The sequence below is a fragment of the Crinia signifera genome, chromosome 1 (genome assembly GCF_055691185.1).
Source record: "Crinia signifera chromosome 1, ASM5569118v1, whole genome shotgun sequence".
Classification (NCBI taxonomy): Eukaryota; Metazoa; Chordata; class Amphibia; order Anura; family Myobatrachidae; genus Crinia; species Crinia signifera.
The window spans coordinates 324,366,160-324,420,646 of NC_139217.1; the positions used below are offsets into that span (position 1 = coordinate 324,366,160).

Consider the following 54,487-nt stretch of genomic DNA (forward strand, 5'->3'; position numbering starts at 1 on the left):
GGTCTATAATATGTTTCACATATTCGCTTACATCTGGAGTAAACCATACACCCAAATATTTAAAGTGCAGGGTCCACTGCAGTGGGCATGAGCTAGGGAGGTCCCCAGGGACCACACCTGTGAGTTGATATACATTTGATATACCCCAGTTAATGAATAGACCTGAGATAGTGCAGAATAAGTCATGTCAAGAGATGTCAAGGAGGGGCCCGCATCTTTTAAGAAGAGGAGCATGTTAAACCTAATGTTTATGCTCACTTCTTGCCCGTCTGTGTCACCCCTGTCTGTCTAACCCTCCCTTTAGAATGTAAGCTCTCATGAGCAGGGCCCTCTCTCCTCATCTGCCTTTCTTAGAATATATAAACCACTGCCACCCTGATGATTGCTTCAGTGTCCTGTCCCCTTATGCAACTATCCGTATTAACCATGTACTTGTCCTAAACTGTCTTGTACTGTAATTTGTTATGTGTTTTTGCTCATAACTATGCTCTGTAATGCGCTGCTTAATATGTATGCGCTATATAAGAAACTGTTAAAATAAAAATAAATAAGAAAATAAATAAATGTCATCTGCGTATAGAGCAATTACATCAGTGGGAATCCTTCTGATGTCTGGGTTATCACGGATCATACAGGCCAGAGGTTCAATGGCTATAGCAAAGAGGGCCAGAGAGAGCGGGCAACCCTGACTGGTCCCACGCCCCAGGGGAAAGTTTAGAGTGATATATCCATTAATGGATAACCTAGCCTTGGGGTCAGAATAAAGCAGCTGGATCCATTTTATAAAGGTTGGGCTAAATTGAAACTTATGCATGACTTCCCATAGATACCCCCACTCAACAGAGTCGAACACCTTAGCGGCGTCCAAAGACACCACCATAGCACCCGATGCATCAAAGTCCCCCTGTTGTATGTGACAGAACAATCTCCTTAAGTTCTGAACCGTAGACTTGCCAGGGATAAAGCCCGTCTGATCCCTGTGTATTATATTATGTACACGTAGTGCAATAATTTTTGACAATATTTTTATGTCTGTCATATAATAATAATAAGATCGGTTGGTAGGAATCAGGGGTGGTGGGGTCTTTTCCTGGTTTGGGAAGAACAACTATTATAGCCTTCATCATGGAAGAGGGTAGGCTACTGGTTTCAAACAGGGAGTTAAATATATTTAGTAAATAAGGGGTAAAGTAGTCACGGTATTTCTTGTATACCTCGATGGGAATACCATCACTTCCCGGGGCCTTACCATTAGGGAAGGAGGCTATGGCCGCCTCCACCTCAGTAGCCATAATGCTCGACTCAAGGTACGTCACTGCAGTGGGAGGCAGGGCAGGAAGCCGGATATTGGTCAAATATTCTTGCAATTGGTCCTGGGTGTAAGAGAACCTAGCGGTGTACAAGGAGGTATAAAACGTGTGGAACACCCGTGCAATGTCAGGTGTAGAATACTGCATTGTGCCATCAGTGTCCTTAATTTGATGAATGGTATTGCTACCACTATCACCTTTAGCTAGATAGGCTAAATAACTTCCCCCCAACATCCGCCTGAGAATATAACAAATGATGAGAGAACAGTAATTTACGCTTTGTTTTGTCCAAGAGGTAATCCGACCACTCCTTTCTAGCCCTATCCCAGTTCATACGGTCTGACAGGGACCCGAAGAGTAAGTACATAGCTTTGTGTCTGGAGGACTTAGGGGGATATTCAATCCCCGGCGAGCATCTCCCCTCGGGGAGATGCTCGCCGGGCCCTATTCAATGCTGTCTTCCCCAACAGCATTGAGCAGGGTTTCTCGCTGTTGGGCTCGTTCTGCCGAGAACGGCAGAGAAGTGACGAGCTGCCGGCTGCAGCTTGCCTCTTCCTGGCCGCAACTTGCGGCCACACCCCCTTTTCACTCCCCAGCAGGCGGGACATCCCGCCTGCATGTTCTCGTTGGAGCTGACCGGGAACGGACTGGGTCACAGCGGTCGAGCAACTGCCGTGACCCTCAGATTGAATACCCCCATAGTCACCTCCTCCTCCCTGCCAGTCCTCTTAATACGGGCTACCTGCTTTAGGAATGATCCCCGCATTGAAGCTTTAAAGGCGTCATGCTTAAGGCCAGAGTTGACACAAGAGGCATTGCAAATATTAAAGGTTTCCCATTCAGCTACAGTTGCCCGGTCATCAGCATATAAGGTAAGCCAGAATGGATTGTTTCTATAATTGACTATTACGGGACATTTGAGTGTCTATTGTGAGCTGTAAGGGGGAGTGGTCAGATATACCCCACGCTAGATATTCAATATCATTAATCTTGGGTACTAGATCTGAGGACAGCAGCAGTAGGTCAATCCTTGAGAGGGTATGAAAACTAGCAGAGTGACAAGACAACCTACGCTCCAATGGATGACGGAGCCTCCACGAATCCACCAATCCCAGCCCCTCCACAGGAGCAGCAAAAGGAGTGGAGGATTGGCACACGGGGAGGACAAAGCAATGTTCTCTTTCCATGTATCCATACATCCATGAAGTTATTAAAATCCCCTATACATATGACAGGCACATCAGTAAACATAGACATAAAAGCAGATGCGTGTTTTAGTACCTCAGTGCTGTAAGGGGGTGGTATATTTACAGCAAGGACATGTATAAGAATACGATTGAAATGAGCCCTTATAAAAACATAACGCCCATATGCGTCGATTTGGGTGTGTACCAAGTGAAAGTTCACACTCTTTTTAACCAGGATAGATACCGCTCTAGCATTATTGGAGAAAGTGGAGTGATACATGTGTCCCACCCAGGGTTTTTTAAGGGCCAGGGCTTTACTGCCTGTTAGGTGCATCTCAGAAAGACAGAAAACATCTGCTCCATATTTCTTCACCTGGTTGAGTACTAGCACCCTCTTAATACGATCATTCAGCCCTCTTACTTTCCATCCCAGTACCTTAAGCCCTATAGTATTTGATGTCAGAACTGAGTAAATAAACATGATGACCAGGACTTAAATAGCAGGCAAGCTGCGATAAAGGTGATCGGCCCAATATGGGAAGTCACATAGAGGACTGTACAGATTGTCAAAGTTATATTGAGATAATAGACTGCATGCATGCCATTCGCAAAAAACATAGATGTAAATAGTAAACATTACGAACAAGTTAACTAGAGCCTCTTCTATTTAATATATTTATTACGATATAGAAGATGGAATAGTAAACAAAGTGTCCATCTTTGCAGAGAATACTAAACTGTGTAGGGTGATTAAATCATTCTCCATCCTACAGAGGAACTTAAATAAACTATATGAGTGGGAAGATAAATGGAGAATGGAGTGCTACGTACAATCTAAACAGGGTAAAATTAGGAGAATCACAACTGGAATAGGACCTAGGGGTACAAATAGATGGGGTACAGTGCGCAGGGGTCAAGGAGCAGCAACTAAGGCCAAAAGCATGTATAAAAAGGGGCATTGAAACTAGGAAAAAAATATGCTTCATCTGGAACTCGGGTTGCAATTCTAAGCCCCCCACTTCAAAAAAACATTGCAGAACTAGAAAAAGTTCAGCAAACAAGCTTATAATAGAATTGGAATCCTTGAGCTACAAGACAGATTAGCCAAAGTGGGAATGCTTACACTTGAGAAAAGACATTTAAGAGAATACATACTTACCCCCAATTACTCCTAACCAGTCTGCAGTGCACCTCCAGGGGTACAGGTATCCCACATTGAGAACCACCGTTCTAGGGTCAGGGTTGTGATGTTTCAACGATTTTCAAGGAATTTAGGAAGTAGATTAGGTTGTTGTGTGACCATTGCCATATTCATAACAAGAGCCACCCTTCAAAACTCTATTAGGGGTGGTATTCATTTTACACAAACATGTAGGATTTGCTGATACCCAGAGTAGAGGCATGGAATCAGTGGTTTTCCCCAGGGACCCCTCAAAGGGTTTGCACTTTGCTGCAAGAGTTACAGAGGCTGCAGCTCTCTGCTTATGTTCCTATGTCTCGGGCTGGTGAACACCGAAGGCATGTATTGAGACTGGTCTTTATGAGAAGTACTGGAGCATAGTTATCAGAAATGTGTAAGAACCAGGTGGGAAATGCTGTATCAGGAAGCAACCAGAATTAGGTCAGTGGAATAGCCAAAATCAATACCAGGAGATCACTAGGATCAGTACTAGGGGAGTAAGCAAGAAGAATCATCAGATGTATTGGGTTAGAAAACAGCTAATTACACTAGAAGTTATAGATAACAGATGCTGGAGTTAGGGGTATTGAGCCCAATACTGTGGCCTCAACAGTGCTTATAAGTTTAATTATATTAAGTACCAATGTAATATCTCGGTTTCGGCACACCTGTCCCTTTTAACCCAACAGTGCATAATGGAAGGAGCCAGATCCACCTGCCCAGTGGCAGAGAAGAGCCCTAAATATCAGCATGTCTGCACCCTCTCTGTCTACTACGTTTTTGTGCTGCATTTTTTATATTTCCATGTTGACTATCTGGTGTTAAATAATTTGTGGCTCCATACAAGTAAACAACAGTAATTATGGGTTTTCACCCTATTGGTGTGGGATTCCTACAGGTGCTCAGGTTTCCTACCACAGTTCAAACATTTTATTTTGAAAAAAATCTATTGAAGAGAGAACCAAAGAAATCACATAGGACAATTAAGGGTAATTACACAGAAAATAAACTGAACTATAAAAGATACATATATACATGGTGGCTTTGGGAGAGATTTATCAAACCTTGATAAAGTTGTCTATGTACTAAACCTTTGAGAGAGATGAGGTCACACAGGTAAAGTACCAGCCAATCAGCTCCTAATTGTCTTTAATCAAACACAGCCTGTAACATGGCAGTCAGGAGCTGATTGGCTGGTACTTTATCACTTCACCAGGCTTAATAAATCTGCCCCTCTCTCCAAGCTTTGATAAATCTTCACCAACATCACATAAGGATCCACTTGTCCCTGTATAGCAAGGAAAGGTCTTCAACACATTTTTAGATTAACTGATTTCTGCTAAATACAGTATTCCCTGGTGTGTTTATGTATGAAAGAATTTGCATTGGGGCAGGGTCTTTAAATAATGGTGTCATACTGTATGTTGTTGCCATACAATAGAGGTTAAAATATTAAAAATAACAAATGATAATGATAGAAACATGCCTGCACACTGCCTTGGATTGATTTAGGAGGTGTGTTGAGAGGTTTGAAACAAATTAAATAAAAAAGGTATCACAACACAAGGCTGAGGAATGTATGACACGTCACAATACCCACAGAGCAGAATCACTATCCACACCCAAATAATAAACAGAAGGCTAACATCGGAAGGTTACGGTGTGGTAGCAGCAAAGAGAAACTTGCAGTAATGAGATCAGCAGACAAAAGGGGCCAGTCTTTACATTTGATCCTGTTTATGGCCGAAACTCAAATCAGCAATGATAAGAAAAGCAAATCACGGCATGCTTAGTAAATTTACTTTAAGGATAGAGTGTAATGGAATGCAAACATGAAGTTATTTGTAAGATTGTCTGATGATTTTGGCCTCTGAATGTCTATCACAAACCAGACACCTTATTATGAAAACTAATGTACAGGACACCAGTCACAGATAATTTTTGTCCTCCGTCTACCCATTTCTGTGTTCTCCACATTTGTCTCTCCACTCCCCTTCTTCATCTCTCTGGGCTTGATTCATAGATGTACGTTAACGCACATCTCCGATTGTTTCAATATGTACAGATGCCACAATACTCATGTGCAGATCTCATTATGCCTTGGACGCCACAGTGCCATTTCGGGGTAAGGGCAAAGACAGGGAGCGTTTTACAAAAGGAGGGGGGCAAATCAGCTGGACAACCTGATAACCTGAGGGTTACTCAGATGTGAGATCCAATGCCGCATTACAGAACCCAACAGTGGGGGTCTTAACTCAAGACCCCTTCAACCACTTCTGCATATTTTAAAACAGCTGCTGCGTCCATTGCTCGAAGATCTGCACATGCCTAGAAGCCGCACTGTGCATGGGCACATTTGGGGGCTGCAATGATGTCACATGAAATGCTGCTGAAATTTGGACACGGCAACAGACTGCCTTCCACAAAACAGAGGTGTTCCACAAAACATTGTTTGGACATGCCAAACAAGTGCATCCTTGGATACAGCTTCATTGGCTCAGGCTGTGGATGCAGTTGTCCAATCAGAGAAGCCTGCAGTGGATGTCTTTCTTAAGACACCTCACCTCTGTGCTAGCTATGCCCATCTCTAAATTAGGGCCTCTGTCTCTACAGTCCCCCCATTTCCTGATCTCGCTTACTCATCTGTCTCCGTGGGGTGCAGGTGGGGTGCAATGGTGTTGAAGGTCTGGGTCACCAAAAGAGTGGGCAGAGCCAGCTCTAGATATTAATAGGAAAAAAAAAAAGGGAATACAAAAAGGAAAGACTGTAAAGGGGAGATGAGAGAGTAAAGGGTAGAAGACAGGGGAAAGAGTAAAGGGCAGATGACGGGGGAGAGAGTAAAGCTGGCCATACAGACAGATTTATCTGTCCAATCTATCTGGTGGGAACAAAGACCTGGAAATATATGGGAGAAATGACAATCAAAAATTTGACCCAAACACTGTAAAATAAACAAAAACTATTAGGGCCAGATTCTCTAAGCTTCAAAAGTGATAAAATGGAGAGTGATAACCAGCCAGCCAATCAGCTCCTACCTGCCATGTCACAGACTGTGTTTGAAAAATGTTAGGTAGGAGCTGATTGGTTGGTTGGTTATCACTCTCCATTTTATCACTTTAGAGCAGTGGTCGCCAACCCGTCGCTTGCGAGCTACCGGTAGCTCGCGGCAGCGAATCGGGTGGCTCGACCACTCTGCTGCCCGCCCGCCTGTCTCTCCCTGCCGCGGCCGCCTGCTTTCTTCCTACGAGCCGGAGGGGAGGGGAGGAGAGCGCATTGCGCATCTCTCCTACCCCTCACTGTGCATCCCTGTCACTTGGCCGCCTATCCGCCAATCAGAGCTCGCAGGCTGGCAGCCAATCAGGAGCCGGCCCGCGAGCTTCGGCGGACGGCCCAGTCACAAGGAAGTGAAGGGAAGGAGAGACGCACATTGTGCTGTGCTCTCCTTCCCCAAAAAGAGGAGAAGCTGCGGCAGCGGAGACACTGACACTGCAGGAGGACACCGGACACAATGGGTGTGCATATCACTTGCTGCAACTGTGGGGGCATACTACTTGTTGGCACTGGGGGCATACTACTTGTTGGCACTGGGGGCATACTACTTGTTGGCACTGGGGGCATACTGTACTACTTGTTGGCACTGGGGGCATACTGTACTACTTGTTGGCACTGGGGGCATACTGTACTACTTGTTGGCACTGGGGGCATACTGTACTACTTGCTGGCACTGGGGGCATACTGTACTACTTGCTGGCACTGTGGGGGCATACTAGTTGGCACTGTGCGGGCATACTACTTGTTGGCACTGTGGGGGCATACTACTTGTTGGCACTGTGGGGGCATACTACTTGTTGGCACTGTGGGGGCATACTACTTGTTGGCACTGTGGGGGCATACTACTTGTTGGCACTGTGGGGGCATACTACTTGTTGGCACTGTGGGGGCATACTACTTGTTGGCACTGTGGGGGCATACTACTTGTTGGCACTGTGGGGGCATACTACTTGTTGGCACTGTGGGGGCATACTACTTGTTGGCACTGTGGGGGCATACTGTACTACTTGCTGGCACTGGGGGCATACTACTTGTTGGCACTGTGGGGGCATTACTTGTTGGCACTGTGGGGGCATTACTTGTTGGCACTGTGGGGGCATTACTTGTTGGCACTGTGGGGGCATACTGTACTACTTGCTGGCAATGTGGGGGCATATTACTTTCTGGCACTGTGGGGGCATACTACTTTCTGGCACTGTGGGGGCATACTACTTGTTGGCACTGTGGGGGCATACTACTTGTTGGCACTGTGGGGGCATACTACTTGTTGGCACTGTGGGGGCATACTACTTGTTGGCACTGTGGGGGCATACTACTTGTTGGCACTGTGGGGGCATACTACTTGTTGGCACTGTGGGGGCATACTGTACTACTTGCTGGCACTGGGGGCATACTACTTGTTGGCACTGTGGGGGCATATTACTTGTTGGCACTGTGGGGGCATACTAGTTGTTGGCATTGTGGGGGCATAATAGTTGGCACTGTGGGGGCATACTGCTTGCTGCCACTGAGTTTGGGCATACTGTACTAGTTGTTGGCACTGTGGGGGCATACTAGTTGGCACTGTGGGGGCATACTTGTTGTTGGCACTGTGGGGGCATACTAGTTGATGGCACTGTGGGGGCATACTGCTTGCTGGCACTGCGTTCAGGCATACTGTACTACTTGTTGGCACTGTGGGGGCATACCTGGCACCATAGGGGCACAGATGGCACCGTGGGGGTATTCCTTTTTCTGGCACTGTGGGGGCATACCTGGCACCATGGGAGCATAAGTGTATCTGGCACTATTGGGGGCAAATGTGTATCTGGCACTATTTGGGCATATGTGTATATGGCATTGCACTATTGGGGGCATATGTGTATCACAACCCCATTTTCATTGGATGCACCCTATGTGGCTACACCCAATTTTTGGCGCGCGCAGTTATGTATGCGGCATAGTGTGTCAGGGCCATTACAGTGTGTTGCATAATGTGTAAAGGGCATTATTTGGTTATTAGGCAGATTTTTTAATTTTTTTATTTTAGTAGCTCTTCGGGTGGTTCAGTTTACCGCGAGTAGCTCGCACCCCGAAAAAGGTTGGAGACCACTGCTTTGAATCTGGCACTTAGTTGGATAAAGTTGTTGTATGAAATTGATTTAACCAATTTGTCTGAATGAGCATTGTCTGTTTTCCAGCATTTGGGAGCAAATTTTTTATTGTAATTTTCTCCCAGATATTTCCAGGTATGTAGTCCGACCAGACAGATTGGGCAGATAAATCTGTGTGTGTATGGCCGAAAGGGTAGATGACGGGGTGAGAGAGAAAGACTAAGAGAAAAAAAGGGAAGGGGTGTGCTGAGGAAAAAGAGGAGTAAAAAGAAAAGCACGAGGAAAGAGGGAGTACAATAATAACCCAAGCAGCACCGGGTACATGCACTATATTAAAAATAATAGATCCTTTAGCAAAATAAACATTACTGATTAACAAACCCATTGTGAGAGGTAGAGTTATACATGGATTTTATTCTTTGGGTATAGGTGTACAAGCTTTGAAGATATATGATAATATATGACAATTATACTCCATAATATATATATATATATATATATATATATATATTTTTTTTTTATTCAGTGACTAAATAATCAAAAGATCCTCCACTGCTTTTAAAGGAGAGTGGGAATGGAGAAAGATATTATGAATGCTGGTTTCTTTGGACATTCAAGCTCAGTGGGATGTCCGACATCAACACCTAAGTGGAGTACCAGAGAGGAGAAAAAACAATTAAACAGGAGCACATATAATACAAAAAGAGAATACAAAACTAGACAGAAAATAAATCTCAAACCATAAACATTCCATCATATACACATATATGTATTTTTTAGCAAGGTAAATGAAAGACACTTACTGTCAGAAGGCGCTCTCTGTAATTGACATCATCCTCATTGGCCTCCCGGGGGGGACATGCCAGGAGGTAGCGTCTACATACAGTCATAGTCTCTTCCAAGTCATAAAGCATACAAGGGTCCAGAGACAGTGCATTAATTCGGGTTACCAAGTACTCCTTATAGTGAGATCTGGGAGAGACAATATATGTACGCTATATTTTCTAATTGGTAATATATTTTTTTAATGGGACATTTTAATACATGTGTACCAGTATGCAATGATGAATTTACCGTCCCACCTCAGTCACCTCCTTGCCAGCCAGATGTACAAATCAAACATTTAATAGAGACATACAGGGTTATAAGTTAGAATAGATATCTTTGCAGGAAAAGAAAAGCAGATAAGAAGAAGTTGTCAATGGAAGAAAAGAGGGTAGACTGTGCTGCAGGAAATAAACAAAAATCCAAAACATACTAAAGAAAATTTTGGGCTTGAGTCATGCTCAGGTATGAATGCAGCTGTAACTCGGACTGCAGATGAATTGAAAACGTAATTCTTATGCCAAGTCAGTCACAGACCCACTACAGACCAATCTAACTCTCTCTGCACATGTTACATCAGCCCCACCTGCAGTGCATATGGTTTTGTCCATTAGATAGTGATTGTACCTTTCCGAGTGATCAGAATAACCCCCAGAGTCTCTAGTACACTTTTTCGCTGCACGGATGCCCAAACCGGTTCTCGAGATCTTCCAATAGTCCACGTTTTCCAAATCACCTAGCTGCTGCACAGCTGTAGTCATTACTTACTGTTACATTTTCAAACCTGCTGTACTATAATCTACAGGTTGCCTGAAAAACATGAACTGTTGGTAGATCTTGAGGATAGGTTTGGCCAACCTTGGTGTAGAGCACTCTGTGCATGAGGACAAATTTCTACACCTACTCCTTACTAGGTAGAAACTGAAATCTAAATTGAAGTGTAAAAATAAAGCCGCCAGTATTTACCATGCACAGAAAGGAAATGACTCCTCCAAATGTAACTCTCTCTGCACGTTACATTTGGCCTACCTGCAGTGCACATGGTTTTGACCATTTGCAAACAAAATATGCCCTGAGATCAGGTCTGAATTAGACCCCTGTTGCAATTCTAACTACATTCACTACCTCCCATGACATGTTTTTTTTCTGTGTATGCACCAAGTTGACTCCCATAAATGGGAAGATCCAACAGAAAATAGGTCATGGTTATGTGTGCCACGGCACATGCGCAGTGTGCAGAAATGCGTCCACATTAAAATGAAAAGAAGTGTAGTGCGACACTCACTCACACAACCCAGCATATCCAAGGGCTGTCTGTTTTCCACAGGCCTCATCTCTCATTCCATCAATACTTTCTTTTTGCTCCATCACACGACATCCACCTAGAAAAGAGAAAACGCTTCTTATGGTGGAGTATTTAATAATTTGATGTGTTAAACCTTTGAGTGCCAATGTTGCTGTGAGAGATCCTCAAAATATCCGCGAAAAATGCCAGCGTCGCTCACAGCAACTGTTCTTTTAGTATAAATAAATACAAATGCAGCCAAGTCAGTTAATTGAAGACTAGTTAAATATTGCATCCAAAAATAGAACAGGCGCTGTGAGCGGCGCTGGCATTTTTAGCAGATAGTTTGAGGATCTCACAGCAATATTGGCACTCAAGGGGTTTACAGCAGCAAGCGCCGAGATGCGGTAAAATCAGCAGGCTCAGTGAAATAAACTGTCGCTGTGAAAATTCTCTTGATGTGATTGGCTATAAACCTGAGGAACGCATGGGCAAACAAGCGATGAAGACTGTATACCATTAGGGGTTAATGCAACAGTAAAATGCACACATGTTCCCATTTAAAAAGAAATGAAAAACCATTTGCACAGTATAATTAGATCATTAATTACGAAACAAGGAAGAAGAATACTTCCTTGATATTACCAAACAATGCCTTTAAAAATAGAATAAAGATTTCCAATAAACGGGAGTCATTTTGGGAGCCGCTCTTTTTTTGGCCCTTCCCAGTTACCACAAATGTAGTCAGACAACCTGTGAGGCTTTGGCTCTAAGCCAAAAACAAGCTTACAGGCCAGAAAAACAATACATAGTGTCCAAATCCGGCACACACTGAGCAATATGCCTTATTAGTCATTCCAATTGGGCAGGAAACAACAGTTATTGTGTACCTAGCTAGTCCATGCCAGCTTACCTCCAGGACCAGCTTGCGTGCCAGCAGGGGGATCTGTGTTAAACTTCACATTAGACATCTGACAGAAACACAAAACAAATGTCACTTCCACCAGTGGAATCTCAAAGAGTAATACTGAGAATATAGATAAAGGGGATCAAAACATTTAGTATTTATTTATTAACAGTTTCTTATATAGTGCTTACATATTCTGCAGCGCTTTACTGAGTATAGTTGAACATTCACATGAGTCTTTCCCCAGTGGAGCTTACAATCTATGGCCCTTATTCTGGTTGGTGCGGTAATATCCGCGTGCGTTCGGTCCGCCGATGTTTTGTGTCTGCGCATGTGCAGAGGCGTCTCTGCGCATGTGCGAGCGGGGCGTACGGCCAAATCCCGCATGAAATGTGAACACTCCGAACAGGGGGTGGAGAGGTGCGTGAAAGGCTATTTGGGCTCATTACCATATGCATACGCCCCGCGTTTCATGGGCGTTCCCATGCAAACGCTGGGCGTACGCATGGTAATGCGGCCGTGACGCACGTGTAAGGGGCGGACATATGACATCGCCGGATGTCAGCTGCCCGCCCAGATCCCTGCTTTTGCACGGAAAAATGTCCGTGTGGTCTGAGGTTGCGGGAGCTGGTGGACCATTCGGTCCTGCATTCGATGTTCTGCGACCATCGAATGATGGGGGAGGTTCCCTGAGATGGAGGAGGCGTAATCCATGAAAAATACACGTGCGGTCCGTACGGCCAGCTTCTTACCGCGTACGGACGGAGTTGGCGATCCGTATGGAAGACGGGGTTTCGCACGCACGGTCCTGGCCGCATATTCGGATCCGGCCGCACCGATCAGAATAAGGGCCTATATTCCCTATCACATGTAATGAGCCAATTGACCTACCAGTATATTTTTGGATTGTGGGAGGAAACCGGAGTAAACCCACGCAAACACGGGGAGTTTACAAACTCTGCACAGTTAGGGCCATGGTGGGTATCGATTCCATGACCTCCGTGCTGTGAGGCAGTAATGCTTACCATTACACCGTCCGTGATGGCCAAATATTTGTGTTAGTATTCGTTGTGTAGTATTTCTGGTAAAACAGGTATTTTGTTGCTGTAATTAAATAGTTTTTGTTTTCCAAACATTCCTATGGAAAAGTATCAGTAACAAAAATAAAGGAAGGATGAATTCCCGGGGACAGATAACCCAGTATAGAACAATAGAAGAAAAAGAAATGGAGAGAAATGGAAGAAATGAAAAGAAGAAAGCATGGGGCACCACAGCCTGTGCTGTGTATTAGTGATTCCTTATGACATTCAATGTGACATCAATGATGTTCAAGCCAAGTTACATCGCATAGACCAAGATGTATTTTCAAACACTTGCATTATGAGGGTAGATTGAGACTTTGACATATAATCTAGATAAGAATGGCATAGCTAAATTCTTAACCCTTAGATTGGCAACATCTGAGAGAGAAATGTAAAAGGAATGTGCCCATCAATTGTCTAATGAAAGAGTCAATTATGCAACAGAAACACTTCATTTTAGTATAGTACCAAACATTATGTGCAAAAGTGGGCGGTACTGCTTTGCAATTTGGGCATGAGCTGGATTCCTCCGCCACTCCGTGCTTTCTCTGGGCTTGTGAAAACGAACGTGAATAAGGAGTGAAGGAGAAGTTAGGAATTGCTAGAGATATACAAATATTTGCTCACCTTGAGAAGTTTTTTCAGACGAGGCACCTCCCAATCTCGTAGGTAGAACAAACAATCTCTAGGATGATGAGCATGGAGAGACATCCTCACTGTACAGGTAGGGACTGTGCACTTCTGAGAGAAAAACAATATACACTGGAAAGTGACTTCAGAGTGTTGGCGTTCTTTGATTTGATGACAATTTGACTTACTTAAATATACAGCAAAACCCCTGTGATGTTAATCACTTACTACGACAATCTTTTCTCACCGATTTTTTTTTTTGGTACTTGTTTCCTAGCACGGCCACAATCTTATGGATCGTGTACCTTTAAGTTAAGGTACACGATCCATACGATGGACCCGATTTCCTTTGAAATCAGGTCCATTTTGCCGGCTAGGACACAATATCGGGGGCATCGCGTCGGTCGGGACCATTAACATTGGTCCCGACGCGACCGACGCGATGCCCCCGATATTTCCATAGGCTTCAATGTTAAAAAATATTTTAACATTGAAATCGTGTCGGGAAAGGTAAAATATCGGGGGCATCGCGTCGGTCGGGACCATTAACATTGGTCCCGACGCGATGCCCCCGATTTTTCCATAGGCTTCAATGTTAAAATATTTTTTAACATTGAAATCGTGAGAAAATGTGAAAAATGTGAAATGGGCCAATATGACCCATTTCACATTATAGATGTCCCCGTCGTCACCCCACGATAGACGCCAACCCGAAGCGTGGCGAGCGCAGCGAGCCCGCGAGGGGCGGCGGTGCGCGTCCTCCGACCTTTTCATTCCCCTACTATCCACGTCGGCGTGGAGTTGAGAATAGAATAGTGTGGCGAGCGCAGCGAGCCACCGAGCCCAAAGCGTGGCGAGCGCAGTGAGCCCCGCGAGGGGCCGCGTATAACTTCACAGGTATACGCGTCCGCTCGCCACACTATTCTATTCTCAACTCCACGCCGACGTGGATAGTAGGGGAATGAAAAGGTCGGAGGACGCGCACCACCGCCCCTCGCGGGCTCGCTACGCTCGCCACGCTTCGGGTTGGCGTCTATCGTGGGGTGGGGTGTACGCCGTTAAATTTGGGGGGGTTGGGAATATTTTACATTGAATCCAATGTAAAATCGGGTCCCAGGGACCCGATTTACATTTCATTCAATAAAAAAATCGGGTCGAAAATCGGTCGGTCGCGTCGCATGCGACCAAATCGCATGCGATGCGATCGACCCGATTTTTCCGACACGACCACCCCGATGTAAATCGGTGTGGCCGTGCTAGGAAACAAGTACTTTTTTTTTTGCCATAAAGGCATAAACTACTCACATTTTTGGGGTGGAAGGTGTTGTAGCATCCGCTGCAGAACTGGTGCCGGCACTGAGAGCAAATAAAGTGCATACAACCCCCTCTTGCCAGGGCGTAAGAGAACTTGCAGTGCGGACAGGCTGAGGAGATATATACACATTCATATATAAATTGCAGCATTTATAAAGTAAAACTAGCGATTATGTAGAATACGCACTTATCCCGTTTTCCTGCAGGTATACAGCCAGTCCCTGTGCCTGGTACTCCGCATCATTTTCTCTCTTCCAATTCTGGAAATCTTCACAACTTAGTGTGCGGTGCTGCTCCTCCCACTGCGTGAATGAAGACGAAGAGAAAAGAGCCAACAAACAGCAGGGCATTTAGTCATGGCAGTGAGTTGGACAGGAAGACAAATTTAATTTATCCCTCAAAGAAAAGAGGGGCCTGATTCTGGTTGACTCGGTAAACTGCAAAGATCGCAACTTACAGAGTCTCAGAGGGCCCACCCTGCTGAAAAAACGCCCCCTTCCCGCCGCCGTATCCACTCGCAACCATGCAAGGAGATGTGTTATGAAACACATCCCCTCGTATGTGCCCACAGCAGAAGAAATCATTTGATGGTTGACAACCATCAAATGATTTCTCCTTGGCTCGCAAATATAAGTCAGTGGAGACTAACCTATATTTGTGAGCACCAGGACGAAGACAGGGCGGGTGGCTCATGTGGCGCCCGCCTCACCACACGGCGTCCTGTCCACATTCCCATGAGAGCTCCCAGCGTTTTCATTTGGACGTCCATGAAATGCTGTGCCTAGATATGGAGCCACAGAATAAATGAAAGAAACTGAAATAAGACTAAATTAAGAGAGTTTTATTACAATGACAACACTCTTTGGGGGCTATTTAATTTTATTTTAGGTTGCCCAAAGTAATGGGTGCCCATTAGAGAAATTAAGTAATTTCCCTGATTGGGCCCCCATTACTTTTTATCACCCATATAGACTAGGTTTAGCCACAAAAGTAGCTAATCCCATCAATGCCATTGGAGGCAGCAAGAAGAAATCTCTCTCCAGCGGCTAATTGACACCCGAACAGAGCAACAAGTGAATTGTCCCTATAAATTGTAAGCTTACAGCAGGGCTCTCTTACCTCCAAGTCTGTCTGTTGTTGCCCAGTTTGTTTTATCACTGTCTACAATTGTAAAGCGCAACGGAATCTGCTACACTATATCAGAAACTGTAAATAAAATAATTGTTCCATTTTGTGCTCCCTTGTGGTAGTGCGGGGAGAAAAATGAAAAAATGTAACCCTTCCTTTCACCCATATCCAGGAACTCCACATCACATTCCACAGATTCCTCAGGGCCTGGACAAGGATCCACCAGAACACGGAGCTCTGGCATTGCTCAAACCATCTACAGCAGTCTTGTCCCACTGCTGATAGCAGTTTGCCTTTTTTAATAACATAGAAGAACTGTTTGTAATCCTAGCATTCTGATAGTGAATGGTGGTAGGAGTTTTTTTTATGCAGAGAATAGAAATTTGAAATGAAAAATGCACTTAGTATATATTGCTGCTGTAAGTTATTTTTAGACAATAAAATATGGCAGTAAGAAATTATTTTGTAAGACGACAAAGGTTTATGAATAGATATCTTTGTTTAACAACACTTTATGGTGGGATGCAGCGTATTAGAGAAATGCAAAAGACCTAAAAGGTTTATTTATGAAGATGGGAGTTCTATTGAAGATGGGATGTTGCCCATAGCAACCAATCAGAATCTACTTCGTTATTTAGCACCTTCTAGAAGATAATAGATAGAATCTGATTGGTTGCCCATAGCAACATCAGCAATATGGGTCGACCCTATTTAGGTTGACATGCATTGGGTCGACCACTGAAGATCAACAGGGCTTAGATAGACACCTGAATAGGTCAACATGGCTAAGTTTGACAGGGTCTGAAGGTTGACACAAGCATTAGGTCGACAATAGGAAGGTCGACAGTAAAAACCATTCGTTTTTCAAGTTTTTTTGTCCCAAATGTCAACATAGTATGGATACTGTGTAAGTGTACTGCGTTCCTTAGCATGGCTCATTATGTTGTGCTCGGCGCGCTATTTTATTCCCCCACCACGCCATAGTGGTTGATATGCTATTAAAAACACCTCCGGTCAGCACATGTCGGCTAAAAAAAATGTGACAAAAATTCATGTCAACAATCCCATTGTCGACCTAACGCTGGTGTTAACTTTGACCCGGTCCATCTTAACCATGTTGAACTATTTTAGCCCTGCAGCCTTCAGCGGTCCACCCAATGCATGTCGGCCTGTTGCCCATATCCCAGAAACAGAAAGAGGCTGGAGTTGGAAGAATTGTACCTTTCCTGTGATGCGCCCGCCCTATATGTGTAACATGTGTAAGTTTAGTCAGCTTCAGAGCACAATGCAGCTGCACCTAAAGCAAGTGCAAATGATACACCTTCAAGCAGCTGCATTTTAGGTTACAGACAGCTCTTTATCGCCCAAATTTGTGTGATCATGCCCTCACTGAACTTCATCTACATGTGAGCTGCATGTTACCAACTAGTTATGTCTCTTAGGTCATAGGTGTGGTATATGATCCCGACTGATCGGGGCGAGCGCAACAAAGTACCTTGCGGGCACGGTGGCGAGCGTAGCGAGGACCCCCACAAGGGAGAATAGCTGATGGCCATAGGGACCCCGGGGTAATGACTGTCGGGATCCCGACGTCGGGGTAATGACTGTCGGGAAACTGTCCGGCACCCTCTTAGGTCATAGGTGTAGATTCAATCCCAATGCATATTATTCCGTATTGCCAGTACTTCTCAGTGCAGCTTTGTTATGGCTAATTGTCAAGCGTGCTCCGGCTGTGTGTGTGTGTGTGTGTGTGTGCGTGCGTGTGTGTGTAGGCGTTACTAGTGCACGCTGCATACCTTACTTACTATTACAATTATATGATCTGTTATTTTCACTTGTCACAGTGCCTCTCACCCCACCCTTCTAAGGGCAGAGGGACAGAGGCTTTCCCCCCTGATTGTAACTTACTGTAGCTGATCTAGCTTACTGGATCCGATCAGTCTTGTCAGCAGCATAGGGCAGCTATATCATATCAATTAGGTGGATACCTCCCACATAGGGTTAAATTAAGATCTCTCACATGTGTTACTGGATCCTATCAATTAGACCGTTATTCCATTTGCAGCCGCCGTATACCACCATTACATGATCTGATCTATTATGGGGTTACCAAAATGACTCACAGTTCCCATAAAGCTGTTTAGTTCATGCTAATATACAGTGCGACATCTTTCTATCAATTTATTTTTCAAATGTCCATTGATCACTTTACATTCTTTCAAACAGGATTGCCCGTTACTATTATACATTATAGATACTGTCGGCTGAATAGTGCCTGGTGTGAACACTATTTACGAATGTTTTATGAGGAACTTTATTGTACAGTATATAGTGTTACCCAGAGTATAGGACGCTCAGTGAATTATAACCTTTACTGTTTATTGTGCAGCAAATTGGTGCACTGGTATCCTGCCCTTAGCATTTTTAGCACTTCTACATTTTTTTCCTCACATACTTGTTTGTCTTTTATACTTCGCAGCTTTTATATACTATACTAATAAAATGTATTTATATTTTTCCTTTGGTGTACCACATTTTTCTTCTCTATGTACATATTGACTTATCTGTACAGTGGTAGAAAACCCAGTTGTATATTGCTAATTAACCCTATAGAGATCAACTGGAAAAAAAAAAAAAGGAGCTCCTCTCTATAGGATACCGATGTGATGATTTAAACCACCTTTGTTTTGTAGACCTCAAACAATAATTGTAAAGTTACCAGGCACAAACAGCTTTCTTTCCTGTTGAAGCTTTTTGCCCAGACACCTCTGCAGATTAGTTGGCATTACATAGTTCTGGCTAGTTAGTGTCCATCACTTTTTTTATACATGGTGACCCAAACAAATGATGTACAATGCTAGGTGTCAGATTCATTCTAATGATCATACCCTCTGCTCTTTGCTTGATCCCATGAACCCATAGTATTGTATATTTAAGCGTGATGATGGGACCAAACCACTAAAGATAACCTTGTGCGTGTAAATCCAATGTTTGTGTGCTTTATCCTAAAGCTTTACTCCATAATCTCAAAGTTAAAGTGGATCCAAGCAAATAAAATCAGCAGCACAATCTCTAAATCACTCAATTTGACTTCAACTTCCAATGTCAGACCGATGCGATCATTTATCTTATTTCCACATTACATAGAACGCCATTGACCTATACCTCACTGATTGTGCCCAGAGATCAGTAAACTGATAAATAGATTAATGTGGCAAATATACAACATGTAATAAATGTAAAGGCCCATACACATGATTTTCAGCTGAAAATCGTTCATTTTGGCCGTTCTGAGCGATTTTCAGCTGAAAATCGCCCAGTGTGTATAAGCCAGCGATGGCAGATTAGTGATAATGTGTGTGTTCCGGCATCATCACTAGCAAAGTCTCCCGTCTGCTGTTTTTTCCAGCATGCCAGCAATGATGGCTGGTTTATCGGCCATCATCGTTGTGTGTACGCCCGCTGCCGGGCTGAAAGACTAGCCACTTTCAGCCCGACTCCCTGCTGCCTACCCTTCTCCCTCCCCCTGCACTGCTGCTACCTCCCCCTGCTCCGCATACTCACACCGCACGGAGCAGGGAGGAAAAGTCGCTGCCCCTCTGTCTGTCCGCAGCACCTCCTCTCCCTCTCCCTGCTCCGTACATGTCACATGCCACACGGAGCAGGGAGAAGCCGCAGCAGCCCCATCTCCCCTGTCTGTGGTGGCTCCAGCTCCCCTGCCGCCGCAGCAGCAGTACACAAACTGGCCACCAATGTATATTCACATTAATATTAGCCAGTAATATATATATATTACTGGTCCCCCCTGCCCACCAATGTATATTGATTAACTGACAATATATACATTGCTGGCACATACTGGCAATATATATATATATATATATACATTGCTGGCATGGTATTTTGCCATTTTTTTTTACCGTTTCAAAGCGGTAATATGTGCTATCTGAAAGGTCCAGAGTGATTTACCCTTTTGGAATTACCGGTATTTTAAACCGGTAAAAAAGCAGGGTCCTACCCGTTTCAGACACTGTTTTTTTTTTCAGTCTGAACAGGTCAGAAACGGTACCCAGGCAGCAGTGAGCACTATTGGTCCCGCTCCGTGCATATTTAATGAGTGGGGACCCAGCGCAGTGCATATTTAATGAGCGGGACCCGCTCATTACATACACGCCTATGTAATGAGCTGGACCCACTTATTACATATGCACGGTGCGGGATAAGTGCATCGGGAATCTGTAGTGAGCGGGTATTGCCACCTGCCTGTAGCCATGCCATTGATGCTGCCTGCTGTATTATCGCACTCCTCTCAGCTTGACCGTGGTGACACCAGCAGCCTGTCTCATAGCTACTGTGTCCCCTGTTCTCCAGCTGCTTTCACACCACAAACCTGCTTGAGACCCGGGGTGACATTCTATGGGATGCGCTAAATGCGCATGTTTTATTCGCGCACCACATCGCCGCAAATCCTGGGCTGCAGAATCCGGGGTCCGGGATCCAAGGTAGTCCCCAGGGGTACCTAAGGAAGCAAATCCAACTCACCTGGTCCCCGGCGACGACCTCGGAATCCTCTCCGGTGACAGCGCTGCTCCAATCTGGTATCCGGCTCGCAGGACTTTGACAGGCGCTGAGATGTTTCCTCCTCGGCGTCTCTGCACAGAATGATTTCTTGGCCAATCAGGAGCCGAGAAAGTCGGCTCCTGATTGGCCAAAAATCATTCTAACTAGAGACGCCGAGGAGGAAACATCTCTGCTCTAGATGCGCTGAGATGTTACTTCCTCGGCGTCTGTATTCAGAATGATTTCTGGCCAATCAGGAGCCGACTTTCTCGGCTCCTGATTTGCCAGGAAATCATTCTGTGCAGAGACACCGAGGAGGAAACATCTCAGCGCCTGTCAAAGTCCTGCGAGCCGGATACCAGATTGGAGCAGCGCTGTCACCGGAGAGGATTCCGAGGTCGTCGCCGGGGACCAGGTGAGTTGGATTTGCTTCCTTAGGTACCCCTGGGGACTACCTCGGATTCCGGACCCCGGATTCTGCAGCCCAGGAGCCCCAGAACCCCAGGACCAGCCCCGGAACCAGGACCAAGGCCCCGGAACCGAACTCTTCTGCCCTGGAGCCCCGGAGCCCGGACCCAGGGACCGACCTACGGGCTCAAGGTAGGTAAGTATCAGTGTGTGTGTGTTTTGTATGTATTAAACTTTTATTTTACAGTGTGTCAGTGTGATTTTGTTAACTATTTTTTGTACTGCTGAACTACAAGTGCCAGCGGGCCCTTTAATGCCCCGCATGCTGGGACTTGTGGTTCTCCAAGTCCCAGCATGCGGGGTAGGCTTGCTGGGACTCATAGTTCGCCAGTATAAAACAATAGTTTTACTTCTTTTTTTACACAAGCCATCAGCCCGATGCCCACCGCCCAGGGGCATCGGGGACAGCTCCGGACTATCAGCATGGGCTGGTAAGTCCTGGAGGGGGGGGGGGACCCCTTCATTGGGGGGGTCCCCACTTCCCCAGGACCCCTGCCCATGCTGACCAGCCAGGGGGTTAATGCTTTGGCCGCGGGAGCTTATATAATAAGTTTCCCCCGGCTGTGGCATTACCATGCTGGCTGGTTGTGTCCGGTGCTGGTTCTTAAAATACGGGGGGACCCCTAGTCACTTTGTCCCCCGTATTTTGGGAACCAGCGCCGGACCTTGAGCCTGGTGCTGGTTTCATGAAATCAAGGGGACCCCTATTTGTCGGGGACCCTGATTTTATGTCACCAGCACCGGCTCAGTGAGCCCGGGGCTGGTTATACTCGGGCGGGGGACCCCACGCTCGTTTTTTTTTTTTATTTTAACCCTTTATTTTATTTTTTACAGCAGAACCCTGCACAGAACATTGCGATCTGTGCAGGGTTCTGGCTAATTCGCCAAACAGACCCTGGTCTGAAATAAGTGCGATAATTAGGCACCTAAAAAATGCGATGTGCAAATGCGCATTGCATTAAATAAGCGACTTGTATACTTTTCTATACGAAAACATCTGGATGCAATAAAAATGTGAATTAATCTCGCAATTTTTATCAGCATACCTTAACGCACATAACATGCGATTTCAGTCCCTTAGCGCATCCCATTAAATTAACGATTTAATGGGAAAATGCGATATCGCCATTTTGTGGTCTAATTACCGCAAAAAAACGGAAATCGCATCCCATAGAATGTCACCCCCGGTATTTACATGCGGTGTGAAAGGGGTTTTAACTTGCTCTGACCCGTTTTAAGACATTTTAAATACCGGGTCTAAGCAGGTTTTGCGATGTGAAAGCAGCATTAGTGTGTATGGGCCTTAAGGCTTGCTGCAACCAAGCTGATATTGTGGACAACATTCGCAAACAGTTTGATTTCCTGGAGAACTGTGAAGGACTAACAAGCAACATCAAATTTGCCTGGTGGGGGCTTCAAGCTTCTGAAAATGGGTCTGTCAAACCATCCTTCCCAGCAGGTCTGTAAGGTCCTATGGTTCAGCCTAAGAGTAATCTCCCCATATGAACCGCTTTCCTTTTGTTTATTACATCCCTTAGGCTTTGTCATATCATCATGTTTTCTATGTTCTGTTTGGATGATGAATGATTTATTGAAGCCAAGCTTGGTTTTTTATGTTTTTCTGATATGTTTAGCCATCACAATAAGGTCAAAGGTTAGCATAAAATACTTGAAATAAATTAATTGAATTAAATTCATGCAATACCATTTCAAAGTGACATACCGGACGCTTGCAATTCCTGCAGAAGCTGCAGGAACACTGAGGACACTTCACATCTAGCTGATCTCGCTCATAAATAAATCCAAATGAGCACTAAAAATGTAAAAAAAAAAATAGAAAAAATCATATAATAAAGAGTAGATATTTAAATTAAGATTTTTAAGTGATAATTTTATACTCACATGAGTGCACCAAAGAAACTTTGGATCTTTCATGAGCGTTCTCTCCGTCAACTTTTTATGGAACAAATCATATGCGTCCACCTCCAGAGTGTCCCGCAACTAGAGAACAAAATAAAAAGAGAATTTTATGACTCTCCACACACACAAAAAAAAATTGCTCCGGATACTATGTGAACCAACATCCCACATTGATAAGCATACTTATAAAATGTATCATGCATATTGTGCAATAAAACTTCAATTTGTGGGTAACTGGAATCAGGACTATCTTAACATATAGGCACAATGGGCGACATGCTAGAGCCCCTGGATTATAGTGGCCTCAAGCAGGGGTGTGGTAGGACCATGGGCATCTACTTCCCAGGCTGTTGCCTCTGGAGCTTCTTGTACCCCTTTTACACCAAAACTGCTGGGTTGCACCTGGGGTTTTGGACCCGGATGCGACCCAGCAGTTGTTCCCTTTTACACCAGTGTCCCCCAGCATTATGCTGGGTGGGCGACGCCCAGCACCCAGGTAAGCCCAGCACCCAAGGCGACGCCCAGCACCCAGGTAAGCCCAGCGTGTCGGCCGTCGACCGACACGCTGGGGGCAAGCCCAGCACCCAGGTAAGCTGCTGGGCTGCCCCCAGCCTCCGAGCGCCCCCAGCCTCCGTCCATGAGGTGAATGGATGCCGCACACACCTCTGCCCAGCCTTCGCTGCTGTCTGCATAGTACCGCAGGCAGCAGCGGAGGCTGTACACAGCCCCTGCCCAACCTCCGGACTGACCTCAGAGCTCTGCGGCCCGGAGGTTGAAAGCCCCATGTCCGACCCTGAACATTTGCTGGGTTGGACACTGGGTAATAGGACCCGGGTTATTTTTTTTAACCCCTTTTACATCAAGCCCCGGCCTGGACTGGAGCGACAATAACACGGGTCGCTGCTCTGATTTAAAAGCGGTATAGGGAGATTCCTGCCTAGCTACTCTAATGGGGCATACAGACACTTCGATCCGGCGGCCATACCATGCTTTGAGCAGCATGGGACTGCATTCGGTCTGGAGAGTGAACCAGGAATAGAATTGCCTGCCAAGTCTTTCTGCTTTCAATCCAGTTGCCGCTGAAGCAAGCATTGGGATCAAATCTCCATCAAATGCAGCTGGCTGATTGGTGGATGGATGGCGATATTTATACCTGCCTCCAGCCGGACAGCAATTGACTGTTAGCTTGCTGACTGATGGATGGATGGTTGGAGTTATCCAACAATCAGAGTGCTGACAGCCATTCCCTGTATGGTAGCATGTGGACAGACGATGCAGAACCGCAGGAGGGGTGGGTTAAGATTTTTATTTTATTTAGTCCCATGAATGGGTAGGTAAGGGCCCCAATATATTGTTTTGCCCAGGGCTTTCATTGCTGTTAAGAGGACCCTGATGGAAACATACTAAGACACCCTTAAACCCAAAGGTAAAATGTTATCTTTCAATCTGGTGATATATTCAATATTCAGGATAAGCCAAATATGGAATTTGGCTTATCATGAATATTGAAATACTGAATATATCTGGTGATAGAGTCAGTATTTGGTGTATCCTATATATTGAATATATCACCAGATTGCAAATAGCATGTACAGTCTAATAAGTCCATATCTGCTAAATATTTAAAATCAGTAATGTTTTTGCCTTTAAAATAACTGCGGCTTTACATCTAGCAGGTCTAACAAGGTCAAGGAGAGAAACATTCTTCAAAGGAAAAGAAGTATTAGAACAGGAGCACATGTGCTGAAACTAGAAGGACACAACTGGAAGGAAAAACTAGGTCACACAAAGGGTACTGGGTGAGTGGAATAGCTACAGATGGATATACACCTAAATATTTATCTGAGCAATCTGTCTGCATAGGACATTCAACCATTTGCTCCCAAACAATGAAAATCAGACAAAAAACGATTGTTGTTATAAATATGTAAAAGCAATCGGAGTTAACAAGAACTGAATGGTTCTTGTGTTTTGGAACAGATGGTTTATTGTCATTTGCTCCCATACATTAGCAGAACTTTGTTCCCACCAGACAGATAGGACAGATAACTCTTTAGATGTGTACCCAGCTTAAGTCAGTAGGCAAATTAAATAATGCTTGGGATAGGCATCTGAATAGCCTTACAAAGAACTAAAGATCAAATACGGTTGAAGTTACCCAAAGGTTAAAAAAAAAAGAAAGAGAGACTAATGGGCTGAGTGGCTCTTATCTGCCATCAAATTGCATTATGTGATCATACATGGAACAACATACCAGAGTGTTATATGCATTTTATCTAAATATTGTAATACTATGCGCCATACATAACCCCCTCGCCCTATTCAATGTTCCGGGGGAATCCTCGCTGTCACATGACGGCGAGGATTCCCCAAAAAGCGAGACCCATGGGTAATCCAGCGAACCCGCTGCATTTAGCCACATTGGTGTGTGTGTGTGGGGGGGGGGGGGGGGGGGGAGCGGTGACAGTGAGCAGGAAGCCCTATTATGTAAATCGGAGAAGTGAAACTCTTGACAAAAAATTATAAATGCTACATAGAGTTTTTTAGGTACTTATGCATTATCTGGGCTGCCGATTTTTTTGATTGTATGCCTTAACTTAAGGCATACAATCAGATGCGATGCGATATCGCATCGCATCAGACCATATCGCATGCGATGCGATGCGATGACCCGATTTTTCCATAGGATTCAATGTTAAAATGGACTGAGTCCATTTTAACATGGAATTCAATGGGAAAAAGGGGTCCTTTTCATACCCCTACTATCCAAGTGGGCATGGAGTTGGATATAAACCTGTGGCGAGCGTAGCGAGCCACCGAGCACGAAGCGTGGCGAGCAGACGGTATTCTGTGTCCGCTCGCCACTCTTCGTGCTCGGTGGCTCGCTACGCTTGCCACAGGTTTATATCCAACTCCATGCCCACTTGGATAGTAGGGGTATGAAAAGGACCCCTTTTCCCATTGAATTCCATGTTAAAATGGACTCAGTCCATTTTAACATTGAATCCTATGGAAAAATCGGGTCCATCGCATCGAATCGCATCGCATGCGATATGGTCGGATGCGATGCGATGCGATGGACCCGATTTCAAAATCGGCAGCCCAGTTAGTACATAAGTACCGTTTTTTTATACATTAATAATGTGCTATTTATAATGAATAAACATTTAAAAATGTTTCTTTAGTATTTATTTAAATTTACATGTTTTAACAAGGTTGGTTTAGCTTGAAGGTAAATTGCATAATGGCTCATCCCAAAAAAGGAACTTATATGGAGGATAAAACGTATAAATCTGGGCCTGACCAAGAGCACATGACTAATGGATTCAATTTAAGTAGACTCACCAAAATGTCCAGTGTAGAAAAATAATGCAAGAGTTCACCCTCATCACTAATCTCTGGCTCCTCGCATGCTGGACACACCATGTCTCTGATGTGCTTCTCTTTCACAGCCACTGTAAAGTGCGTCCGGAAGCAGTCTGGGCAGATACAGCACTCACATGAGGTGAGAGAACGCATCTAAAAAAGAAACAAAAAAACACCATATGTGACAGGAGTGTCAAAGGACAGTACAGTAGCGTGACTGCAACTATGCCGTAAGGAAAAAGGAGTGCATAACAGAAATGGCTACACTGTATGTTCTATTTGTACAATAGTTACTTGCTCAACTACAATTGCACCAGAGGTATGTGGAATCAAGTTTGATCATCTCTCTATGTAAAATACCTGCAAGCTACAAAGGAATCCCACCTAGAAGCTAACTAGTAAATATATAGCATTGCCAGAAAAGTGTGGAAGACCATGTGAAGGTTTATAAAAAAAAGGACAAGAGTTCAAATTTAGATTTAGCATTTTATAAATATTTATACTTAAAAAACCATAGTATCATTCTGTTTAAAAACCTAAAATATCAGGCATTAAAACAGAAGCCAATGGAGTTACTTGACCCTGAACAAATATTAGTTTCTTGCTCTTCCATAGAATGGAACACAAATACTAAACCACTAATACAAAATAACTTAAGGTGTGCATGCGCCAGAAGGGTGCCGGAAGACTGCCCGACAGTCTGGATTCCGATGGTCAGTACTCCGACGGGAATCCCAACTGTTCAAATGCCCAACAGTTGGGATCCTGACAGACAGGGGCTATTATCCTTTGTGGGGGCCCATGACCCCCATAGAGGGAGAAAAGAACCTGTTGGAGCACTGGCAGTCGGGATACTGACCTTCAGGATCCCGATTTCCGGACCGCCATACCACACCCACTCCAGAAAGTCATGTTAGACGTCTCTTGTGGAAATAGTTATAGTACATATAGTTATATAATGAAGCTAGATGACCAAGCATGTGTAGCTGATCGATTATAAATATATATTTTTTTAGTGTGAACATTTGAATCTTACATTTTGTTCCAGTTTTAGATTTTTGGTTGAATACAGGTGTAAATGGAAAAGCGTTGCTACTGTAAGGCATTATTATGAGTGTATTGGGGTGATATAGAATGGCTGTATGTCAAGTGAAGAAGGAACCACCTTGTTTCGGGGAAGCTCCCAGCCACAGACTGCACATTCCTGGGTTAGCATCCTTTTGATAAAATCACGGTCCTGTGACTCTTTCACTGCTTCCACAACATCCTGTAGGTCATAACGCCCTTCACCTTCCTGAAGGAGAGAGAGTGCAAGCTCGGCACGACCCCAACTATGTAGCGCATACTCTGCAAGTAATCTCCTTAGAAGTGCCTGTGGAGACACAAACGGTTGAAATACAGAGACTGGCAAACTTTCACCTATCGTACACACTCAACTCCGCTACTGCTGCACTCACTTGTCTATCTCTGGAATCCAGCTGCAAGCTTGCTTGCTCATCTTCCCATACACGACTTTGAAAGGGATCCAAAAGGGGTGCCTGTAATATACAGAGTGCTTTTCCTACATCCCCAGCACTCTCAAAAAGGGCAGCAACCACATTATCCTGATCAAGAAAACCTAGGGCACATAGTTCTTCCACCTGTAAGTCAGAGCCAAAGTGAAGACTTTACTGGTTTATAAAGAATGAGGTTTTTGGCTAAATGTAATGCCACACACATACATACGCATATGTCCAGATAAGTTATCAATATATATAAAAAAAAAAAAAAAAAAAAAAGACAAAATGAATGTCAACTTACAAGAAAGTGTTTACTTAACTCAATCATTGTTAGTACAAATATAATACAACTAGTTAAAAGCCTGTCAAAATAACAGCTGAGTCTACTCCTATCTCCACGGCTCCCTCTCTCCATATCCATCAAGTATGAAATGCATAATTTTGCTTTCACTTTCTATTAAGGAGTAATTTGGTCCATCGTGTGTCCTCTAGTTGTCACTGGCGGTACGTCACCTCAGAGGTGATGACTATATCTTACCGTAGTCAATATAAAATACTTCTACTCGCATATAAAGCTATTAACCATACTGCACCAGCATATATCGCTTTACTTATCACAAAATATCTCCCATCTCGACCACTCTGCTCTGCACAAGATCTGCGTCTCTTCTGCACGGATCACTAGCTCCCATTCACTATTACAGGACTTTCATTGGGCTGCTCCCATCCTATGGAATTCCCTTCCACACACAATAAGACTCTCTGCTAGCCTCCAAACTTTCAAGCGTTCCCTGAAAACTCACCTCTTCAGGCAAGCCTATCATATTTAAGTTCTACATGCATAACCCTCCGAGGCACTTATGTATTATATAGCTTCCCTTCTGGACTTGTAACTTGGTGGGACTGCTATGCTATTACTGGTGCCTGTCCTTGTGTTTCCCTCCTATATCCCTATAGATTGTAAGCTTGCAGCAGGGCCCTCCTACCTCCAAGTCTGTCTGTTGTTACCCAGTTTGTTTTATCACTGTCTACTATTGTAAAGCGCAACGGAATCTGCTGCGCTACATAAGACACTGTAATTAATATTTATTATATTTATATATACTGAGTGCAAGATAAGGTTATGAGGTATCACTCAATGTTCCGATGAATTTCCAACCTTTTATTAGTAATCATTTTAGCAATATATTTCTCTTTTATACCTTGTGTCTTCGTTGTATAATACACAAATTCACTGCATCCTCAATATCGCCACCACCAGAAACCCATGCACTATGAGCTTCCTCTGCTGTGAATGCACCCAGTTCATGTCCTGCTTTCTTTGATGCTGCGTCAATCACTCGTTCCAACACATAAGGGAGTTCAGACTGCAGCCACGATAGAGGCACTTCTGTACCAGAGTACTGTATCGCACTGTACACCTCTTCTGGAGAAACACCACATGCTTCCCCTTCCTGAGAGACAGAGACAAAATATGAAAGAATAAAAAAAGTATAATAGAACAGTAATAGGCTGATTCAGATGCAGGGGCCAATTCAGGATGGATCGCATACAAGATCCAACCCACGTTTCTCCGATTGTTGGGAATTGCGTACGTGCAGGACCCAATCTGTGCTTGTGTAGAATTGGTCCTGGGATCACAGCGGAGAATAGCGAAGCATCTGCCTGATTGACAGACAGAGGCATTCAAGGGAAGAGACAGGGGCAGTCAGCATTTACAGAAACGGGGATGTGTTGTCCCCATTTTCCAGGACCGGCCAGGCCAAGGACTGCACCCCAAGGCAATAGATTTTCAGAACCTTTTATGGTCATATAGAGAAAAAGTGCCAGACAGAAAGTTACAGGCCCTTGGTCTGCACTTACCACTGTCAGCATTGTGTCCTTTTTGGGGGGGGAAGTCTAACATAGCTACATCTTGGTCTAGCTCCCTCAAAGTCTGATCTGTTTACCAAGGAATCGGTTTCATGTGTGTTCAACGCACAAGGAGAAAAAGGAGCACACGTAGCAAGAGTTAAATCCCTTAAATTTATTTTGAGTAAGGAAAAAACTCCTGTCTATAGTGTCCTTAATTATTGTCTTCACTTAATCACAGTCGAGTGTCAAGGACAAAAATTACAGGACTTCGTTCCTCCCCACAGCACCATTTGACTGATCTCTGCATGTACAGAGAGAAGCTGTAGAAGGAAGGACGTTGCATCAGTCCACTATGACATACGCAGTTTATGTGGGATGGTAATAGAAATGAGGGCACTACTTGCACTGGAGATGGATTGGATGACATACCCATAATAAAAAAAAAAAAAAGATACAGGACAACTTTCGGCAAACTTCTTTCACTGGGAGAGATAGGCTACTCCAATGGGGATCTGCAATGACTAGTTGGCGGGGTAATGTTAATGAGATGAGAAACCAGGCCCCTGACAACTATTGCCAGTTGAAACGGCTGTCGGGTCAGCAGCTGTACTACTGATTAATAACTATGCTGTAAACCTCTCAATACAATTTTTTTTGCTTCACTTGAAACGTGTGTGCTGGTTACATTATTTCCCTCACCTGGAGAGGTAAATACATATATATATATATTTTGCTATTGTTTTGCTGTATTGTTTGCTTTATTACACAAATGCTTCAATAAAAAACATTTATTGGAAAAAAAATTATTATGAAAACATATTTAATACTTAACTTTAATACATATACATACATATGTACTGTATATAATATGCAACATGTTTGGGGCCCATTTCATAGAAAAAAAATAAAAACACCAGTCAAATGGTTATACCTTGAAAAAAAAAAAATAATAATAATTTAACAGCACACAACACACTGCCACATGATCGGGAAGTTCATTATAATAATGTAAGTAATGACATAAGGCCTTGTACCAACATTATACGCACGATACTATACAAAAAAATAATGGTGGAAGTGGTATGTAGTATGCTATAAGATAGAATTTGTGTTAATTCTGTTTCAGTGTCCAGTCTCCAAGGAAATAGAACCCTCTGTATTTGCCCCCTAAAGCAGATAAAGGAAGTCATTACGCAAATTTATTGACCACAGTTTAATAATTAAAATAAATATCCAAGTATTGTTTAAAAGAAAAAGTACAGTGCAGTGTCAAATTCACAACAACCGGGGTCTTTACTATCTACACCAGACTTTCCTTGAATCAGAAATACTAAATATACTGTATGTGTGCAATACACAAAGAACATAAAGTGCAATTTCCAATGATCAATGTTACTTTTTGGGCCCACCTTAATCAGTGCCACAATTTTTGCTCCATCTTCTTTCAATTGCTTCTGCCTTATTTCCTCTTTAGATTTCAAATGTCCTGGTTTGTCCTGCGTGTTGTTCCCTTCTGTTGCAACTGCTCGCTCTGTAGTCCGGTCACACATCTCACAGACACGTCCACTATGTGTGTTTTTATAAGTGCAATGGGAACACTGCCAAACCTGGGTTTACATGACAATCGTCAGACAAAGCAATAATGCATGTAAAAACAATATTACAACCTTGATGTTTTGTCATACATTACCTCTGGTCTACTCATTTTCACTTCATGTTCTTGGTCTACTATTAGTGGATCCACTAGATCAGTTAAGCTATTTCTCCAAGTGTTCATGACCGATTCGTTGCCGAGTGTTTCAAAGATGTCAGCACCCTGTAAATTCTCTTTCTTTGGTAAAGAAGTACATGCATGGTTATCTCCTCCAGGGTGGGTCCAAGGTTTTTGTGCTCCCTCAAAGGTGTTTTTGTCTTGAAAATCACCAGCACCAAGCTCAACTTGCTTGCGAGTCTCTTTCCCTGCCAAACATGTGAGGCTACTTTTACCAGGAATGACTCCAGTCTTGCAGCTGTCCATATTCCTGCAATCTTTTGAGGAGAGAGCAGCAGACTCATGGCTTTCTCTAGATGGTTTTCTGGCTAGTCGAGGTCGGTCACAGATTTCACACAACACAGCATTGGAGGTGTTCTGAAAAGTGCAAGCCTGACATTCCCATGTGTCCTTCTGCAAGGAAGCCTCTAATGACAAGTTAGACATATTGTTGGTACAGCCGCGGGGACGGTCACAACCCACACACAGCACTGAACCTCCTCTGTTTAAAGTGTGGCAAGTCATACAATGCCATGGTGGGCGAGCAGAGAGGTGTGACGTAAGGTCTTCCTTGGGGCTTGATGGAGAAATCAATAAGGAAGATATAGTCAGTCAAATTATAGGTCAACTGCGAGCATTCTATTCAAGGAATTATACAAACATGAAACAAATGGAATGTACCTATAAGTGGCTCCAAAGGGGGAGCGCTGGTGATTCCAACGATTGGGGTGAGAGTGTACCCGCTGATCACATGCCACACATAATTTGTCATTACAGAGAGAACACAATACAGTGGCAGTCTTCGTTCCACAGATACCACAATCATTGGAGGTAGAACATAAACCTTCAGAGAAAGTACAACAAAGAGGTTGTCAGTATAACTTCATTAATATTATTTGTTTATTGACAGTTTCTTATATAGTTAAGCAACTTCCATGGAACTTTACAATTGGATATAGGGAGACTACAAACTGGGTAGTTACAGATAGTCTTTGAAAAAGCTGCATCCTTCTAAGCAGTGAAAAGCGTTCACAGTATTCTCTGGACTGGACCAGTTTGTCCTTACTGGACACCTACCACCTGGACCTTCTCAGCCATTTGGTCTCCCACTTCCCTCACTGCATTGGGAATTGTTTCCCCCTCCCTCTGCAGTTGCTGGCTACCTCTCCAGTTACCACGCTTAATTTGCACCAACACAGGAATCAAGGTTGGTAATGACCATCTGAAACCACCTATATCTTGGTCACACAGCCTCAACAACCTTGAGGACACCTGTCACATACCATCCCTAAGATTGGAACCTCTAGCGATGTGGGAAACCCCTGTCTGTCTCATTATCCAGCCATTCTCTACATCTACTGGGTCATCGCCACTTGTGGCCCCACTGCCGCACCATATCTGAGGACATCTCTGTATCATTGCCTTCGGGATTGGATCAACCATAACAACTTGTGGTAACTATCAACCTAGTGGGCAACCTGACTCACTTCCCTTATCAGTTACACCTCTGACCTGCAGAGACTGAACATTCCATTTGTCCTACTCCCTCAGTAGCCCGGTCCAGACTTCTAATACATATTCACCATTTAAAAAAAAAATTTCATCATTTATTGTTACACAATTGTATGATATGATTTTTTAACTGTTATTAAATATTTGTATAAACTTTCATCAAACCAGGGCCACTTCCTTCTTCTTGTTGCTTTTAGTTACAGATAGTCAAATGGTAGAAAGGCCCTGCTTTCAAGCTTACAATCTATAGGGAAATGGGTATTGATACACAAGGATAGTTATCTATTGCATAATGGTACCCCATGTTACAAAAGGTCCTTGGTAGGCTGTAAGATACTGTTAACCAGCGACGTTGGCCTGGGAACAGGAGAAAGAGAAAATATGAGGATATGTTTGGACTGTAAACTGGGAATATCATTTTATAGAAAGGGTTTATTAAGATTATGTGGGCAGTTCTGGAATTTCATGGAGCGCTTGGAGGTTTGGAGACTAAAAGAGACTTTATTGCGCCTTAGTTGGGGGTGGGTTGTACCGGGGGGGGTGTGTGTGTGTGTGTGTGGGGGGGGGGGGGGGGGGTTATCTGGGAGGTTTGCTTTGGGTTTTCTGGGTGGTTTACTTTATTAGAATTAGCGGGTTTAGGATAGAGTTTCTGACAAATGATTATTTTATAATATGTTTCTCCTTAATGGGGTTGTAGGATCATTCAAAATTATTACCCTGTAACTGTGCTTCATTATCTCCTGTTATATATATGCACGGATGGCGCCTTCGGGAAATACGTTTCATTTATAGTGGTAAAGGGAGTCAGTACTTTCTAACTTTTCTCTATACATATATTATCCTATGTACACTCAAAATATTGCTTATTCCTATATGATATTTGTTCTTTTTGTCTCTGTTGGGAATTTCTATGTGTCTGAAAAAAGCTATAAAAAAACCACTTAATTAAAAAAAAAAAAAAAAACTTTATTGTGCACGAGTGGGTGCAGCCTGAAAATAGTGCTGAAATCGAGAGTGGAAGCAAATAAAGCTTATGAATGAGAGATGTAGATCAATATAAGTGAAGAGATGTACATTGGTGTAGCATAGATTATGGCCTGATGTGTCAAAGTATATATATATATATATATATATATATATATATATATATATATATTTTAACATACACAATACATTACAGCAGCGTGTATAGCATTCTGCTATGACAGGGCTAACCTTTAGGTGACCTTATCAACTAGTACGGCAGGGAGTCAAGTTTCACTGAACAGGTCTGTGTATACCCCTGCCCAGCAACTCCTAATGCTGGCCATACACCAGGAAGATTTTGTTCCAAACAGCCAACTACTTGGCCGATTGGATGATAATCTGTCTAGTGTGTGGGAGCAAGTAATTATCAGCTGATTGCTCCCACACACACTGAAAAATGGTGCAAAAATTTCTAAAATGGTAAAAATCAAACCTGTTTTCCTCAACAGAACTGACCAGCAGTGTCTGCCTAATACTTCTCAGTCATCAGCTGCGGTGAGCGTGAGGTGCGGATGACAGCAACACACCTGGCACCATCCCTGCACCTTGATCTCCCAGCTTCAAACCCCCCCCTGCACAGCAGAACATAAGTCCAGATAACTCCCCTCACCCCATCAAATCCAGCAATCACCAAACACCACCTACCGTGATGTGCACCTCCCCAATTACCAGCATAATGTAAGAAGGAGCTATGATTTTGTGCGGTTGTCTCCATATCCTCACCTTACCATCTGCATGGTCTAATTAAAAACGTGATTCAAGAAAGCATTTGATCGGATTAGCTGGCCTTTCATGCTCCCAACTCTACAGGCATTTGGACTAGAGGGAGACTTCCTATGTGGTATTCAGGCCTTACACTCTTCTCCATCGGCTAAAGTTTCCGTAAATGAGGTTCCATCTAATCTCCTACCTATAACCAATGGAACAAGACAGGGGTGCCCTCTGTCGCCCCTGATCTTTGCATTGGTTATTGAACCATTAGCAGCATTTATACGTCTTAATAAAGATAGATATAAAAGGTTTATCCCTGGACATGGACACATATAAGATGTCTTTGTATGCAGACGATGTCCTTTTTACTCTGACCTCACCACACACGTCGCTCCCCATTCTACTTCAGATACTAGACACCTACGGTACACTATCAGGCTATAAAATAAATGTTACCAAAACAGAGGCGGTAGTGATTAATGTTCCCACATCAACTTTAAATCTCTTGCAACTTAATTATAAATTCACATGGCACTCCCTTAAAATTAAATGCTATGGGGTGTATATAACAAACCATTATAATACGATATATACAGCATATTTTGGCCCACTGTTTAGAACTATTAAACAAGATCTCCTGCGGTGGTGGGGTTTTATTATATCATGGTTGGATAGAATAGCCGCCTTAAAAATAAATATTTTACCCCGACTACTAGATCTTTTCCAAACCCTCCCAGTACAGGTCCCTAGACATTCTTTGTTACAAATACATAAATGGTTTGTACAATTTGTCTGGAGACTAAAATCTCCTCGTATTAGCTTTGCGACCCTTCGACGTCCAACCGCTAAAAGAAGGAAATGGGTTTCCAGATATTAATTTATATTATTATGCTACACACCTTAGCCAAGCGATAGCATGGTTTGCGACATCTCACAAACCTAGGTGGGTATCTATAGAGACTAAAATATCTCATATTCTTTCTTTATCCTCTGAATTGGATAGACCAGACACCTCTAGATCCCAGCCTATAGCTTTTACATATTCAATTTGGGATTTTTGCAAAACCCATTATGACATCACTTCATATCCTTCACCTATTACTCCATTATGGGACATTATGGGACTATTACTCCAGGCCTCAATAGCAGACGTTTTGCTGTTTGGGCGGGAAGCGGAGTAAAGGTGGTTTATGACCTTCTTGACTTGGGTAGATGTGCTTCATTGAATACCTTATGCGATAAGTATAATAGGTGATCAGTAAGCAGTTTTACATATATTCAAGTACGCCATTTTTTTTACTCCATAGCTATTGCCTCGCTTACAAGACCCTTGACCTTGGTTGAATCCCTCAGCCTACACCATCCTTTACGTAAAGGGATTATCTCGGTTTTATATACTTATTTGCTACTTGCCAAACTCCCTGGTACACTGAATCATGAAGTACAGTGGACTAGTAGCCTGGGAGATGCACCAACCGAGGAGACTTGGTCGATTATACTTGAGAGGGTCTCCAAAGCTTCCATATCTATGGCAATTAAAGAAAACGCCTATAAAATATATTATAGGTGGTACCTAGTCCCGACCCGCCTAAATAAAATGTATAGATCAGCCTCAGATAGGTGCTGGAGAGAATGTGGGGAGAAGGGATCATTTATTCATATATGGTGGACATGCCCAAAGATTGCTAGGTTCTGGGATGATGTAGCTCAGCTGCTATCCCAGGTTCTTTTGGGACAAATAATTAAAACACCATGGTCTTTTCTCCTGGGCTGCCTCATAGGGGCAAATCCTCAGACAAACTGTGTGTACATATCTTGAATGCGACGAGATGTCTCATTGCCAAGTATTGGAAATGTCAGGACCCTGCCCCATTCTAATAGGTGTTGAATAAGATTTGGTACGTGGCGGCCATGGAGAAAATATCAGCCGACTTACATGATACCTCCCATAAATTTCTTTCCACATGGAATGCTTGGCTTCTATTCAATGCTTCTGGACCAGATAGATTGATATCATCCAGGAGCTCAGACATGTTGATTTAGTTTATCAGCTTACTTTCTTGAAATACAGTTGCTGTTTTTAGGTTTACGTCCTATACCCGTACTCCCCTCTTTTTTTTCCTTTCCTTTTTTTTTTCTCTTTTCCTTTTTTTTTTTTTATATTGTTTAGGTACCCTTTATTTTTTTTTTATGAGTCCTGAGTATTTTTTCTTTTTTGTCGCTCAGGATGTGAGTGCTTAGTGCTATGTAAGAGTAAGGGACTCGGTCTATATACCCTATACAATGGCTGGTCTTATTATGACTGATAGAAAGTATAAGTATTCTGGAGGGTATATTTCCCCATAATACATTTTTTTGTTATATTGATATCTTATGTGTTAAAGTAGGAATATTGTACTCTGATATTTAAACGTGTGATTATCCATGTTTTTTTTAAAGTGTATAAGAAAAAAATTATAAATATTAAAAAAAAAAAAAACATGATTCATTAGACAACATCACCCATTTCCAATCATTTATTGTCCAGATCCTGTTTGCAGCAGTTAGAAATGGCACACGGATGGGCCTTCTGTTTCTACAGCCCAAAAAATAGAATTTGCGGTGTACCATTCAAGAAGAGGCAATCTGAATTGGTCCAAGATTCTGTGTAATTGAATACACTGTAGCCCGTATTTGGAACAGCACACATCTGCCCACTCTCAGAACCGCTCAAGCATCCAGTAGTACTTCACGAATAAAGGCCTTGCAATCATGTTCTGCCTGCTGGTGCCCTGTGTACATTTTAACAACTGCTACTTTCAAACAATTCACCATTGCAGCAGTTTTACTAATGCTCTCCCTGGTACCGTGAGCGCGATCAATTATCGTCATTTCATGAATGATGCACTTCATTAGTCTTCACCTTTCCTTCCTTATACAGTTTCAGACATCCTATGTCAGCATTATCTGCAGAATAGCTACTTTGCCTAAAATTGCCCGGTGGTCATAATAAGTTGGCTGCACAGTGTTTTAACATATACACATGGCCTGGTGAAGAATGGAGGTATGGGCACGGATCCGGGTTCATATTTGTCTATATGTAGTAGTAGTTGTAACAGATGATTGTTATGAATTATACTTTTACATGTGCAATGCTATCACTTCTCTATTACACATGCCATTATAACTATTTATTTAATGTGTATTGCAAACTATGCTTCAATAAAAGAAAGTTTTGGGGGGGACAACAACATACTGTATACACAAGCACCAGTATGCATACTATTCAGCAGATGAAGAGTTGAACATACTTCCATTTGCATAGTGTGTCTTTGGCAAATTAGCATTGTGTATTCTCAGAAATAGAGTTCATGCAAGTTTGAGAGTGCAAAGTCATATGTACTTTGGATGCACTATCCTCATGACTAGAAGTGGAGGTAGTGTAGGAAGAGGTGTTATCATGTAGGCAAAGTTCACTGCGGTGTGTTCCTGCACATTGTTGGCTATTCATAAATGCGCCCATTAGGAGGTGAATCTATTGCACCTGTTTTATAGAGATGCATGTAAATGCTGATGAGGGCTTACTGGAAAATAGCCATGCTGCCTATACAAATGCAACTTGTGTGTGCCTTATGTGCAGGAACAATAACTGTTACAAGAAGGTTTATTTTGAGTAATTTACTCTTTCTGCTGCCTCCATCTCTGCACCAGCTCTCCTTCCTATCATTCTGCTGCCTCCAGCTCTTCACCAGCTCTCCTTCCTATCATTGTGCTGCCAACAGCTCTGCACCAGCTCTCCTTCCTATCATTGTGCTGCCAACAGCTCTGCACCAGCTCTGCTTCCTATCATTCTGCTGCCTCCAGCTCTGCTTCCTATCATTCTGCTGCCTCCAGCTCTGCTTCCTATCATTCTGCTGCCTCCAGCTCTGCTTCCTATCATTCTGCTGCCTCCAGCCCTGCTTCCTATCATTCTGCTGCCTCCAGCTCTGCTTCCTATCATTCTGCTGCCTCCAGCTCTGCTTCCTATCATTCTGCTGCCTCCAGCTCTGCACCAGCTTTCCTTCCTATCATTCTGCTGCCTACAGATCTGCACCAGCTCTCCTTCCTATCATTCAGCTGCCTCCAGATCTGCACCAGCTCTCCTTCCTATCATTCAGCTGCCTCCAGATCTGCACCAGCTCTCCTTCCTATCATTCTGCCTCCAGCACTGCTTCCTTTTATTCTGCTGCCTCCAGATCTGCACCAGCTCTCCTTCCTATCATTCAGCTGCCTCCAGATCTGCACCAGCTCTCCTTCCTATCATTCTGTTGCCTCCAGCACTGCTTCCTATCATTCTGCTGCCTCCAGCTCTGCACCAGCTCGCCTTGCTATCATTCTGCTGCCTCCAGCTCTGCACCAGCTCTCCTTTCTATCATTATGCTGCCAACAGCTCTGCACCAGCTCGCTTTGCTATCATTCTGCTGCCTCCAAATCTGCACCAGCTCTCCTTTCTATCATTCTGCTGCCAACAGCTCTGCACCAGGTCCTCTCCATATCATTCTGCTGCCTCCAGCTCTCCTTCCTATCATTCTGCTACCTCCAGCTCTGCACCAGCTCGACTTGCTATCATTCTGCTGCCTCCAGCTCTGCACCAGCTCTCCTTCCTATCATTGCGCTGCCTCCAAATCAGCACCAACTCTCCTTCCTAGCATTCTGCTGCCAACAGCTCTGCACCAGGTCCTCACCCTATCAATCTGCCGCCTCCAGCTCTGCACCAGCTCGCCTTGCTATCATTCTGCATTTTTCCCATATACCAGAGACAAAGGGTACCTGTGGGGTTAGGATCAGTAACAAATTTCTAAAAAGAAGGTCTGATTTGCTATACAAAGTAGTACTACCTTTGCTCTATAGTCCTATGCAGAATCTTTTTTAGTAAGGTATCTGACTAGCATAGGTGTGGCACAAATAAATAATGTTCACAAAAGCAGTGAACAGAAAGACATTTATGCGTGCTCCAGTAGCGCAATCGGTCAGCGCACGGTAATTTTTATGCAAAAAGTAGCCTATCAAGCAGAGAGTAATACGGGACAATTTATTACCTGAAGGGGTAGGCTGGGGGATGACAACAGAATCAGCTACAAGGGATGACTAGAAAAAGAAAAACAAATTATTCCACGGATTCTTATGTAAAAAAAATGTCCTAAATAACCTTTTATTTCAATAGTGGCAGTATTTTAAACATTGAAATATAGAGAATGTATCATTCACCTCAGTCTGCACTTAAATTACAAAGCTTCTAGAAATGATAGCAGGTGACCAATCAGATTCTGTCTATCACTTCTCTATTGCATCCTCGAAAATGACAAACAGAACCTGATTGGTTGCTATGGGCAACATCAACTCTTCATTTTAGAAGCTTTAGTAAATTTACCCTTAAATTCCCTACCACACAATCAAATTCATTTTTATAAACCAATCATTTTTATAAACCAATTGTATCATCATACAATTCTGTAGTGTTGGAGGAAACTGTGCTGCACCCACAAATAATATCCCTTGTATCAAACCACTATTGCTGGTATCACTAACACCCACACTTATGGCATCCTACCTGTTTCAAGATTGCACCCAGCAATTCTCCTGTGGCTTCTTCCTGGCGTGGATGACAGTTCTAAGAGAAAAGTGAGCAAGTCAGCAAGAAGCTGTAAGCACTTGGAGGTCTACTCCTGTAGCAGTGAAACCCCTTCATCAGTGATAACAGGGCTTATCACGGCTGCCTCCTACTCACAGAAGGGGATACTGAGGAGAGCTCAGCTTTTCATGCTGCTTCTTACAAAACATTTGACATCTCAGGACAGCAGACTGTGCCTACTGAGGGGAAAAGAGCAGTGAAGACGGCAGGTCACATAAGGAGCCCATGCTGCTTGTGTGACTGGGACATAATAGGATCCCAGAGAGTGTATTAGTGAAGGGACCTTGCATATGTCAGGTTACTTCGCCAGGTCACCTTAGTTTGTTGTTTGCCTGCTGCCACCACTGTCCACTCCCTCTGCCCTCAGCCGCTTCAACAAGTTTATATATTAGTGAGATGACCTGGTGTATATACATATGCTGGAACATATTCTGAATATAGCTCCTTCCCCTGCTACTGCTGCTGACACTACTCCTCCATCTCTGGGACTACCGGCATGTGCACATGGAGAAGATTATATATAGGACTCTCAATATGTCCGTCTTTGTGTTGCTTCCTGGGATTGCTGAAGGGCCATTTACCAAATAGTTATGTTTTGCCGAATGGCTACATAACGCCACTATATAAGATACAATGTTTAGTGGAAATGAGCTGTGGCCATTTCTCCATTTACATCAGGGGTGGGGAACCTCAGGCCCGGGGGCCGTATGCGGCTCCCGTAGCCTGTCTGAGTGGCCCGCCCACCGCCCCACAGCTTTGCCGGAAGTCAAGTACAGAGGAATGCTCGCGAGAGGTCGGTATTTCTTACGAGATTCCTCCTAATCAACAGCAGCCGGAGCGTGGGATGGCTGCAGCAGGACAACTTGAAAGAGAAATTTTTACACATGGCCCCCGAAGGATTTTTTTTCTCATACAAACTGCCCTTGGCACAAAAAGATTCCCCACCCCTGATTTACATGAAAAGACCTGCTGGGTATTAGTGATATCAGCCACCAGTAATGCAGCACTCACCGAGATTAAAAGGTTCAGCTCACGATGGAGGATGATGACATCAGCAGTTACAGCTGCAACAGTGGGTGAGTCTGGTTCATGCACAGAATCTGGAAAGCCGAGACCATCTTGAAGAGCGTGCGTATAACCATACAAAGACAACACATGCCGACCACCCTAGGTGACAAAATGTTGCAGTTCTTAACTAACAGTCTTGTGAAATAAGGTAACACAGAACCTACGCTATATGGAGGCCCATTGAATTTGTCTCCCGCAGTGATCTGGTAAACAAGCGGACATTCTGGAGGTGCGGCTGAGGTGGGCCTGGAAAGGTGACAGATGGCCTCCTCCTTGGCGAGTGATGGGATAGAGGAAGAACCAGAGGCGCGGCCAATGCAAGCTTTGAGGAGTAGAGACCCGGCTGACAAGGGAGCAGAGCATTACAGACTCCCCCAGCAGCAGTAAGTGACAGGGAGTCAAGACAACAGAGGGAATCCCCGGAGGCCTTTATAAATTGATCTTCTTTACATGCAAGGGAACCTCAACTAGCCAGCCTTAATAGACAAAAAGATAGTACAGAGAGACTGTTCAATATTACTCCATGTCAAATGGTTACTCAGCCTACCCAAAGTCAGTTTGGAAGCAAAGCTTAGACTTTATTGAGCAAGGGATAGGTAAATTGCAATCCAGCTAAAAGTTCAGGCTTAGGTAAAGACATTGAGCTAAATTCCTAAAGAGTTACCTACAGCTAACAAATATCGCTAGGAAGAGGCAAAATTAACAATAGAAATTGTTAATTTATCAGCTGCTGGGAGGACTTATTCGCCTGTGTACAAAGAAATACAATTCAACAAGGATATATTCACCTGAAACATTTAAGCTTAAATGTATAGTTCTTCTACTAATGAAAAGGGACACATCATAAATACTGTAGCTATTTATATTACTTCAAAAGTTATTAACTTTCTGTGGATTAGTTCTTTACCAGAGGAGTCAGCATAGTTTTCACTCCGTGGGACCAAACAGACCAACTCTTATAAGTTAAAGAAGACTCTTGTTTGTACAGTCAGCCAATTATTCTAATAATAGCTAAAAAAACTAGAAATTGTTTAGCTGACACCTAAATAAGACTGGGGCAGATGTATTAAGCCTTAACAAGAGATAAATGCAAGGGTGATAAAGAGAGATAAACGTCCAGCTAATCACCTGCTAACTGCCATGTTACAGGCTGTGTTTGAAAAAAGTCAGTAAGGAGCTGATTGGCTGTGCTTATCACCCTTGAATTTATCTGTTGTTATGGCATAATACATCTGCCCCATTGTATGCAAAAGTTAAAGGATTCATTGAGACACTAAATTATATAGGCTACATTTAGTATAGAGACGAATAGTTAAACTGTTCCAAGAGAAAGTGTTATATATTTGATTGCAAATGCATTTGTTACCAAGCTCAAAGCAGCTATAACTGCACTTGTTAACTGTTTTCCCATTGACAGTATTAACAAAGGTAGAGTGTAATAAAGTATTTGGATACGGTGAAAGAGGCCTGCAAAACCAAAGTAGGGACATCACCAGCATGAGAGAGTTCCAGTTGGATAATGTATTTTGTTTGTCAAGGTTTATTTATAATTTGTAAATTGTAATTTGTGCCAGAGAATGTGTGATTTCCTTTGTTGTAATTTAATAAATTGTTTATGCCAAATTTTTAAAGAACTTCTGCTCTGATAAAAGAATGAGAAGACATGACTAAGAATTAAGAGTGATACTCACCTGAATGCTAACTACAAAATACGTACATGACCGCTACTACAAAGCTAAGATGGACATGTGTAATAGACAGGTAATACCCCTTTTATACCAAAAACTCCAAGACGCCCCTGGGTTTTTGGACTCAGCTTGAAGCTGGGTGCGACCCGGCATTTGCTAGCTTTTACACCGGAGCTCACTGAATAGTATTAGTAACCAATCTTGAACACTGCATGATAATAGAATTCAGAGATATTGGTTACATATACCTGCGCAGGTGTATGCTATGCCCCCAAGCCGTGTCAAGGCTCCTCTGTATATTGGGGGTCCCTAGCGCTATATCTAGGTGCAGGGTGCGGCAACCCAAAAACGACATTATCATAAGCTAGAAAGCCCAGTGCGGCATGCCAGTGATATACTAAGTGTTAATAAATATTAGTGATAGGAAGCCGAAGCAATATATAGGGGGATATTCAATCTCTGGCGAGCACCTCACATCCGGGAGATGCCCGCCGGGCCCTATTCAATGCGGTCTTCCCCGACAGCATTGAGCAGGGTATCTCGGCAGAACGAGCCCGACATCACTAGCTGTCGGGCTCGTTCTGCCGAGAACAGCCGGGAAGTGACGAGCTGCCGGCTGCAGCTCGCCTCTTCCCGGCCGCAACTCGCGGCCACGCCCCCTTTTCGCTCCCCAGCAGGCGGGACATTGAATCCCGCCTGCGTATTCTCTGTCGAGCTGACCGAGAACAGGACTGGGTCAAGGCGGTCGAGCAAGCTCGACTGCCGTGACCCTGACATTGAATACCCCCCATAAAGAGAGATAAAATAAAAAAAATGAAATGTAATTAAAATAAGAGAGAGAGATGCCGCACTAAAGCCACCCAGCCCAACCAGTCCAGGGGCACCGCACCCCACCATTACCCTAAATTGGGTCGATGATTAACCCGCAAAGAGCCACATGATAATGCCTCCTTACTTGATATATCTGAATTAAGAGCTACCTACCTTGGAGCAACCCCAGACTACTCCATGTGGCATATCAGGACCTGCATCTCCTCCTAATACAAGCTCCTTTCTGCCTCCATCACCATATATACAGATAGTGGCAAGTGCTCAATTAGTTCAGTAATATTACTTAGGTGCATGAGGGAGGTGATAATACTGCGTAAGTAAAAAAATACAGTCCCCCCCCCCCCCCTGCACAGGCGGTTCCTGAGCAACCGCCTGGAGATGATGTAATCTCCAAGCGCCCATCACCGCCGCCGGGACCGGGGGGGGGGGGGGGGAAGCCTAGCACTAGCCCCCGTGCACCCCCCAGCCCTTGTCCGGGAGGTGAATGGATGCCGGACAACTAACAACAGCTTTTATATCCTGTATACTTATTACTGAATTACCAGACACATTAATAAAAGAACTTTTGCAAAGTTTTGCAACAATAACTGCAAATGTCATCCTTCTAAATGTGAGCTCTATTTATTAGCATCTTTATACATGTTAAAGCCCCGTACAACACAGGGCGACCTGGCTTTTGGCTGAGCGACGTGCTGCAGCACGAACACTCTGCACACATCTCTGTGCACCCGCTCCACATACTGCAAAGCTTTGCCTATTTTTAGAATAGGCAAAGCCCTGTGAACTAGGGTAAGCCAGTGCAAGCCCTGGCTTTCCCGGCATCCAATATAGACGTGCGGGACCACGCATTGGCATTGCTGCAGGGCATGCACACGGAGCGTTCCATGCTTATTTTCTAAGGGAGCTAGTCAGAATGCTTAGAAAAGTGGCTTCAATCGCCCCGTGTGTATCCCTTTACAGGATTTGTAACTTTCAAACAAAGAGAAAAAATGTTTGATACTTTAAAAGAGATCTGATTAAAGAGTGATAACCCCTTTAAAAAGGTCTATAATAAGTAAAGGAGAAAATAAAAACATTATTGTGCATGGCAGAGCGCATATAACATATTACCTCAATAGCATCCACAGTTGCTTTGAAAACAGGGTTGTTAAACTTGACACTTCTCCAGAACTTAGGGCGATGTGGTGAAAGGAGGTTCCTTCCGTACTTCTCTAGGATATTGAGAGCCGTGATTACAGACCGCAGAGATGACGCCTGTACAGTAGGTATAAAAAGCATTTATAAGAAAATGAAGCTTATCCTGTGAGCCAGTGAAAAGTAAGATACAAATTAGTGTCTGATGTAGAAAATAAAAGCTAGATGTGATGAATGTGTCAGGGGTGGGCACAGACTGATATAAAACGATAAACATATAATACAGATGGACACGGGTAATTCCCAGATATACATTTTAGTGGTTTATGCACCTGTGCACCACCTGGAAGCAGTGTATTCAGGTCCAGTCTTTGATAGCGGTCTTTCAAAGGGACCTCTAGCATTCTGTCAAGTAACTCCGTTGTCACAGTCTCTGGGTTGTGAATTAAAGAGAGTTCCAGGACATTCCGGAGGTTCCCCTTCTCCATAGCTCCGAAGCCAACACCAATATCCATGGCCCTGGAAAACAAAAAATGACAACCCATATTTAAAAATACCACATATTCCTGAGATAAGGCTAGTGAAATGCATTTTTTTCTCTACATCCTTTCATACTTATTAACTTCTGTCAAAAGGTAACACTATGTTATATTCATTGAAATATCCCATTAATTTCACAAACAAAAAACACAACTGTGCCTTGATATTTCACACAAAGCTAGATTTACGGATACACTATTTGGGATGAATGGAAGAAGGGTGTCTCCAACACAAATACTCCTAATACCATGAACTGTATTGAACGGCACAGCTAAGCATTTAAGTTCATTGTCTGGCTACTGTCTATTCGTAGTGGTAGGCTATATAGCACAAATGGCAAAAAAGTACAGTATTACGGCAAAAAAAAAAGTCCATGAATAAAAAGACACGTTTCTAAATAATAACAGAATAAGGCTAAAACAGAAATTAGAATATTGTGGGGATTATGCCGACTGCGATCAGTTAGCCGTCACACTGCCAGTGTGAAATCCCAGCCCTGCAAATGGCTGGCAAAAATGATGCCAACATTCTGCATCAAATGATTATTCTGGTCTGTGCATAATTGTACCCTTCCACAACATAGACAGGCTGACCGTCCCATGACATCCCTGCCTTGCAAATTCACACCGCTGCAATCAGGTCTGAATAACCCCGTGTTGGTAAAAGTAGAGGGCATAGACCTTATTATGCACAGTTTCCCTCACAAATAGGTAAATTGCTGTGTAGAAGGTATGCACAATAGAATTAATCAATAGCAAATATATACATAATAATACAGAGATGGCACCAGGTCAGCCCTTTTTCTAGCCCATCTATGCGTTTGTTTTACTGTCCCTTATGAAAGCTGAGTCAACAAAAAGGTCTTCAACATAACCTGCAACCCATACACTGCATGCAGACATCAGATACAGTAACTGCACAGCAACCAGCAGCTCACCTCTATAACATCTGCCTCTAAAGCCCCGTACACACTAGAAGACCAATGACACAGCCAATATTGTTAATTATATCAGCAGTGGACAATATAGTGCATTGCTGCGCTATATAAGAACTGTGATGAACATGCAGACGGCAGGTCATTAAAGATGCGCGGGAGTGTGCATCCACACTACACAATTTGTTTTTCAATAATGCTGCCGCATATGCTGCTGTTCCTGCCTGTCTCCTCCGGCTCCATCTAGGACAGTGGTTCCCAACCCTGGTCCTCAAGTACCCCCAACAGTGCATGTTTTGCAGGTCTCTACACAGAATCACAAGTGCTATAATTAGCTCCACCTGTGGATCTTTTAAAATGTGCCTGAATAATGAGTGCACCTGCCGGGTGACCTGGAAAACGTGCACTGTTGGGGGTACTTGAGGACCAGGGTTGGGAACCACTGATCTTGGAAATGGCCCTCCCATGCAACTACACAGCTCATCCGGCCGTAGAAACAGCCCTGTGTGGCATATGTGAATGGAATTATAGTTTCTGCTTGTATTAAAGTGAAGTGTGTTTTATATAATTTGTTCTTGTAGTATTTACACATACTATTTATTATTTTTCTGGGGCCTGGCTTCAAAACACAGTCAACGTGAAAAAAACTCTGCTGGTTCAAGGGCCCCATTACTCCCCAACTCATAATAGCAAAAATTCCTACTGAGGTGAAAAGGTTCCCAGTTCCCTCTTTGCCAAGTTTTAGAGGGACCCCACACCTGACCCCCAGAGCTAGAAGGCAAGGGTCTTTGGGCTGACCTATGCCTCACAGCTCTGGGTCACCCCTTTCTCTCCAGGGTTGGTTGAAGCTTCCCCTGAGGAACGGAGACTGGGTGACGAGGACAGAAACAGCCAAGAAGTGTCACGTCCAAAAAAAAAAAAAAAAAAGAATGTACGGTACTCTTTACCTAGAAGGGCGCCAGCGATTGAAATCGCGGTCATCGGGGGTAAAAATCGCGGTCATCGCGGGCATCGCGGGTAAATCGGGATGGCCGCGATGCCCGCGATGCCCGCGATTTTCCCATAGGAATCAATGTTAAAAAGGCTGATTGACCGCGATTTGACTGTTAAATGCCTCAATGGACCCGATTTGGCCATAGAAATCAATGTTAAATGGGCCACAGAGCCCATTAACCCTTAAATGTCCCCCCCAATTTTTAACGCCACCCCACGATCCACGCGAACCCGAAACGTGGCGAGCGCAGCGAGCCCGCGAGGGGCGGCGGTACGCGTCCTCCGACCTTTTCATGCCCTACTATCCACTAGGGCGTGGAGTGAGAATATAATAGTGTGGCGAGCGCAGCGAGCCACCGAGCCCGAAGCGTGGCGAGCCCCGCAAGGGGACGCGGATACCTTCACAGTTATACGCGTCCCCTCGCGGGCTTCACAGGTGTCCGTGGCGACGCCGAAACCTGTGAAGCCCGCGAGGGGACGCGTCTACCTGTGAAGGTATCCGCGTGCGCTCGCCACGCTTCGGGCTCGGTGGCTCGCTGCGCTCGCCACACTATTATATTCTCACTCCACGCCCTAGTGGATAGTAGGGCATGAAAAGGTCGGAGGACGCGTACCGCTGCGCTCGCCACGCTTCGGGTTCGCGTGGATCGTGGGGTGGCGTTAAAAATTGGGGGGGACATTTAAGGGTTAATGGGCTCTGTGGCCCATTTAACATTGATTTCTATGGCCAAATCGGGTCCATTGAGCCATTTAACAGTAAAATCGGGTCCATCGCGCCTTTTAACATTGATTCCTATGGGAAATCGGGAGCATCGCGTCGCGGGCATCGCGGGTACATTTATGGCCGGCCGCGACGCGACCGACACGATTTCCATGTTTAACATGGGTTTCAATGGGAAATCGCGGGCATCGCGTCGGTCGCGTCGCGGCCAGACATAAATGTACCCGCGATGCCCGCGACGGGCGCCCTTCTAGGTAAAGAGTACCGAATGTACACACACACACACAAAAACACAAATGTGTAGGGAATTACAAACAGTGAGGCCACATGTGAAAAAATTTAATAAATAACCCCCAGCGAAGGATAAAAATTGTCCTAGTGCATAGATGGTGACCAATTACCAGAACATTTGGTACTCTTTACCTAGCACGGCGCCCACGATTTTGATCGTGAGCATCGCAGGTAAAAAAATCGCGGGCATCGCGGCCATTGAATGCACTAAAAATCGGGTGCGACGCGACCGACGCGATGCCCGCGATTTCCCATAGGGAACAATGTTAAATTTCTCAATTGACCCGATTTTACTGTTCAATGCCTCAATTGACACGATTTTTCCATAGGAAACAATGTTAAATGGCCCACAGAGGCCAAATAGCCACCCTGAAGTGTGTAATGGCCCCCACAATTGGTAACGCCACCCCACGATCAACGTCAACCCGAAGCGTGGCGAGCGCAGCGAGCCCGCGAGGGGCAGCGGTACGCGTCCTACGACCTTTTCATACCCCCACTATCCACGTCGGCGTGGAGTTGAGAATAGAATAGTGTGGCGAGCGTAGCGAGCCACTGAGCCCGAAGCGTGGTGAGCGCAGCGAGCCCCGCGAGGGGACGCTAATACCTTCACAGGTAAACGCGTCCCTTCACGGGCTTCACAGGTATCCGCGTCCCCTCGCTGCGCTCGCCACGCTTCGGGCTCGGTGGCTCGCTGCGCTCGCCACACTATTCTATTCTCAACTCCACGCCAACGTGGATAGTGGGGGTATGAAAAGGTCGTAGGACGCGTACCGCTGCGCTCGCCACGCTTCGGGTTCACGTTGATCGTGGGGTGGCGTTAACAATTGTGGGGGCCATTTCACACTTCAGGGTGGGTATTTGGCCTCTGTGGGCCATTTAACATGGTTTCCTATGGAAAAATCGTGTCAATTGAGGCATTGAACAGTAAAATCGGGTCAATTGAGAAATTTAACATTGTTCCCTATGGGAAATCGCGGGCATCGCGTCGCACTCGATTTTTTAGTGCATTCAATGCCCGCGATGACCACGATGGGCGCCGTGCTAGGTAAAGAGTACCGAACATTTTCAGGCAGCCCTGGCATAGGAGTCACCACGGGACCATAACACCTCGCGCATCACTTGCAAAACTCCTCTGCGCATTTGCAAGGAGAGATAAAGGCAGCTGGCAATTGGGAAGAATCTAACTAGTACCATAATCATCATCTGTCAGCTGCAAATAATACAGCTTTTTTTGGGCATGTGTCTCTTTTTTCTTTGCCTGCATTTTAGGACAACTGAGCAAACAAACCCTCAATGTGCATGATATTGATATCTGAGTATATATCGCCTAGTGTGTACACACTATATTGTGTATGTAAAACAAATATCATGGAATGAAACAGTTATCTGTATAAAACAGTTTAAAATACATTTCAAATTATGTCTTACAGTTCTGACTAGACAGAACGTCTGCTTAGAAAATTGTTCAGCTCGTTACAGTATGTTGCCTTTTAATTTAAAGTAGTGGACTACTATAATGACCAACTACTTAGCAAGTAAGCTGGCAGGCCATGCTGTGACTTGTAGTTCTACAGATGTTGAGAAACCACAGGCTACTTACCTGTGCTCCACACTCGCGAGTCTCTTAGTACGTCCCCCTGTGCCTCGTACACTACATTTCTCTCCTATCGGGCCACAAATAGTGTACCTGTGCCTGATGACTCCAGAAGTCAGCTGTATGTATACAAAAAGCACCACCGCCCCTCTTACTTCTGCGACTCTCTGCCTCTCGGTGTCTCCAGCTTACTTCCTCTTCCCTAAGCATTGGCCGCAGTGTAATTCCAGCTCAGGCACAGTGACACCTACAGCACGGAGGTATAATGCAGCCAGTCATTGCTCTGTAAGAATAAGTAATTATTCCTCTACTTTCCTTTATAATCAGTTAAACACACCTAGGTGGTTATTTTAATTAAGACGCTCTCCTGCATGTACGCGCAGGGGAGCGATGTTGAGCGTCTGCCCATGCACATTTATGCGTGTGCGCAGACCCCTGGGTGCAAGCGGGCACGTCGAGCTGCTAGTTCGCTGTCCCGTTCGCATCTAGCAGTGCGGGCGGCGTTGGGTGGTGGCGAGGGGTCGCGCCCATGAGACCGCCATCGTTTCATGACCATTCCAATGAAAACGCTGGCCGTTCCTATGTAAATGCTGTTATGCGAGCCAACTAACGCCGCCAGCACAAACGCTCGCCCCCCCCCCCCTTGCTGGACACCAAATACCTGTGAATGGATGTTTTGCATTAAACTATTCCTGAAGTGCTCTGTAATGTAAGTCACTCATTCCAGTGATGTCAGACCCCCGCCCCCAGAAGGCAGATGGCCACCGCCGTTCGCATGGGGAAGCCCAGTGTTTTTCTGTGCGCACCCAGCATTTTCGTGGGTACCCCCAGGAGACGCTCGGCATTTGTACACCCCCAGCATGCCTCCTGCATGCCCCGCCACCGCTGCGAGCGATTCGGAGACTATGTAAGTAGAGAAGACCTGCACATGCGCGTATTCCTATATGCACAGATCTACAACATCGGTCGAATGATAAGAATGAGAATGAATGCGAAACCATACACTTACACATCCCCTTGCATGTGGCTGCACAGATGAAAAATCGTTCAATGGTCGCCTAGAGCCTTAAGGTGCGTACATACGGATAGATTTGGCCAACGATCTGGGCATTCCCGATCGATTGAAACGACCAATCGTTCAAATCGTTCCGTGTGTATGAATGATATATCGAACGATGCGCATACCCGCCGGTCATTGGTAGAGGTCACTGATCTTTCCTGCATGCAGAAAGATCAGCGACCAATCGTTAACGATGTATACCAATCGTTTCATGTGTATGCACAATGAACGATTTGGTAAGGCTGATTGACTGGCTCCCTCTCCCTCCACCATTATTAAAGATCAATCGTTCATGTGTAACCGTTTGCTCAATCGTTTATCATTTGTCACCAAATCGTTTGTACAGGAGGTTCAGAGGAAATCGTTTGTCAAAGCAGTCTGAGAACTGCGAAACGCGTTGGTGACACCCTCTATCTGGACCCTTTTCACCCCCACAAAACCTCAATTTGCACCGAGGACCATCTCACCTGCTAAAAACATCTGATCGGAAACCAACTTCCCTGAGAGTCTCAAGCCTACATTCCTTGTCTGGACACCTGACTTTTCCATCTCAGCGGGACTCCCGACTGGGCTAATTCCATACTTGCCATCGGTTGTAGTCCACCGAATTCTCGCTTCAGGATACCATTCAAGTGGCCGCAAAGGACTCCCCCCCCCCCCCCCCCAATTCTCCGGATCAGAGCAGGTTCATTTTCATTCTACTTTCGGTGACTATAACTGGGTCCAGTCCCACCATTTATTGTTGTCATTGTTTTGCACCAATTGGTTCATTTAATGCATTTTATTTACCTATGCTTTTAACTATGTATTAAATAAATTTTTACATTGTAATATTAGCGCTGCTATATATCTTTATTTGTTTTCCCCCTGCATAATAGCTGGACACCACAGGCTGCTCCCCCTGCATAATAACTGGACACCACAGGCTGCTCCCCCTGCATAATAACAGGACACCACAGGCTGCTCCCCCTGCATAATAACAGGACACCACAGGCTACTCCCCCTGCATAACAGGACTGAAGAGTCAGGACACCACGGGCTTGTCCTCAGTCCTGTTCTTCCCGACCCCTGCACAGATGCTGTTACCTGAGGCAGTGAGGCTTAGCTCTCCACTGCCGCCGGGTGGACACCAAGGCTCCGCTGCAGACCTGCAGCACTAGCAGGGGGAAGGTGGACGCACAGGTCAGTTCCGGGGGGTGGGGGTGTGTCTGCGGGAGCCCGGACTGAAGGTCAGTCCCGGGCCTCAAGATTACTAGTGGCGGCCCTGGAGCTGATAGCCGCTCTAATCACAGGAGGTGTCAGCGTGGCAAGGGGGGGCAGGATTACGGTAGTCCCCATGAAAGTGCTGGGCGCTCCCCTGGGAACGCAGGCGGGTCGATGCCTGCCCAGGGTGGGCGGCTGATGTCACATGACATCAGTCGCCTGACCCCTTTCGGCCATCTCCATTGGAAATAACAGTCAGTTTACACGTGGGAAAAGAATCAGAAAGAAGATGCAGTTAAATAAAATATTTTAAAAACCGGTGTTTGTTTTTATTTTAATATTTCCTTTACAGGTGGGCTATAGGTACCAGCGGGCCTTCAATGCCCCACATGCTGGTACCTGGGGTTCTCCCAAGTCCTAGCATGTGGGGCAGGCTTGCTGTGACCTGTAGTCCTACTGTAAAGGAAATGCTACTGTTTTAAACCATTTATTTGTGTGTGTGTGTGGGGGGGGGGGCATTTATATTTCATGTATTCTTCACAATGAACAACGAACCTTGGTGCATACACACGATGAAGGCAGGGCCGGTGCAAGGCACCGGAGCGCCCCAGGCGAGTCGGGGTGGGGGCGCCCCGGTGCCGGGGGAGGGGGGGTACCTGTCCTGCGGCGCTGTGTATTTAAAGCTGGCGGCGGCGGCAGAGAGGGGTCCCTGCAGTCAACGAGCGCTATCCGCCGGGCTATGCGGAAGCGCTTCTGTAGTGAAAACACTGGCTGCACGGCGCACGCTGATTGGCTGAATCTCAGCCAATCTGCGTGTGGACAGTGTTTTTACAACAGGAGCAGGACAGGTACCCCCGCGGCACAGGGGGCAAAATGCCGCCCTCCAGTGGCCGGCGCCCTAGGCAAATGCCTAGATTTGCCTAGTGGTGGGGCCGGCCCTGGATGAAGGTGCGTACACCTGTCTGATCTATCTGGTGGGAACAAAACCCTGGAAATGTATGGGAGCAACTGACAATCAAAAAAATTGTTCCCAAACACTTGAAAACAGACAGTGATCAATCAGACAAATTGTTTAACCGTTTTGATATAACAAATTTATCAAAGGATGTATATTTTTTCCTGTTTTCCTGCATTTGGGTGGAAATTGTGATTGTCATATGCTCCCATACATTTCCAGCTTTTTGTTCCCACCAGATAGATCAGACAGAAAATCTGTATGTGTATACGTACCTAGGGGGAGATTCTCTAAGCTAGAAATGCGGTAAAAACCCCGTTATCGGGTTTTTACCGCATTTTGGGATGCTGTAAGCATCCCCCGCAGGGATATCGCGGTGGGGGGGGGGGCAATCGCCAGAAAAATCTGGCGATGCCCCATAGAAGCCAATGGGCTTCTACCGCAACCCTCCGCCGTCCCTCACCGACCCCCCCGCCGCCCCGCATCGCCCCGACCCCCTCACCTGTGTCCGGGCAGCACAGAACTGTGCTGCCCGGACCTGTGACCTCCTCCCTGCACTGATCCTCTTCCGGGTGCAGGGAGGAGGAGAGCCCAGCGCAGCAGCAGCGCCGGGTGTGTGAGGGAGGGGGGAGCCGCCGGGACCTGCTGGGACCCGGCGACTCTCACCGCAAAGGACAGCTCTTAACGCAAGAGCTGTCCTTTGCTATAATTATCGCATATGTTAGAACATATGCGATAATTATAAATGCGATGGGCGGCGAAGGGGGGCGGAGATTCTTAGAGAATCTCCCCCCTAGTTACAAGTCCAACAGTGTTTACATTCGATTTGACTATATAGTACAGATCTAAAGTGTGTAATGTAGTAATTTTTATTGCATAGTAACAAATTTTTTCACAACATATATTGATTTATTTGCACAATGTATACGTTTTGAAGGTCATATACTGTAATGCTTCAATAAAGAAACTTTTGAGAGAAAAAAAATATATATATAATATACCATACCCTCCAACATGACCCATTCCATTAGGTACAAAATGCTCTGTTCCTGGACTTCCCTGCCAGTGGCAGTTACAGATGTGAGCCTGCAGCACAGTCCAATATTCAAAAAGGGGAGCCACACCAGCTGCCATCCCAAACATCACTGAGAGTTGATGTGACCCCCC

At 44.6% G+C, this 54,487-nt stretch overlaps 1 protein-coding gene across 3 annotated transcripts; it reads right to left on the reverse strand.

The window, feature by feature from the left end:
- Nucleotides 1–9,215: 9,215 nt before the first annotated feature.
- On the reverse strand, nucleotides 9,216–50,338 carry RNF31 (ring finger protein 31). 3 transcript variants are annotated; one of them, XM_083188100.1, is made up of 22 exons: nucleotides 50,196–50,338; nucleotides 45,362–45,548; nucleotides 45,006–45,149; nucleotides 41,320–41,475; nucleotides 40,228–40,287; nucleotides 39,716–39,764; nucleotides 32,091–32,253; nucleotides 31,350–31,986; nucleotides 31,069–31,266; nucleotides 29,008–29,259; nucleotides 27,764–27,946; nucleotides 27,472–27,678; nucleotides 26,286–26,459; nucleotides 22,923–23,021; nucleotides 22,744–22,833; nucleotides 15,052–15,166; nucleotides 14,856–14,974; nucleotides 13,548–13,661; nucleotides 11,845–11,902; nucleotides 10,932–11,028; nucleotides 9,625–9,793; nucleotides 9,216–9,465 (listed from the first exon to the last, which is right to left on the reverse strand). In XM_083188100.1, exons 2-22 carry the CDS (start codon nucleotides 45,542–45,544, stop codon nucleotides 9,409–9,411), a joined length of 3,324 nt encoding a protein of 1,107 aa, XP_083044226.1. In that variant the 5' UTR covers nucleotides 45,545–45,548; nucleotides 50,196–50,338; the 3' UTR covers nucleotides 9,216–9,408. The 3 variants fall into 3 exon arrangements, with proteins under 3 accessions (XP_083044226.1, XP_083044217.1, XP_083044235.1); XM_083188091.1 differs by having other exon boundaries at nucleotides 50,109–50,338; XM_083188109.1 differs by having other exon boundaries at nucleotides 50,258–50,320.
- Between the last annotated feature and the right edge of the window lie 4,149 nt (nucleotides 50,339–54,487).

Excerpts from the sequence above, each read along its gene's own strand:
- RNF31 (XM_083188100.1), bottom strand. The coding sequence starts at position 45,544 with ATGGATATTGGTGTTGGCTTCGGAGCTATGGAGAAGGGGAACCTCCGG. Across the intron at positions 41,476-45,005 it reads CAACTGTGGATGCTATTGAG|GGTGGTCGGCATGTGTTGTC; the intron begins GTAATATGTTAT and ends TTTGTCACCTAG. Across the intron at positions 11,029-11,844 it reads CACGCAAGCTGGTCCTGGAG|GTGGATGTCGTGTGATGGAG; the intron begins GTAAGCTGGCAT and ends TCTCTTTTCTAG.